Source organism: Dermacentor variabilis, chromosome 6 (genome assembly GCF_050947875.1).
Source record: "Dermacentor variabilis isolate Ectoservices chromosome 6, ASM5094787v1, whole genome shotgun sequence".
Lineage (NCBI taxonomy): Eukaryota > Metazoa > Arthropoda > Arachnida > Ixodida > Ixodidae > Dermacentor > Dermacentor variabilis.
Genome location: NC_134573.1, coordinates 51482253 through 51554341, shown reverse-complemented (window position 1 = coordinate 51554341; position 72089 = coordinate 51482253). Strand labels below are relative to the sequence as shown.

At 45.7% G+C, this 72089-nt stretch overlaps 1 protein-coding gene across 1 annotated transcript; it reads left to right on the top strand.

Moving 5' to 3' along the window:
- Positions 1-38655: 38655 nt before the first annotated feature.
- LOC142584163 (uncharacterized) lies at positions 38656-69328 on the top strand. Its single transcript, XM_075694332.1, has 6 exons — positions 38656-38862; positions 39175-39301; positions 54384-54523; positions 64374-64441; positions 68201-68281; positions 69175-69328. Exons 2-6 carry the CDS (start codon positions 39182-39184, stop codon positions 69312-69314), a joined length of 549 nt encoding a protein of 182 aa, XP_075550447.1. The 5' UTR covers positions 38656-38862; positions 39175-39181; the 3' UTR covers positions 69315-69328.
- The last annotated feature ends 2761 nt before the right edge of the window (positions 69329-72089 follow it).

Here is a 72089-nt window from a genome sequence, read left to right as displayed (position 1 = left end):
GAGGGGCTGGAGGCGAACGCAGCCGGATAGGCGGCCTCTTTCTCATGCCGGACAATCCTGGTAACATCGCCAGTGTTGTTGGGACGAGGAGCGTCCGCACAGGAAGATGTCGCTGGGGTGTTGGGCAGACACGCAAACTGTTTGTCGATACGTCGGCTTTTAGCGAGTTCCAGGCGACGGCACTCTTTTATAGCTGCATCCACTGTCGCCAAGTTGTTAAATACGAGTAAGTTGAAGGCGTCATCGGCAATACCTTTGAGGATGTGGGAGGCCTTGTCGGAGTCAGTCATGTGTGCGTCAACTTTGCGGCATAGAGCCAAGACGTCCTGAAGGTACGTGACGTAGGGTTCCGTTGACGTCTGCACACGACCCGAAACCGCCTTCTGCGCGGCATGTTGGTGACCGTAGGGGTTGCCGAACAAGTCTCGAAGCTTTTGCTTAAGCGAATCCCAACTGGTCAGCTCATCTTCGTGAGTCCTATACCAAACTCGAGGTGTGCCACCGAGGTAAAAGACTACGTTGGTGAGCATGATAGTAGGGTCCCATCGGTTATTGCGGCTGACGTGTTCGTACAGGCTGATCCAGTCCTCGACGTCTTCTCCTTCTTTTGCCGAAAATACGCCAGGATCACAGGGAGCGGAGAGGGTGATGTAGGTCGTCGAAGTGGCAGCAGGTGTCGGAGCCGGCGGAGTTGGGTTGTCGTCGCCGGGAGCCATGAAGGAAGTCTCGACGTACCGTCCACTGAGAAGCTCCGTGACGAGGTACAGGCAACGTCCACCTACACCAGATATGTTACGTAGGAAGGCACCAGCGAAAAGCTATTTACATGTATATTTACAACGCAATACGCCGCAGTTGGCCAAGAGGCAACAGCCCGCGCTAGCTTCCAATCGTCGTCGTCGTCTTCTCACTGCTCGGCTCTTCGTCGTTGGAAATACTATCCCGTAGCAATATATAAGTGAAATGGGCAGTATTACTAAACAAACAAATAAATGCTACGCGATTTCCATTCACCTGCTTGAAGGCATTCAATCCGCTCTGTTCTCGCTGGAGGAAAGGAAATATTTTTCCACCCTTGGCGCGCCTAACAACGGGGATTCAGCAGCCGAGCCATTCGCGCAATAAATGCGGAGAACACGACAAAGCTTTATAAACTACAGCAATGTTGCGCGCGGGTGTTTTGGAGGGCTGGAGAAGACCTGACCTAAAAACACTTGTGACTAGCAGCAGACAGCCAACACAAGGCGACAACAAAAAAAACACGAGGATACTCAGATATTCTGATGATATGGACTAGAATGACTTGCTTCGCGCAGGTTAAGAGTGTTCCCTCCATTGTTTCTCAAGTATTAAACATCATAAAATATGGTGAAAACACATGCGCAAACAGTAGAAGTTGCTTTTTAATGTCTGAGCTCGCATAACTCTATAGAAGCTGCTGCACGCCTCCCGAGCAAGCGACACAACATGGAGGGCGAGCGTCAAGTCCCAAGGGGAAGCGGGGCCACAAGGCCTGTGGGATGAGGAGATATGTCTCTATGCTTAGATTTTTCAGCCCTGAAGAAACTGGTTAATCGGTACATTTTTCATATTTTATTTCACTTTTCAACCAAAGCAGGTTTAGGCGGAAATACCGAAAACATGGTGAACAACCCAGAATACATGTAATCCAAGAATTTACCCCAGTAGGCACGTTAAACTGAGCCTGATAAAATCCGCTGCCTTTTGTGTTTGTGCTATCGTTTCAGACTATTCTTGTGGTTCTGCCCAGCGCCAATATATTTTAAAAGTAGCACTCCTAGGCTCGAGGAGTGGGGTTCGATCCCCGGGCAAGGCAGCCAAATGTCGATGGGGCCGAAATGCCAGAACCCTGAGTGTTCAACGTTAATGAGGAGTCCACCACTGCGACGTGCCTCTTAATCATATAGTAGAACCTGCAGGGGTGTCTGCAGTCAGCAGGCGTTTGGTCTGTTGCGACACTACGCACCCGAGCACACGAGGGTTGGAACCCCCCCTCCCGCGTGTAGCCATGCGCGGCTTAGCCGTGCCTCGGAAAGGGGAATCCGCGGGGTTGACCTGTTGGCTGGGTCCTTGGAACTTTAAGGCGCCCCGGCGTAGGCAACACACTCCTTTGGCCTCGGCTTCACATAGACGCCACCTCCAGACTCGCCCACCTGGAGGAAACCTGCAGTCGCCTTTTCCTGTCTCTGTCTTCTCAAAAAATCATCTTTCTCTCTCACTTTTTGACCTTTCCTGTCATCTACTCCCTTCCATTTATTTCCTTTCTCCTTGTCCGCAAGGGTTGACCTCGTGTGGCTATCCTACCTTAGGAACACGGTATTTGGTCGTAGTGAAGGCGTACGGCTGGCGTCGTGCAAGCTTGTGTACAAGCTCTGCCGCCTCCCATCCTTGGGCAGCCTGGTGGGTGGTTGGCGCTGTTGTCGAACGTACACATTCTCTTATGGCAGCGCAAACCTCTGTTTTCTATGATAGGCGTCTGAAAAGATGCCGCACCAAAGCACCATTCCAATTGTCCTTTCGGAGCAGAGTTCCATCTTTCCCCAAGTACCATGTAGTACAAAGCAAAAGCAACATACCGGTAAGAAAGCTGTCTCCCTTAATGGTAGCCAAACGCCTGAAATAGAAAATCGAGAGAGCCAGTTTAAGGGCTGAGAAGAAGGAAGGAAAGGAAAGTCTCTGAAGCAAAATTGCAGCGCTGTGGTTTTAAAGCGCACCCGGGGTAGAGAAACGGAAGATGATATAAGCGTGCGTGGCCATGATACGCACACGACAAACTGCCTTAAAATATTTAGACATGAGGAAAAGCTTCGTTAACAAACGATAGCACAGCAATCAGCGCTCGAATATAATGATAACCCTAATTATAACTGTAAATATTCATCTCATCTATGGGATCTAATGCGCACGCTGTTGCTTCGGCTCTGCGTGTAGTAGTTAAGAGTCACTTTAAAGGCGGAGAAGGAAGGAAAGGAAAGCAAAATTGCAGCGTCGTTGCTTTAAAGCGCACCCGTGGTAGGGAAACGGAAGGCGATATAAGCGTGCGTGGCCATGATACGCACACAACAAACTGCCTTAACATATTTAGACTTGAGGGAAAGCTTCGTTAACAACGATAGCACAGCAATCAGCACTCCAATATGATTATAACCCTAATAATAACTGTATATATTCATCTCATCTATGGGATCTAATGCGCGCGCTGTTGCTTTGTCTCTGCGTGTAGTAGTTAAGAGAGCCAGTTTAAGGGCTGAGAAGAAGGAAGGAAAGGAAAGTCTCTGAAGCAAAATTGCAGCGCCGTGGTTTTAAAGCGCAACCGTGGCAGAGAAACTGAAGGCGTTATAAGCGTGCGTGGCCATGATACGTACACGACAAACTGCCTTAAAATATTTAGAATTGAGAGAAAACTTCGTTATCAAACAATAACACGGCAATCACCACACGAATACGACGAGAGAAATTATTGAGACGTGGAAAACTCCCTTGAAATAAATATGGTTTGCGAGACAAATGCTTGTAAGTATTGAACCTCTTAAAAGATGAGGGAGAATAAGCGCTCACCGAGAGGGCATCGTCCGCGCGAGACCACCACCAGGCACCTATCTCCTATCTAAATACATGTATACATACCTAAATCCTATCTAAATACATGTAAACTCATAATTCGCATTTATCGGCAGCCACTGCGCTAAATTTGATGAGGTCTGTTGCATTTAAAGGAAAGGCTTAATATCAAGTAACTAGTGGTTTGAAATTTTTGGTTAAGTCACCTATTTTTACTAAAAATTGGCATAAATCGAAAATTTTCAGAAAACGAGGGTATCAATTTACAACTCCGCAACTCAGTAATGAAACATGATGTCACAATTCCGTGAATTACATGTAATAGCAGATCTAAAGCGGAGAAATTTGATATGTTACACATGAATCTAAAAAAATCACTAATATAGAAATACAGATCTTGCAGAACCCTCATACACAACGTAAAGAATTCGCGTAAGATATAAATTGACATAGAGAACATGTCCGCTTTGAATGATCTAATGGCTGCTGTTTTGAGAACCGTGATATCTGTTCTTGATGCAGAGCTATCATTTATAAACTTCGTGCGTCTATTTTCGAAATTTTAATTTTAAAAATATTTTTTCACAATAATGAGACCCTAAATCAAAATTCCGCTTCCAAGAATTGAACTTACTATTCAAATGCAACAAATTTCATTATAATTGGTCCAGGGGTAGTCTCAGAAAAACTTTTTTGCGTTTTACATGCATATGTATAGGCCACGTTGAAGTTGGGCCCGAGCTAATGCTTCCTCTTAAGCTCATGAAGTTGATTTGCGCTGAGATAACCTGTCCACACTTCTATACTTACTTTATAAGAAGCCTACCATACCACGAAAATGCCTGCTCTTCTAATTGCACCAAACAAAACTATTGAACCAATACAAAAAATTGTGACATTATTTTACCATGCGAGTGTTAAGATTTGCAACCTTTGCAGGCGGAGTAAGTTGAGAAATTGTTTGCATAACTAACAAAGCTACGTTAATTAACTTTTGGGTAATTGATCTTACATGGCTAAAGAAAATGAGCTGCTTGGAGCCCGTCCTCGAGATATGCAGCCAAGCGAAAAAATTTCGATTAGATATGCTTCTGTAAGAGGCATACAAACAAGAATGTTTTACAATTACAAATTACGTTTACAAATTAATAGATGCGCATCAAGAATAGATATAACGGTTCTGTAAACGGCATCCATTAGATCGTTGAAAGCGGACAAATTTGATATGTTGATTTATATCTTACGTGAGTTCGTTACGTTGTGTACAAGGGTTCCACAAAAGCTGTATTTGGTTATTACTAATTCTCTTTTGAGATTCATGAGTAATATATTAATGTTGTCGTGCTTTAGATGTGCTGTAACATGCAATGCCCAGAATTGTGATATCATTTTTCATTGCCGAAAGACAGCGTTGTTAACTTGGTTTCGTTTTCGTAAATTCTCGATTTTTGCCAACTTTCAATAAACAAATTCAGACCCTAAATCAAAATTCCGCTTCCAAGAATTGAACTTACTATTTAACTTGCCTAGAATCGAACTTACCTAAATTAAAAATTGAAACCAGCTGTCACTAGACTTCATGTTTTTCTTTTAACTGCAACAAGCCTTCTGAAATTTGGTGCAGTGGTTGCCGAGAAAAATGAATTTTCCTTTTACATATATTTAGATAAAGTCACCCGAGCTAAAGTTTCCTCTTAAATGCTATTTTCTTCACTATCATGTTCGCGTGTAGAACAAGATACCGAAGACAGTACAATGCCGGATTGACTCCCGGCGGCGGTGAAGCAGGCGTTAAACACTCCCCATACGTGGGCTGATCCCGAAGGTACTAAAATACCGACCAGACCTGCGGCGGTGGTGAAGCAGGCGTTAAGCACTCCCCATACGTGGGCCAATCCCGTAGGTAGTGCCATACCGACCCGACCGGTGGTGGCGGTGAACAAGGCGTTAAGCACTCCCCAAGCGTGGCCCGATCCCGAAGATAGCGCAATGGCGGGCCGACCCGCGGCGGAGGTGCAGTTCGCGATTAAGGGACCCACATACTCAGCACTTCTGATCATCCTTCTTCACAGAGTGGAAGTGCACTGCGATTTTTTTTCTTAACCGCGTTTGTCCTGTACGCGTCTGCCATGAAAACAAGAAGCAGGTATGCATGGAAAATCTAAGGTGGTAGCGGCAGGTGGTAGTACAGAAGTTAGCATTCGCAGCCCCTGCAAGTACTTATATCTGCATTGACACGGGTTCGTGGTAGTGATAGCGACCAAAGCTCTCCTTTTTCTACGCACTCTAGCGATTGTGAAACTAAGGATGTGGTTGGCATTCCCAGCCACTGAATGCAAACTGCAGCAGTTACGAGTGGTGGAATCCCGCTGGGGCTGCTTGTGAAGGAAGCTTCCTTTCTCTGTCCGCTCTCGCGATGGTGAAGGTAAAAATGAGGAGGATGCATGACGGACACAACGTTGATCGTCACCATAACATAATGGATAGACGACCTGCGGAGAGGGCAAAGCACACCAATTTTTTAGCACACTTGTCAAACAGTAAAGCGCTATAATGGCTAGTAATCCCTCATGGGTAAGGGCGACCGAACTGCTTCTCACTGCTAACACTGGACTGATACTAAGAAAATGCTCCGTTTGCAGACACCTCCCTACACTGAAATTAGCAAAACAATATCAGTTCATAGAAGTGCGTGTGCCTATTATTTGGTATCCTTGTGTGTGTGGACGGCATAGAGTTCCTGTCAATGAAAATGTAGCATCGACGTTTTTTTGCAGTTGCACACAAACAAATTTCGTTGAAGTTGACAGAAATCTACCAGCCGAGAAGACCAACCCGCAAATTAAACAAGAAATCTCTGGTTTCAGATCTTCCAATGTGTTTTGTGCTTAGCTACCAACTGTTATATTTTTGTTTCTGTGCTCTTATGAAGAGGAAAACTACACATTACTACGTTATCAACAACAGTACACAATATATACTGGCTTTGAAGCTGTCACCACGCACCGCTCTTTCGTACATTTAGGCCATGTAGTATTGGGGCAACACGTTTGAGCAAAATGATTACGTTTTCGGTCAAAGCACTGTGACAGGCGGGAATAAATCTATGTCATGCCCGGTCGAAACAACACCATCTGAAATCTTATTTACTTGTATATATATTTTTAAAAAATCACTATAACCGTTTATACATTTGCTTCGTATGAGATATATACTAGCTTGCCTCGTCAAACTCAAAAATGTATACTTTTGCGGGAGAAGGCCTTAGTGAAAAAGGACGCAACATAACAGTAAAACATCCAGCAAGGTTCCTATCCAGATGAGTGGAGAGAAGGTGCACTGAGAGCGTGTCGATTAGCCTGTGATTGAAAATTGAAGTATGATAATTTAGGATTGTGTTACATCTAGCACGAGCGAGTAGTGTTAGCGATGACGTTGGTGTGAAAATAGTCAGCTCGGTCTGCGATAAGTTCTTGTGGATCTCCAGAATCAACGTCGCAATCGTCACGATGAGAGCACTCCTGTGACATTATTAGCCCAGTGCTCTGGGAAGGCTCGAGTGGTGGCTCACCTTGAGGGGTATTGGCAAACAATTATTAATATACGTACTTTGCAATGATGAAAAGGATGCAGAAACACCCCTGGCGTTTAACAATTCGTAAACAGGCCGCCAAATTTCAATTAGCCCATCCCCAAACATTAATTAGGCCTACCCCCAAATTTCAAGTTGACACTCCCTCAAATTTAAATTAGCCCACCCCCAAATTTAAAGTCGAACGCACCCGCTTTTCATTTCGCCCCGCCTTAAACTCCAAGTTGGCCCCATCCCAAATTTCAATTGGGTCACCCCTAATTTTGAAGTTGGTCCAACCACGAATTTCAATAAATGGCTACCAAATTTCCTGCCGACGCACCCCGCAATATAGGTTGGCCCACCCCCATATCGCCCCCAAACTCAGATTGGCTGATTCCGAGATTGCCCCCACATTTAGGTAGGACAGACCTCATATCTCCCCCAAATACAGATTGGCCCGCCTCCACAAACCACCAAATTTAGCTTGACCCACTCCAATACCACCCGCAAATCTAAGTTGGCCCACCCCCATATCAGCCCCAAACTAAGGCTGGCCCACCCCTCAATCATCTCAAATTTAGGATGGCCCCACCGCAAACCACACCACCCCAATTAAGGTTAGTCGACCCATATATACCCCCCCCCAAATTTAGCTTCGCCCAGCTACACATAACCCCCCTTGGTTAGGTTCGCCCGTCCCCATGACACCCCCAAATAAAGGTTGCCCAACCCCCATATCATCCCCAAATCAGGGTTGGCCAAACCCCATATCAGCCCCAAACATAGCCTAACCCACCTCTCTATCACATCAAATTTAATATGGCCCACTTCAAATCACTCCCAAACTTACTTTAGCCCACCCCTATATCAGTCGAAACCTCAGCAGTCATGGGGGCCTTAGGAATGAGGGTGTAGACGAGCCGTATGTAAAAATACTGAGAGATATACATATAGCGGCTCCACAGCCATCGTAGCCCTTCACAAAGAAAGCAGCAAAATCCCAATAAAAGGAGTGAGGCAGGCAGATACGACCTCTCCAATGCCATTCACAGCCTGGAGGTATTCAGAGACCTGGATTGGGAAGAATTGGGGATAAGAGTTAATGGAGAATACCTTAGTAACTTGCGATTCGCTGATGATATTGCGTTGCTTATTAACTCAGGGGACCAATTGCAATGCATGCTCACTGATCTGGAGAGGCAAAGCAGAAGTGTGGGTCTCAAAATAAATCTGAAGGAAACTAAAGTAATGTTTAACAGTCTCGGTAGTAAACAGCAGTTTACAATGGGTAGCGAGGCACTTGAAGTGGTAAGGGAATACATCTACTTAGGGCAGGTAGTGACCGCGAATCCGTATTATGAGACGGAAATAATCAAAAGAATAAGAATGGGCTGGGGTGTGTTTGGCAGGCATTCTGAGATCATGAACAGCAAATTCTCATTATCTCTGAAGAGAAAAGTGTATAACTGCTGCGTATTACCAGTTATCACGTACAGGGCAGAAACCTGGAGGCTTACGAAAAGGGTTCTACTTAAGTTGAGGACGACGGAACGAGCTATGGAAAGAAGAATGATGAGTGCAACGTTAAAGGAAACCGAAAAGAGTCGATGGGGAGGGGTGAGGGAACACACGCGAGTTAATGACATCTTAGTTCAAATAAAAAAAAGAAATAGGCATGGGCAGGACATGTAATGAGGAGGGAAGATAACCGATGGTCATTAAGGGTTACCGACAGGATTCCAAGGGAAGGGAAGGGGCGGCAGAAAGTTATGTGGGCGGATGAGATAAAGAAGTTTGTAGGGACGACATGGCCACAATTAGTACATGACCAGTGTAGTTGCAGAGGTATGGGAGAGGCCTTTTCCCGGCAGTGGGCCTGACCAGGTTGATGATGATGATGATGACCCCCATATTACCCTCGATTGAGCTTGGCCCAGCCCCATATCATCCCCATGGTTAGGGTAGCCCACCTCCCCCTATCACCCCCAAATTTAGGTTCTCCCACCCCCATACATGCCCAATTCCAGGCTAGCCCACCCCTTACTCCCCCAAACTTAGGCTTACCCACCCCTAGATCACCCCAAATTTAGGTTGGGCCACTCACATATCACTGCCAAATTCAGCTTGGACCATCTCTGCATCATGCCCAAATTTACGCTGATGCCACTCTTATTTTCAAGTTCGCCACCCCATCCGTTTTTATGAAGACCTGTGTGTTTATATGGGAAATGCATCAAGTATTTTGGCGTTACAGACGCGATTTTGCGCGATTTTGCTACCAAATTGCTGGGGTACTCGCCAAAGAATGATGTACAATAAAAGCAAATGCACCGAACGAGGGATGCCATAAGTTGATCCTAAATGCTGAGGCTAGCCAAGCTAGCTTCTCTGTAGAGCGACCTGGCCAAACACAGCACGGGACATTTATTCAAATGGTTTTTTTTACGGCAACACCTACGGATTCATACCATTTGGCTGTAGGGAATACTAACAGTAGCTATTAAACCAGACGCTACACATCTTCTCCTTCATGGTGCATTTCTTTTTTGGATGAATCTTTAGAAATAATTAACGTTCGGGCAGGGACTCAGCCTAGCAGACCCTTTGTTCCACGCGAATGTTGCATAGGAATGGCACTGGCCACACGGTGGCATTGTGGCCCAGGTTTTCAAGTTTGAAAGTTTGAAAGTTTGAAAGTTTATTTAACATAATGAACGTATACAATTGCAAAGTACACACTTTTGGGACCCAACAAATTTGTTAAAGGGTCCCTACCGATTGTTATCAGGAAAAAAGCACTTCTATGGCAGCTGTTTTTTATACTGCAAAATCACATAAAAGCTAAATAGCTGAAAGGGTAAAAAAAGAAAATACAGTAGTAGGGAACATTTCTTGATTCGCTCGGAGTGTGTGCCATTAAGAACAGCTGAACGTCGAAGAAAACGGACCTTCCAGAATAACGTAGTAAGAATCGCCATTTTGTTATCCCAGGTCCCACACTACAAAGCCCGAATTTTTTTTGTATAACACAAAGTAATCCGAACAGCCTAGCACGGTGAAGATTAGCGCATATGCGGACGACATATGCATATAGACATCTGGAGCCACCCGTCCCCAAATGCGTGCTAGGCTTCAACGTGCAGTGACAATCACAGCTAAATATGTGCGGCGTCAAGGCCTCCAACTCTCAAAAGAAAAATGTTCCGTGATTACATTCACGCGAAAACAAATGACCAGGTATCCAATAATCGTTAACGGAGTAACGACACCTACAGTTACACACCACAGATTTCTTGGCATAGTCATAGACCAGGGATTATCTAGGTCAAGACACGTCACCGCACTGAAGTAAAAGCTGAAGAGTTTTGTTCACGTCCTCCGCGTCATTGCAGGAACGAGATGGGGCCCCTCGGAGTCGCCATTACTCCAATTTTACAAAGCACTATTCGTAGGATATATACGGTACAGCATTCCGGCGCTCTCAAGTATGGGACTTAGCTGTGTCCGCGCGCTGGAGAGCATTCAAGCTCAAGCATTGCGCACATGTTTATGCCTCCCATGATGCACCTCAACCAATGGAACAATTGCGGAAGCTCGTGCTTGTTCTATTGGGGTATACTTGCTCTGCGAGCCTCTTCGAATCTACCTTCGCGTGTTGACCCGACACAGGCACCATCCTCTGTCATCGCTCCCTGCCACCCAACCAGGTTCCAGCTTTTCAAGGACTATATCAAGCCATCAGAGTGTTTTGTCGTCAGGACTTTCTCCCGCCTATATTCCGAGAATATCTCCGTGGGTTCTGCATAAACCTGTCGTTACATTGCAGATCTGTGGAATTACTAAAAAGTCTTCTGTTGCATCGGTTGGCCTCAGGCAACTCACCCTGTTGCACATTTCTGCAAAGTGCCGAGATACTGTACACATGTATACCGATAGCTCTGTCACACCATATGCCTCCACTGCAGCCTTGGTCATTCCGCAAATGATCATCACTCGGCGGTCTATACTAGACCATAGCTCAACATCAACTGCCGAGCAACTTGTTGCTATCGGAGAGGCATTTCGATTTCTCTCCGAGGAGCCTCCTCGCGCATGGACAATATTCTGTGATTGCAACCCAGCTCTTCAAACGATTGACTCTGTCCTGAGGCGGGACCCGCATTATTCCATGGCTATAGAAATTGGAGCTTCTCGACCACGCAACAACAAATGGCCACAATGTAACCTTTCAGTGAATACCCTCACATTGTGGCCTGATCGGGAACGAACACGCAGACGCTGAAGCAAAAACTGCTTTAGGTAATGCATGTGAAGTACGCATTCCATTCTCACGAACAGACACAAACGCCCTACTTCGTAGCTTAAACCGCAACTCTACGTTGGAACACTGGAGCCAACCAGATCGACGACACAAGCAATTACACAAATGGGACCAAGAAATGAAATTTCATATGCTTCACAAGCTCAAAAGAAGCCACACAAGCATGCTGCACCGGATTCGGTGTCGCATTCACCAACTGTTATAGACATATGATAAGTGCCAGTGATACTAGACCAAACTGTGAATGCTGTGAGATGCGAGAAACACTTCAACCTATATTTTGTGTGTCCTGCGTACGCGCGAGAACGACAGTAACTTGTCTCTTCGATTGCAAAGATCCATGAGAGACAGCTATCAGAGGAGCTTCCCTTAGGTCCTTGGCCTAATGCAAACAATGCATCCCTGGTAACAAGAGCCGCTATAGCGTTTCTCCAAGCCACTGGGCTGGACGCACGGCTTTAGAGATACCACAAGTCTCTGAATGTGTATATGCGCATCTCTTCCTTATACCATCATCATTCATCAGCCCTTTCCCTCCCCGTCCCTTTTCCCCAGTGTAGAGTAGCAGGCCAGAGCAAGTTATAGCTCAGGCCAACCTCTCTGCCTTTCAGTAAATAAATTTCTCTCTCTCTTGTGGTGAACGTGCGTAAAGGAGATAAAAAGGACTGTAATCGGTCGTCTCATGCTATGAAGTATTATAAGCATAGGTGATGAAGGGGAGTACGTCATCCTAGTTCTTGTGATCGGAAGATACGTACATGACGAGTATGCTAGTTAGAGTTCCGTTCGTACGTTCTACAAGCCCATTTGTCTGAGGGTGATAAGGCGCTGAATGACGGAACTGCGAACTCCAGAGGCAAAGCAGTGCTTCTACGGCGTCCGTAACGACCTGACGACCGCTATCACTAATGATCACACGGGGGGGGGGGGCATGTCGAATAATAATGAATCGAAACTAAAATGTTGCGACGGACACGGCTGTTGAAGACGGTACGACCGACGTTTCCGCGTAACGGGTCATATAGTGGACACATATGATTACCCATCGGTTGTCGTTAGATGATCGTGGAAACGGGCCGAGAAGATCGATACCCACTTGTTCAAATGGCAGGCGAGGCGGCGGCAGTGGTTGGAGAAGACTTGGCGGAGCGCTCGCATGGCGCTTGTAGCGTTGATGTTGTTCGCAACTGACGGCGTAGCGCTTGACTGTGTCCAGCATTCTGGGCCAGTAAAAACACTCATGTGTCTGGTTCAAAGTTCTGATAAATCCTAGATGGCCAGAGGTCACATCGTCGAGCATGGCTCTCAGTATGTCCGCTCGCAGACTCTGCGGCACCACCAGAAAGATGCGTGAGCCTTTAGCCGAATAATTGGTCTTGGAAAGCAGGCCGTCACGGACAAAAAATCGACCGGTGGCTCCAGGACGCGATGTGGCTACAAATAGAGCTTCCAAAATAATATAATTTTTCTGCTCTGCTTTGAAAGTCATCAAGTCTGGGAATGCAGAAGAAATGGGAGCAAAAAAGTCATCAAAATTCTCTTCCTCAGACTCCGTCGTCAGAGGAAGGCGGGTAGACAGTCCGCATTTGCGTGGCGACGCCTAGACTAGTAGGAAACGACGAAGTGGTACTCCTGCATTCGAAGAGCCCAACGTGCCAGTCGTCCACTCCGGTCACGGAGATTCACCAACCAGCCTAACGCGTGGTGGTCAGTAACGACAGTGAACGGGCGTCCGCAGATATAGGGCCGAAATTTGTGGACAGCGAAAATAGCTGCCAAGCATCCTTACTTGGTCACAATGTAATTGTGTTCTGCCTTAGTCAAAGAGCGACTAGCATAAGCCACAACTTATTCAGCACCTTGATAACGTTGTACTAGTACGGCACCGATGTCGATGCTACTGGCATCAGCGCGCGCTTCCGTAGCTGCGGTGCATCGAAGTGACGCAATATGGGCCCAGACGTTAGTAGAAATTTTAACGGGCGGAACGCGTCGTCGCAAACCGATGTCCAGTTGAAAGGGACGGCATTTTGCAAAAGGCATGTTAGGCGGTACACCACGTAGGTGAAGCTTGGGATGAAGCGACGAAAATGGGAGCAGAGGCCCCAGAAACTCCTCAACTCCAGAGCTAACTGCGGTGCTTCGAAGGAACTGACTGCCTCAATCTTCCTTGGATCGTGCCTCACATCGTTTTTGCCGACTCAATTACTAACGTCTCGGTTTCCCCGAAACGACATTTCTTGGAATTTAGGATCAAGCCGGCTTGTTTGACACAATCCAGAGCAAGACTGAAACGGCTGTTATGCTTACTCAATGTGCGTATCATTGCGCCGAAAAGTTCTTCCTTCACACCACGCATGAGAAGGCGGACTTTCTTCTCCTCGGGCACATCCGGGTCGGCGTGGCGGAACAAACAGCTCATTTCTTCCGTGAATATGGCAACATTCTCGTTAGGTAGCTGCACTCGGGCGTCCAGCTTGGGCCCTTTCCTTGCGCACGACACTAGTAAAGGTTCGCAGGAAGCCGCTACGGAACAGGTCCCATGTTGTCATCCTCAACTCCCGGTTCTCAAACCACGTTCTGGCGGCGTCTTCTAAGGCGAAGTATACATGCCGCAGCTTGTCGTTGGAGTCCCAGTTGTTGAATGTCGCGATTCGTTGGTAAGTCTCCAGCCAGGATTCCGCGTCTTCAGTAGCTGCACCGTGGAAGGTCGGTGGGTCGCGAGGTTGTTGCAGGATAATGGCCGACGCTGGGGCCGCCATTGCGGTTGTCTTGGCCACGATCTTTGTCTTCTCAAGTAGAAATCCTTGCTCTGGTGGCAGTCCTTCCAGTCTGCGGCTAGCATGCCAGTCTTGGTCGATGTCGGTTTTGTCCTCTGGCTTCGGGCTTGGATCGTGGCTTTGCGGGGGCGTTCGGTACATGAACGCACAAGCAGCTCCACTAGATGTCACGTGTTAGTGACTTTGAAGAAAGCAGCCAAACTGAGAAAGACGAAACTAACAGTTTATTGGGCGAACTTGTGCCCTCAAAAACAGGCTACACTCAAAGAACGGCGACAGCAGCGTGCACAGTCGGCGATCGTCGAAAATCTGATCAACGGGTCAAGCGCGTCGGCATTGATACATCAATCGCCGAATGTTAGGGACTAATCGATGGGACCCGTGCGCCTACCACAAAGTTCTACTTTATTCGCGTCGCGCACAGATGAAATCAGATTACACAAGGTTCGGTCACAGACAGCGGATGAGACCATCAATAACATACCAGAAATTTCCCACACATGCTAGCGTGTCCTGCGCTGTGCGGTAACATTTGTTAGGCGGTGAAACGTGTCGCCCGATGAAGACAAGTACACGTGTCAATAAAAAAGAAAACATTAAGGAAGAAGGAATAACTGTACCTATGAATTCAGCTTCACTAAAATAGTGAAACCCCCAATACTCCACCTTGCGGCACTCCATTCTTCTGTATACAACAGTTGGAGAAAGTTGGTCGAAACATCAGTTGAAAAATTCAGTCCTCCAGATAGCTTTTAATTATACCAAGCATGTGACCTTTTATTCCGTATATGTGCATTTCCAATAAAATGCCATGTCTCCACGTTGTATCATACGCTTTTGATAAGTCAAAGGAAACGTAGACGTAATGTTGCCTTGACGAGATTCACGTATTTTTGTTTGTAACCGGAGTGATTGATCGATTGTACTGCGACTCACTAAAGCAACACTGGTACTGATCAAGTAACCCGCTACTTTCCAAAAGGTGCACAAGCCGTTTGGTAACCATTCTTTCGAATGTTTTATCCTAAACAACTGGTTAAGGCAATGGTACGATAACTGTTATGGTCAGAGCTTGCCTTTCCAGGTTTTGAAAGTGGTAGAACTATCGCCTTCTTCCATGCTTTTGGAAAATAGCCTTCCGCCCACAACCTGTTGAAGAGGTGAAGGATTGTGTCGTACGCGTTATTGTATAGGTATCGCCGCATTATGTAGTGTATGTGTCCTGGACCTGCTGAATGGCTCTTCCCTTAATATATCGTATCGAAGAGTTGAGTTTTTGTAAAAGGACCGCCATATGGCTCAGTACTATTCACTGATATCCGAAGACCTTTCTTTTCTGCAGTGGCCTTCATATTAAGAAACACGGGAGTGAAGTGAGCGTCACTCAAAATTCCAGCAAAGTGCTCGAGAAGTATATTTGCTTGTCCTTTAAGATCCGTTTCCTCGTCAAATATAGGGAGCGTGCATTCTGTATGAACACCGTAAATTTCTCACTTTCTCCCAGACTAATATTACTTTTCGTGTGACTGTTTATCGAACTCACTTATTTCACCCGTTATGTTCTTTTTACTATCCATCTTTTCCTTCTAATCCCCCTGTGCTTTTGTTTAAGAAACAATAAATTTCTGAAAGTTGGGTACCTTTTTAGTCGAGACTATGCACAGTTCCTACGAGCTTGAGCACATGGATAATTCCACCACGATTTTGGTCTACGTGGAAGCTTCCCTTGTGAAAGTGGTATGAAGTTTTCTGCTGAATCTAAAATTTGTTCCGTTATCGCATCACATAAGTCGTCAATATTGAGTGCGACGACATCATCAATCCTTATTTCAGAGCTTTCCAAAAAAACAGACCTGTCTGCTTTACCAAGCTTCCATATCTGTCTTCGTACTCGCATTGTTGGAGGCGCGTCGATTGGCTTCAGTATTATACGGTATTGGTCGCTGCCACGTGGGTTTTTCCTCACGTCCCAAGCAAAAAACTTCGCAAGCGACGGCGTGCCACAGAAGAGGTCAAAGCCTGAAGTAGATTGTGATTTCGCAATAAAATATGTTGGCTTTCCATCAGTAAAAAGTTACACATTGCAGTTGTCTAAAAATCCTACCATTTTCCCCCTCGCGTCAGTGTTGCCACTGCCCCAGATGGTATGAGCATTAAAATCACCCAATAAAAGGAAAGGTTCTGCAAGTTCTTTCACCTGATTTTCTTTTTTTTCTTGTGATATTCTTACCTGGTGGTAAGTACAGGGAGCATACAATCATTCTTTTTTCTATCTGAGCCTTTACTTCAACAGCTGCTAAGTTTGTGTTAAGCTTAACTTTACGTACTGGGATTCCTTGAGCAACCACTATAGCGACTCCTCCGGATGCGACTGAACACTGTTGCCTATCTTTGCGAAAGATGGTATATTGACGCGGATGTTGTTTATGCCAACCTTTCAAATTAGTTTCTTGCAAACACATAACAGAAGCCTCAGCATCCTCGAAAACATCGTAAATATCATCAATGTCAGTTCTTAAACGACAGCAGTTCCACTGCATAAAAGTAGCCATATTTGATGATGTGGATTATAGAGTACTTGACGAAGAAATTCTATGTAAAAGGTCACAACGATGACATATGTAAATGAGCAAGAAGCTTGCTAAAATGCTTTTTAGGTTACGTCTGCTTGGCAGGGGCAATGACCGGAAGTCTACCCCCTTTCGGTTTTCCAGGGGGAATACCCGACTCTTTTGTTTGCCTACTAGATGTAGGCTCTTTTGTTTGATTCGTGTCCGACGGACAAACTTCCATCATATCATCGCCCTTTGGGCGTTCATCGTCGATGGTGCTTGGCGAAGGTGCCGATTTCTTGGAAAGGAAGTGGTCCTTCGGCATCAATGTTGAGACCTTCGTAGCCTCTACCGCGTGCTGACTGATGTGAGCCCCAGCAGAAGCCTCTGGGCCATTTGAAAGACGGTTGCGGCGAGCGTCTGTTTTTTCACTGGTTGAGGAAGGCCGGAGCACTGACACTTTGTCCAGCAGCTCCACCTGTGTTCCAAATGACACCATCGGTGAAGCACGCCCTCTATGCACAGCCTGTGCCTAAGTACCTCTATCGGCAAACGCGACTCTCTTTTTGGCTTCAATGTATGATATGTTCTCCCGTACCTTCAATGCAATTCCTTCTTTTCCTCATTTCCGTTCAGGGCAAGATCTGGAGAACGCCGTGTGCTGACCCTCGCAGTTTGCACAGCACAGCTCATTTGTGCACGTTTCATCATCATGGCCTGGTAGACCGCGTTTATCACAGGTTGCTCTTCCACGACATGACTGGGATCCGTGCGCATATTTCTGACAACGAAAGCACCGTCGGGATTGGGAAAATATGGTCTTACTCTAAGGTACAGGTAAGCGGCCTTAACCGCACTTGGAAGCGTTATGGAGTTGAAGGTCAGCACAATGTGTTTCGTCGGAATTCCACTGTAATTTCCTTTCTAAATTTTATTCGTCTTCCAGGTAGAACACTCTGATCTCTGAAGGCTTCTTCCATTTCCTCGTCTGTGCACTTTAGGAATTTTATATCTGAAACCACACCCTTGGCGTAGTTCAGTGTATGATGTGGCGAGACAGACACACTGTTCTCACCAATCTACTCAAGTTTTTAATCTGCCTGCTATGCTCAGCCGTCATAACTTCGAGCAACGGGTCTCCAGAATTCATTTTCTTTGCTTTGTAGGTCTTGCCAATACATACACTCATCAAGTGCTCTGGCGATGAGAAAAGGGACATGTCGAATTTTTCGTTCAGTTTCAGACGTGATGACTAAACATTTTGTGACGTTATCGCTTGGTTTACTGAAGTTCATTACGTCGGTCCGGTGCGTTTTCGGCCTCCGATCCGGTTTTCCTGAAGAGGGGCTTCTATCCATGAAATTACACACGTTTGGCAGCTAAGCTGGCCGCCCACCATGGAGCCCAACACGGGAGCGTTTTAAGAACCACTAGCCATACATTACTGCTATAACCATATATCTATGACCGAGGAAGGCCACGCCCACATAGTTAACCCTAGCCACCCAGAAACTTGAAAATGAAGTGAAGTAAATACGAGGCAGGAAAGATAAAATAGTCAAAAGAAAAGATAAAGAGAGAAGAGGGAGACAAAAAACGGAGACTGCCGATTTTCCCCGGGTCGGTCAGTCCGGGGGTGTCGTCTATGTGAAGCAGAGGTCAAAGAGGTGTGTTGCCTCCGCCAGGAGGTTTTAAAGATCCAGACACCCAGCATCGGCACAACCTCCAGAATCCCCCTTTCCCCAGATACCACTAAGCGGCGCACGGCTATACGCTGGACGGTGTAACCCTCCTGTGCTCGGAGTCGCAAAGCACCAAACGCCTGCTGACGCAGACGCCCCTCCGGGGAGACGGAAAGAAGAGCAAGGACAAAAGGAAAGGCTTGAAAAAAAACGAAAAGAAAAAGAGGGCGGCATAAAATTAATATAGTCTTTCTAGTAGACCACTGCCACGTAAAAAGATAAACAAAGCCTTGACTGACTTTCGGTGCGACCACCATTCACATGGGCATCCCAAGACCGTCTGTTCTGAGTGGCCTGTCGTCAAGGCATGTCAACATGACCCCTAGTTACAGCCGGTGCGCATTGTATCGAAGACAGCGGCAAAGGACGCGTTCTATAGTCTCCTCGCCGCCGCAGCGACGGCAAGCCGCGTTGTCATCCCTGCGCGTGCAAACAGTCTGGATAACATTTGCTCTGCCATTAGCGTTCCACTGGAAAGTGTAATAAATGGCTTTGTGGTTTGATTTGGCACTTCTTGGCGAATATGATTTACTAGCACCCCTTTTGAAACAGAGTGGCCTGCCTGAATAAATCAGTTATGCTATACGTTTTTTTTATTTTAACATTTTTGTACAAATCTACTTAATCATTCTTTCCCGGCCCACTTTATATCTATCTTGTATCGCTACATAGGTCTCTAACGAATCTGGTGGTATCAATGTTCACACGTGTAATTTATCTTTTTCGGGTGACTGCTTTTCCCCGCCTAACAAATGTTATCGCCAAACACAAGAGGCGCGTGCATGTATCGGAAATTTCTCGAATGTTATCCATGGTTCTATTCGCCCTCTGGGATCATCGAAGCTTGCGTAATCTGATTTCATGTATGCGCGACGCGAGTGGCATAGAACTTTCTGGAAGACAAGCGTGCACCAGCGATTACTCTGGAACCTTCGACGACTGATGTATAAAAGCCGACGCGCTAGACCACCGCTGAGCAGATTTTTGACGATCGCCGACTCTGTTCGCCGCTATCGTTGTTCCTGTGGTTTCTCTTTGAGTGTAGCCGATTTTTAAAGGTGCAGGCTCACCAAAGAGGAAGCTAGTCTTGTCACTATTAGTTTCGCTGCCTCCTTCACTGTCACTACTGTGTAAAGATATATTTCCTGCTTTTTTTCAACAATACTCAAACGTGTCTTGCTTATCTCGATGACTGACCGATTGATGCTTCCATCCACTTTAAATGCAAGCGCTTCTGGAAAGTGTACGTTACCTGTGAGTTTCACTGGGTGAATCCCTTAGCATTCTATAAGTATGTGCTGAGCGGTAACGGGATTTTGGCTACAGCATACACGCGGCTCATCTTGTCGCGAATAACTTCTCCGGTATGATTTTGTCCTTAGGCAATCAGCTCGAGACTCAAATAGCAAAGCACTACCATTTGTGTTATCATACAGATTTTCTCGTGTAATTTCTTTCTTCCCATTCTTGTAAGTCTCCATACTGTTTTTTGTGTGCATTCTGCCCATCCAGTTCACTGCCTTTGTTTCTCTCATGTTGTTTCTGGTGACTTCTGGTTAGGCATTTACACATTCAGTTAAGCTGTATTTGGTTGCGAAATTTTTTGACGTCTTCCTCCATTTTGTATCCATGTTTTTCAGGTACAGGTACTTGTGCACTTTAGCCGCCCATTTACGTATTTACGTGTTTTCAGCCACGTTCCTGTGTTTTTCTTGAAAAATAAATTTGTTCTGCTCTTCTTTTACTTCAAAAGAGCTTAACCCATGTCACTCTGCACGGCCCCAATTGTCGTTTCACCGTGAGCCCCCAACATCAACCCGCCTACCGATCTTTGATTAATTTCAAACCCCGACATTATATCTGGTTTTAATAAGAGACTGGCACTTGCGAACATTAGCGCTGGTACTATCACTTCCCCCCAGATTCTGTGCGCCACCTCATACTTGATAGGGCCCTAAGAGAATCTATGATAATTGTTGCATTTCCCTTCACCTTTATTTTCAGGTTATTTTGGTGGGTGCTGGAGTATCTTCTGCGTTTATATATAAGCACAGGTATTTGCATCGGTTGGCTATGGTTATGACTTGCTGTTAAATTAGCACCACGTATTTAGTTGTCTTTTCATTAAAGATCCTAATTCCCGATTTCTCTGTGGTAAATTTAAGGCCTATAGAATAATTGCAAGTGTCTCGTGAATGAAACTAACCCTTGGCTTGCCTAACCTAGAGTTACGTCGTAATTACTTTCGCTTATGCCTTTTTCATAAGATTTATTACACTAACGAAACACTTAAAAATGAACTAATCTCCCCGCCATCATACATATCGTGAGGCACGGATCATCGTTTTAAGGTTCAAGTTCGAACTTGTCGCACCGACGTTTATTTTGATTCCTTTTTATAAAGAACGACGAATGACTGGAACCACCTCCCTGCTTCCATCACTGCCATTTCTGACGCCACAAACTTCAAGAATATTGTCAACGAACTTATTTCTAATAATTAGCACTCCTCTCTGTAATGCCCACGGGCCTTGACAGTACCGCAATATATAAACAATAAATAAATAGATTTGTCGCTGCATTGCCACAAATATCGGCAAGTGTCTGTGAACATCTTGCAGCGTCCGCTAGTAGAATAATATCGTCCGCATACGCCAGCCCGGTAACCTTGCGTTGCGCAATTTGTCTGCTACGCACATAGGCTAATTGAAACCCTAATTCACTGTTTTCCAGTCGCCCAGCTCCCCCGACGACCGTGCCGCTGCGAGCGCATTGTTCATACCGACAAATTTGCTCATTGCTCATCCCGAAAAACATTGGAAATCCCGACAAAAGCGGGACACATTCAATACATTTATGGCGCAGCTTTCTCATGTCTCGCGTTGCGACGTAGGCTTCATTTTGCTCAGCATCGGATATATTTAAGACATCTTGTTCATCGTTGTACAGCGGCGAATTCCCAGTGGCACATACCTAATTACCGAAGACGCCGTCAAAGATTTTCATTGCAGAACGGCAGGAGCCTACTGGCGCATACACAGGGCCCACTGTTGGCAAGAAAAGGGTTCACTGGAAGCCAGATCGAACGGAATGGCACACGCCCAAAGCTCTAGCTGGGTGTCAAAGAGTTTTTTTTTTTCGAACAGCGATACCTAGTAAATCCGGCATTCACCATAACGCATGCCGGCGTGAAAAGGGTTGGTTGGAGAGTGGCACGTATATAAATATTGCTTGCTTAGTTACATAAGTAGGTGCGTTGGTTTGTTGAGAACCCTGTTCATCCAGCCCAGCAGAACAATGCGCTACCTATTCGACAACGAACGACCCAGTGAGTCAGGTTGATGAGAAAACGGTTACATACATACATACATACGTACGTACGTACGTACATACATACATACATACATACATACATACATACGTAGGTACATACATACATACATACATACATACATACATACATACATACATACATACATACATACATACATACATACATACATACATACATACATACATACATACATACGCACAGATACATATTTTCACGTTGTAGTGACGAACAGTGCCAAAACTGAAAATGACGAAACTAAGCTTCTATGGGACGAAAATATGTTAACAAAGCAAGTTAAATCAACGCGCAACGATAGCTGCCAACACCAGTCGGCGATCACTGAAACCTGTTCTGTCGGCCAACTGCGTCATTTTTTTATACATGAGTCATCGAAGGTTCCAGGGCAATCTCTGGTGCCCACGTGTCTTCTAGAAAGTATTAAACACGTGGAGTTCCGCATATATGGAGTAGAATCACACAAGGCGCGGTGACTACCGACAGTGGATAGAACCTTGGGTACATTCGAGAAATTCCCAATACGTTCAGGCGCGTCCTGCGCTGAGCGATAACATCTGTTAGACTGAGAAACGCGGTCACTCGATAAATATAAACAAGTACGCGTGTCAACACTTCCCTCTGTAGAAGCGTCGTCCCGATTCCGCAAACATAACAGGAGAGGAAGAAGGAACCAAAGCAAAGGCAGCAAAAATTAACATAGCAACCAAGTCCTAAAGTTCGTTAGCGCTCGTATGACACCTTGAGGCGCAAAACATGGGTAATTTGAGGATGGCGAGCGACGCCACTGTGATTGTGAAATGCCGTCTGACACGACATAGTAGTCCTGTTCGTCAATGCGTTGTATGGTCTTGTAGGTTCCGAAATAGCGTGGCAGTAGTTTCTGACTAGGTCTTCGACCGCGTATCGGGGTGTAAACAAAAACATGGCCGTGGGGCTGCTATTCCATGAGCATCATCGAAGGTTCTGGTGCCAGGTCTCCGTCCTCTGCTTGTTCTTGATGCTCAGCTGTCGGACTTCTATGGCGAAACATAGACACGCGGTGACGTCGACATCTTCTTCGTCGGTGGCTTGCGGCCCCATGGCGCCGAGAGTCGTCGTCTGTTTCCTTCCGTAAACCAGCTTGAACTACGTGGTCTGTGTTGTTCCTTGCACTGCCGCGTTGTATGCAAAAGTTACGTATGTTAGGACAGCACCCTAATTTTGTCTTCGACATCGACGTAAATTGCAAGCTTGTCGGCGAGTGTCTCCTTCATCCGCTCTGTAAGACCATTCTTCTGAGGGTGGTAGGCTGTTTTTCTCCTGCGGCTTGTCTGATTGCATTGCAAAAGGGTTTGTGCGAGTTCTGCATTGAAAACCATTCTTCTGTCCGTGATAGGAACTTCTTTGGCACCATGTCGCAGCAAGATGGTATCGATCAAGAATTTCGCGCCTTCAGGTACTTTGCCTATAGGCAGAGCTCTCGTTGCGGCGTAGTGGGTAGCGTACTCGGTTGCGACGATGATACACTTGTTTCCAGATGTTGACTTCGGAAAGGGCCCCAACAAATCCGCCCAGACCTGCTCAAACGATCGGGAAACGGGTTCGATGGGCTGTAACATTCCCGATGGCCTTGTCGGTGGTGTCGTGCATTGCTGGCAATTTCGAGATGTCGTGAAGTAACGTGCGACGTCGGCGGACAGGCATGAACAATAGTACTTCTCTTGTATTGTTGCGAGCGTGCGAGAAAATCAGAGGTACCCGGCTGTGTTATCATCGTGCACAGCGTGCCAGACTTTGACCAAAGTGCTGCGAGCAACACCAGGATGTCGTTTTGTTAGAAAAAAAAAAGACAAGCCGCGCCTAAATGCTGTCATTACAAAGTGCGTTTTCTCTGGAAGAACTCAGCAAGGCCTCAGAACTCAGGGTCATATCGTTGCGGCTCGGCAAAGTCGTCTGAACTTACTGTACCTACAAAAGCGTCTTCGTCTTCGTCATCTTGCGGCGGCGGGTCCATGGGGCGCGAGACAGATAGTCGGCAACGGAATGTTTCCGTCCGGAATTGTAGATTACATTGATGTCATATTGTTGCGGTCTGAGGCTCCTCCCCGCCAGGCATCCTGAACGGTCCTTTCAAGTCGTTAGCCAACACGACGCGCGATCGTCGCTGTTGGGTTTGACAGGCCTACCGTATACCTAAGGGCGGCATTTGCTGCAGCCCAAATGATGGAATGGCATTCCTTTTCGGTCGTAGAACAATTGCCTTCCAATTTTGACAGCGACCGGCTATGGTAGGCTGTAACCCATTCAAGTCCGTCTTTTCTCTGCATTAGGAGAGCACCGAGACCTAGGCTACTGGCGTCAATGTGGATTTCGGTATCGACGTCCTCATGGAAGTGCACAGGTACCGGTGGTTACTGCATGCGTCGTTTGAGTTCTTCAAGTGCGTCGGCCTGCGCTGTTTCCCACTTGAAATCGACATGATTTAGTTATAGGCGTCAGCTGCTTAGCGTTGCGTGAAATGTCCTTGAAGAGCGCCGGCAGTAGGCACATGTGCCCAGGTTGCTACCGAATGCCTTGTTGTCAACGGGTTGCGGAAAGTTTGCAATGATATCTGTTCTCTGCGTGTCGGGGCAGACTCCATATTTCCTGATGACGTGTCCCAAGAATAGAAACTCATGGAAAGCGAAGCGGCACTTTTCCAATGGCGGCGTCATGAATGGCGGCGTCATGAAAGTAAAAAAGACAGGTATTTTACATCAATCCTGGTAGCACAATGTCAATCACGCGCTGGAACGTTGCAAGCGCAGAGCACAGTTCAAATGTCGTGACCTTGACATCATAGAGGCCGTCTGGCGTGATGAAGACGGTGTTTTCGGGATCCCTCTCATCGGCTTCTCTCTGTCAGCAGCCAGTTTTGAGATTTATAGACGCGAATGATTTAACGTTGCAGAATGGATCTAATGCGTCTTCTATTCGTGGGAGGAGGTGTACCTCTTTCTTCATGATCTTGTTCAGTCGTCAATGATCGACGAAAAAACGCAGAACCTTCCGAAGCAGTCCTTGTATCGTCGGCGGAGAATTATGAGCAGTTGTTGCTTGCTCATGGGGAGACTTGGATTCATGTCGAAGTCTCGTTCGGGTCATATTATAGTGATGATGAAGGAAACAGTCACAAAACTGCGAATGGCGAAGCTTTTTATTGAGGGAACCTTTGCCTACAAAAGCAGGTTACAGTGAACGTACAAGGATAGCGGCGAACACAGTCGGTGATCTTCGAAATCTGATCAGCGCGTAAGGCGCGTCGGCTTTAATACACGAATCATCGGAAGCTCCAGAGCAATCGCTAGGTACCGAGTGTCTTCCAGAAAGTACAATACAATTCGTATCGCGCACACATGCATTCAGATTTTAGCTAATCCTAGCTAAAAGCTACGATTAGCCCAACGTTTCCTTTATGCGATGTAGCGCATGAGCAACAAACTCAAACTTCATGCTGAGTAATGGTTTGATTTCGAGGCTGCCAGTTAAAAAGGTAAGTTTTACCATGTTTCCACGACAGCAGTTACAAGAGATGTTTAAAAACTTTGTTGGTCATCTAGAACATCAAAAACGTTCGATACTAAACCTCGTTGATTTGCTCCTCAGCTGCTGCAATAACAACTCCTATTTCAATAATTATATTGCCATCACCATACAGCAAAAGACTATCGGCTCTACTTACCAGCGTTTACCGCTCAACGTAGAATTGCTCGCCTTTGTTATTTCTACATGTTGTGTCGTTCGCTGCAACCAAATAACACGGAAATCTTTCCCTCTCTCTACAACAAAATTACCAGCCACACAACTTCCGTTTACCTATACGCACAGTTACATTTCAAGATAATTTTAGAGCATGTGTTTGAAATCAACTTCCCACTACTATCGCCACAGCAACTGAAGTCAAGTTGTTTATACGACTTTTTACAACCTACTTATTCAAGAAATAAGCAATAATTTCAAACGTTTATAGATCCAGCAATTATGTAATGTGGTATAATGCGTTATGCAAGTATAACAAAAATATTTGACAGAAACCCTTTCATGATTACTCTCAGCTGTAATGCGTTTAGCATTGAATTAATATAGCGAAATTACGTATTGTCACCGTCGAAATTAGTTTAAACGAGGCTTGTACTCTGACGGGGCGCCACTTTCACTCTTCCCTCAGAACATTTGGCGAAATCTAGCACCACAACCGCGAAACTTGGACGTGGCATCCGAAATTCACTTGTGCCGTTACCGCAAGGTAAAACATTGTGTTGGCTAGCATGACCGCATGGTCCCATTTGTTGAGTCCGCTTATCCGGTGGGCCATTCGCAGCCAGTCTTATACATCAGTGTTGTTGTCGCCGGAAAATATACTCAGTAGATGCAGTTGTATGAGCACGAGATGAGGGTTGGTGGTGGTCGGTTCGGGCACAGTCGATGAAGTACCTGACATACTGTCATCGTCGTTTTGAGTAGGCATGGTGAATGGATCCAAGGAGCGCTCGCTGATTAGATCTGTCTTGAGTGTGGAAGAACGCACCTTACAGGCAAAGATGTTACGGAAAGGAAAAATATGTGTATTTACAGGTTTATACAGAAGGACGCTTTGGATGTCATTCCAGATGGCGCCCGAAGCACACGAGCATTACCGAGCGTTGTCGTCTTCTCTCTCTTCATCTTCATGGCTGACAGCGCCTCGTGACAATGCGTTTCAGGCACTTCACAAAGAAGATGATAGCGTAAAGTTTCGGAAGTTTTGTCCCACGAGGGGGGCGCTAACGGTAGTTTTCTCATGTCGATTGTTCAGAACTATAGCCACGTGATCTCGTTTCTTTATGGCTTTGCGTCAGAAGACCGCAACGACCCCGGATCTAAAGCCATTGGATTACCGAAAGTGCTGTCAAACTTCGAGTAATACTTCATCATGCTTTCGCGATTGACACTCTTATTTTCGCGATTACAAACCGGAAAGATTGAGTTGCCTAAAGGAGCACTGAGAGTTTATAAAGCAGAAAAAAGTCAAGGCCATCAGGGAGAGCATTAGCAGACTCAGGAAGAAAGGATTTTGTCGATCTTGGAAGGAGACACACACAGAGGCGCATGAATTTGAAGTGAATGTTAACGAAAAAAACAACAGCGCCAGGACAAAGTTAGGCTCGTCGGTGGTGTGACAACGGATCTGTACCTCACGTGTTTCCTTCGGCCGAGGACATGTACCGCCAGCGGTTTCATGAGTTATTGGACACAGTGCATATTGGACATATGCACCAGAAATGTTACGGCACATGACACAGAATTAGCAGTTTTCACCGAGAGAGGTGATAGCACGAACCTGTTGAAGTTCCAAGGGCAACATCTTGGTCCTGAGCGGCTCAAGTTTCTCTGCAGCATGCTCATTGATATAGCAAGGCAGCGCAACATACCCTTCAAAACATTTCAGGATGTGGCGAAGACGTCTTCAGGTAGTAAATGGGAGCATGTATGATATATTTTACTCGAGGTGGCTGAGCTTGTCAAAATTGTTTCACTATCTAGTCACATGAGGCATACCTGAGAGACAGTTTCAGGCCTTGGTCGCGTAGAAGCGTAAATGAGGTCAATAATGGGACAAGCGGGGTTAAATCACATGGCAATGCATAAAGAGCTCGCCCGCAAAATAAATATCAATGACATGGCGGTCGAGTTTATTCAAAGAGAAACTGTGCGTAGAAACCCATTCTCGATTGTGCAGTAGCCTCTGTATAAGAGAACAGGGAACTTTACCACAATATATAGTGTCAGTTTTATTCATTCGGTTACAGCCGCTGACGCCATCACTTACCATAAAATGTGCATTCTGTCGCTTCGTTATTACAACCTCTGCCCTTAGAGTATTGCTCTTGGTTTTTTGTTTTGTATTGACCATGGTACATATTTTACGTTATTGAAAGGTGCAGCAACTATATTGAGCCTCAAGTTCTTACATTGTTAGCTTACTATGGAAATGTTTGTACGGCCCAGTGTTTGTTAGACAAGCAGAACTTCAAATAGCTTTTTAATTGTTAAATTGCTAGCCCATTATGTATATGTCTGTATTGGCTAATGGTTCTTAAAAACGAGTTTGTAATATTTGAATTGTTAGCTTGATGAAGAAATGTTCGTGCTGCCCAGTTTTTTCTCGCACTTTAACTAGGGCGTCAATAATGTCTACCAAGAGCGTACATCTTTTTGAGTTTCTTTTTTCATTTATTTATTCAGTTCTGAAGAACCATGCGGTCAATTTTTTTTTAGCACATCCGCTTGACTTTAGGAACAAATAAAAGTGGTGTTTACATATAGTGCCTACCCACCGCTGTATATCACTTGCTAAGGAGCACGCGCGGGGGGAGGGTTACGAGGGAAATAAAAAGGAGGGGGTGCATTGTGCCCCCCCCTCCCGCCGTTTGAAAAACTCAGCTCCTGTGGTTTCTAACCAGCTGCATGAGACAGTTTGTACGGGCGAGCCACTATATCGCGAAATGAAAACACGCTTACAGTCGCGCTTAAATTTCGTACCAGGGGGTATTTTAATCATCGTTGATATTTTATGTACTATATTTATACTTGTGCTTCCGGTGCTGATGCACTTAATACTGAGGCGTCATTGCTGCTTGTTCTTCAATAAGAGTCTGGATAAAAACATTCGTTGTGCACTGTCTCCTATAGAAACACTGGTTCGTGTAAGAATCTACTCACCCATGTCACTGTGAAGCTAGCCTAAAGTCGCTATTAAGGGAATTCCTTGTCGGCAACATTAATCTAGTGGTTCCTCAATTCTGGCCTCTGGCACTAAATTCAAATTATCGATAACTAAACGTGACGTGGTCATAAGATACGCCTTCAGAATCAATGGTATTATCTTCTTTTTTACGGCGAATAGCTTTCGCTGGTTGTTTGGTCGTTTTTCATGGTGGGGGGTCCAACTTCCACCACCTTTACAAAGGCGCTGAGGCAAAGGCACGTGGTCTCGCGTAATACCGTCGCAATGTGCATATATTAATCAGGTTTACCACGAGAGACTAGGAGCAAGGCCAATTTGAAGAATTGGGAAGAGATTTGACACGAACGAAAAATCGCTATCCTATGTCCTTTTTAGGTAAAATGTTTTCCGTGTTCCGGCGCACTTCAATATCTGTTCAACATCAACAAAATCGACGTTTGTCATTGCTACCGCTAACAGTAGGCACTTTTTAAGAAATTACAAGGGTTTGAAAACGAGTAAACGGTAATTATGAACTAGCGTTGGAGTAAACCAAGAGCAAGGATAAAAAAAAAGTTTAATCTTTCTGTTGCTCCGTCGTAAGCTCGTTACATCTTGCCTAAAACACTGCAGTGTGAAGTTCTCTTGCCTTTTATATCCCAAATGGCTGCTATGAGCATGTATTTAAGTGTTACCTTCATGAGCACCTTCATTTCCTTAGATATAGCTCCGCAATCGTGACTGAACAATTCATATGCTACGGAAAGAAAAACCTCTCTTCCGGCACCGACCATGCTCTCCTGGCGGTGAAAAATAGCATTAGAACAGCAACTTTATCATCATCATCATTACTATACCACAATATATGCGCACTGAAGAACAAAGGTCTCTTGCTGTGATCTCCAGTTACTCCTGTATTGCGCCAGCTTTACCTTTTCTCATGCAAGCAGATCTGATAATTTTCTGATTTCATCCGATGAGTGATCTAGAATAGTATAAACTCCACGCAGTTCTGCGCTGCTCACCAATAGGCTACAAAAACGCGATAGCTATGAATTACAGCATATTTTGCATGGTCGTGGCTGTTCTTTTAATAGTTTCCAAAAGGAATTAGTGTAAAACTACTATCTGCAATGTTCCATGTAGAGCACGTGGCAAGTAGTCGTAAACCTATAAAGGTTGGATAGGTGGGCTAGTTGGTAACGCATATTAATGAAAACTTAGAGCGCTAAAACACGAAAGACGTAGAGAAAGAAAGCGTTTAGTGTGCGATGTTTCTCTACGTTTCTCGTGTTTTAGCGCTTTAACTTTTTAATATGAAATAGATACCATGCCAACTGTATCAGCATTGGCGCTGGCGCAATACCTATTTCTCTAAAAAAATTACAATATATTACGCGTATATAAGCACTAGTTGCACAGTACTTTTTCCAAAATATTTTGAGCGGGAAAGATTGTTTGCGTTCGTGAGGGCCCCTTGAATTAGACGAGAAGGTGGCAAACCAGGTGCGAATCAAAAATTTGGCAGAATTTGGCGGTTTCACTCATTCAGATGCTTTTTTCCTCGCCTGAAAATTATTTGCCTTATAAAACAGTTTTACAGTTTTTTTTTTGTTTTCAATCCTTAGCAATGAGACAAATATGCGCAAATTATAGCTTTTTTGTAATCTTTTCGCACTAACGGTCACGGAAAGAAACCAGGAATTTCTATACATGTCCTTAAAACGTACGAACTCCTTGAATTTTACTTCCACTGATGTACTACACTCAGGCTGTATAGTAAACGCCTGAATTTGAAAAAAAAAATGATATTTTAGCCTACGTTGAGAGGTTCATGAACAATTAATGTATTCCACAGAGAAATACGTAGAAAATCGGATAAATCTGAGAAACATAGCTATTTTTTCACGGAAATTTTCAGAGAAAAATATTCCGCTTTGACAGGGAAAGAATTCTTAATTGGAGTCTCACAACTGCAGTATTTTTGTTCAGGCTTCGACTTCTAACTCTAGCATGTTCCCGGGAAATCGGAAGCAGCGTGGCGGCGGATGTGAGTGTGCGCGGACCGGAATAAAAGGCGCGATCACCAGAAGTTCGTAAAGACGTTAATACTGACGCTATCCGTACTTAAGGTGGATCGACATTGCGCACATCGGTGCAACCGCAAGCATCCATATGCGGCCGCGTACGCGTGAAGTGGTAGAGTGTGCCACTTCATGAACTGCGAGCACTACTTCTACGACAGACGTTCAGTCATTGTAAAACCAGCGAATAAAGACGAATGCATTTGGTGATCATGTTTGCAGGCCGCTTAATTGAACATATTCCGCTAGTTCCGTGATATTTATCTTCAGTTTCTTCAGCAAGATGGAGCAAGGTAGAAAGCAATCGAGATTGTGTTTGTTGGGACGCGCAGCACGGGTCCTTTGGGAGGTCAAACCCGAATGAACCAATCATCAAAGCTATTCATTATTGGGGCATTGTGTTACGATAGTAAATAATATCGTTATAGTTCTCACTTTGTAATCTTGTGATCGCGGTGAATATTTGTAAGTTTTACGGCATCTTGAAAAGTAGGCTGCTGCAGATAACGTTATTGTACCCCTTGAGTGGGATTGAGGCTGACGTTGCTTACACGAGAAATCAGAATGCGTATTCAACTAACTACGAAACTTCACGAAGTAGTTTGTTTATCAGTTACTCTAGATCAGACATATCGCGATTTACGAATGGTAGCCATTGAGTTTACACGGCTTATGCACATGGAATGAATGTTGAGAATGAGGCGAGCTTCGAGACATGAACCACCAAACACGCTACATTAATACCCTGTTGTTCCACGTATCTTTAAGAAAACGCTTTTCTGCGCATTGAAGAACTGAAGTATTCGCACGGCCCGTGTATTCTGTCCGAAATTTTCGGTTATAATTTTTCTAAGCTGGTGTCCTCCTAGAAATTCATTTCAGGAGGATTTGTCTTGCAGGCTAACCGGCTACAATAAGTAAAAGCAGTATGTACTGTTAATAACTATATATGAAGCTAATCAGCGTTCTTTATTAAAGAGTTGAATATGTGTTTCGATTTCTTGTGCTAGCAGTCTCCGCCTCTTCAAATATTCGAGCTCGAGAACAAGAACAATGCTATCTGCCACAGAAAAAAATAATTATGGGATTTTGCGTGCTAGAACAACGGTGTCATTATGAGGCACGACGTAGTGGGGGACTTCGAATATTTGGACCACCTGGAGTTCGTTAACGTGTACCTAAATCTAAGTGCACGCGTGTTTCCGTATTCTTCCCCCACCGAAAAGCGGCCGTGGTGGCGGGATTTGATCCCGCGACTTCGGTCCCAGGAGCCCAACACCATAGCCACTAAGTAACCACGACGGGTTCTAGCTGCTAAAGGCGATTCCTAAAAAACATAGGAATGATCACCCCTCGCAAAATACAAATGTTATAGCAAGAAATATAGTACCAAAAACGAGATTCTGCAGACACACCTCCAATTTTTTTTTACGCAGCAAATTCACTTGGTTCGTTTGTACCGCCAACATGCTATGAGCTCAAGCCTTTCTAGGCTCATGGGGAAGTTTGTGTCGGCAGAACTGACCACCGTAACGTCCTCCGATGCGTCATCACGCCATATGAAGACAGATTTAAGACATAATAAAGAATGAAACATGATTTATCGTAAAAATTAGTGAATCATAATGTTATAATAGAGATTGGTAGAGGTTAATAATGATTAGTAATGGCTATTATTGACTACTGATGACTTCACATGAAGAGTAATGACACCGAAATGACCAATGTGTCTAACGACAGCTTGTATGGACCACAATTGATTAGAAATCACTAGAGATCCCCAGTAATGAGTAGTAATCACTAAAATGACTATTAAAGACTTGTAATGACTACTAATGAATATGAAATGAGCAATCTGTCCAATGACGCCGTGTAATGAACACAATTGATTAAAGACGACTAGAATTCCTACTAGTAAGCAGTAATGAATAATATTGAGAGAAATTACTTGTAATGGCTACTAATTACTACGTAATGACCAACATGTAATGACTAACGACGGATTGTAATGACAATTGATAACAAATTACGAGATATGCCTACTAGTAAGCAGTACTCGCCTACGGGGCAGAAACCTGGAGGCTTACGAAAAGGGTTCTACTTAAATTGAGGACGACACAACGAGCTATGCAAAGAAGAATGGTGGGTGTAACGTTAAAGGATAAGAAAAGAGCAGATTGGGTGAGGCAAGAAACGCGAGTTAATAAAATATTAGTTGAAATCAAGAAAAAGAAATGGGGGGTGGGGCCATGGGCAGGACATGTATTGAGGAGGGAAGATTACCGATGATCATTAAGGCTTATGGACTGGATTCCAGAGGAGGGGAAGCGTAGCAGGGGGCGGCAGAAAATTCGGAGGGCTAATGAGATTAGGAAGTTTGCAGGGACAACGTGGCCGCAATTAGCACATGACCGGGGTAGTTGGAGAAGTATGGGAGGGGCCTTTACCCGGCAGTGAGCGTAACCAGGCTGCTGCTGCTGCTGCTGATGATGATGATGAAGCAGTAATGAATAATAATGACAGAAAATTACTTGTAAGTACTAGTTCGAGCAAGCGAAGCAACTCTATTAGGAATGCCTGCAGAACGAGTAGCCTTCCCTGTAAGGGAGGCGTCACCATGGCGTGGAAATGACGTCGTCCTGGCGCGTGGCGCCTTCACTCCGGTTGTGGCCGCACTGCTCTCTTTGGTCGATCGCGCCTCCCCCTCTTTTGGAGTTGCAGCCATCCTCCAGTTTCGCTCAGTCGTTGCCGCTCGAGGGCCGCCGAGATCTGCTGGACGGCCTGGGCTTGAACCCCTTGATCTTAGCACGTCGTTGCAGCCTCGCGCCGCGGTGGGATCGCTGTCGTTGTTGTGGCTTCGCGTGAATTCTTGGCACAGTCCCAAATGATGTGCGCGGCAGTGGCTCTTTCCTTTCGGCACGCACAACACCGGTACCTCACATAAACACTCGGACAAACGTGCCTCGTCAGCACCGAGGTGAGTAACGACCCCGTCAGAAGTTGTCGATATAACACAACTTCCTTACGGGTCAAGCCCGGATGAGGTGACGGCATCCTCCTTCTCTCTAGTCTGTACCAGCTCACGATTTCTTTGTAGGAGGTCATTCTGTCTTTGGTTTCCCACCACCATGACGCGTCGACTGCAGTAGCAGCGGCTTGGTTGGTTAGTACTCGCGCCGCCGCATTTGCCGTGTCGTTGTGGTTTGCGTTGCTGCGGTCGGACACATCACTGCCCGTGTGCGCCGGAAACAACATGATCACGACACACCGAATTTTACTCATGAGATCGATCTCACGCAACACATGTGCGGCTTCATCACACAGCCTAGCTCTGGCGTAATTTCTTACTGCCCTCCTAGAATCAGAGAGCAAAGTCGTACACTAGGGGTCGGGGATGGCCAGGGCAATAGCCACCCCCTCGGCTCGATGCGCGCCTCGAGTACGCACACTCGCCGCTGTTCTCGTTGCACCGGCCGATGCCTCGACAACTACTGCGGTGAATACCTTTCTGTCATCTGGGTACTCTGCCGCGTCCACAAACACGGCACCTCTGTCTTTAGCATGGAGATCGACAAGAGCCTTGGCCCTCGCCGCCCACTGCTCTTTGGAACTCAGGGCTCATATTGGCACCGGACATAGCCGTAACCGTCTAATGCGTCCGCTAATAGCAGCTCTGTATTTTCGGTTCCGCTTTCCTTTGGACCCAAGCCTAAGTCCTGCAGCAGTCGTCTGCCCGTTCTTGTTTCGTATAGCCGCGCGAGCTGGGTGGTACTCAGCGCCTCGGCTTTTTCTTCCACTGTGTTATGCACTCCCAGAGTGTTATAACTGCAGTGTTCTTATCATTTCTCAGTTGAAGCCGACAGCTACACTTACCAATCTGGTTGCCTATCTTATGTTTTCTTATTTTGTTTCCCTTTCCCTCCTTCCTTAACCTGCCATATATTCCGACGTGCACTGCAAATAAACGCTTCCAGCTTCTTCCAGCTTGTCAGCTTGTGTCTGCCTCGCCTGCGTCAAGCGCAGTGTCCGACCTACAATGTAACAGTTGCAATGAGAAACGGAAAGCAAAACCCGTGGAGAAACCTTGAAGCACAGGACGGCAGCTGCGCTACGGGTTGACGACTAGACGATTGCACACCAGCAACTGCCAGACTTCCATGTTGTCATTCCAGTTACCGCGCAACATGGAATGTTGTACATGTTGCACGAGACACATAAAGGATTATCGGCGATGAAATCAATCGCTCGGTCAGCTTTTTGGTGGCCAGGAATGGACCACGACATAGAACAAATGTCAGCGGAGTGCATAAGCTGCATCCGAAATCGACCAATGCCGGCATCTGCTCCGCCAGTTAACTGGCCGACCTGCCAGGAAAGCTGGTCGAGAGTGCATCTAGATTTCGCGGAGCCAATCAAAAGAAACATGATTCTTGTTCTCTTAGATTATCGGCGATGAAATCAATTGCTCGGTCAGCTTTTTGGTGGCCAGGAATGGACCACGACATAGAACAAATGTCAGCGGAGTGCATAAGCTGCATCCGAAATCGACCAATGCCGGCATCTGCTCCGCCAGTTAACTGGCCGACCTGCCAGGAAAGCTGGTCGAGAGTGCATCTAGATTTCGCGGAGCCAATCAAAAGAAACATGATTCTTGTTCTCTTAGATTCTCACAGCAAATAGATTGAGGCCGTGCCAATGAAACAGGTGACCACATCTTCGACTATTACGTGCCTGCGCAGTTTTTTTAGCAGGTTCGGCATTCCTCGCACCATTGTTTCAAATAATGGGACGCAGTTCACTAGCCAAGAATTTACTCATTTTGGGAACACTAATAACATAACCCACCGGCGCAGAGCTGCGTTTCACCGACAATTGAATGGCCTAGCAGAGGGTGCTGTTCGGACTGTTAAAGATGGGCTGAAGAAGATGAACCAGGGCAGATCTGAAGATTGCCTTTGCAGACTACTTTTCAACTACCGGAGAACAACCCTTGCATCAAGCAAATCTCCTTTGGCTCTTATTCTTGGCTACCAAATCCGGTCCCGCTTCGACACATGTTTTCCCCCTTTAGTTGCAGGAAGATCGGGAACATTGGATGACTGGGCATTGCCCAGGACACAAATGTTTACGTCCGTCACTTTGGTAATGGTGATAAGTGGAAGACGGTCATGGTTATGTCAGCAGACGAAGCTAGGATGGTGGATGGTGATGGTGCCGAACGAGGCCTGAGGGCCTCGTTCGGCGACACGTCATTCAAGTTCACACAAGGAAAGACCCAACGGCTACCCAACGCCACAGGGAAAGTGAAAGCTGGTCCATCTCGAGAACTCCGGAACAAACTCCCGGAGCAGCGCCCGAGTCAATAGCGGAAACTCGTGAAACGTCACCACCACAGCGTCAGTCATCACCCAAACCCCTGGACGCCCAAGAGAGAAACGCTGAACCTACGCTCAACACGAGAGCGCAGACCTGTGCAGCGTCTTCGTTATTATTGATAGAGAAATGTTAAAACTGCCGTATTCTTCTTATCATTTCCCAGTTGAAGTCGACAGCTACACGTGGCAATCTGGTTGCCTATCTTGTTTTTTCTTACTTTGTTTCCCTTCCCCTCCTTCCTTAACCTGTCTTTATATTCCGACGTGCACTGCAAATAAAAGCCCATTCTTCCAGCTTGTCAGCTTGTGCCTGCCTCACCTGCGTCAAGCGCAGTGTCCGACCTATGATGTAACACCGAGCCAGGAGCTTTTAGGTGCTTGTGCATTGGAGAAGATCGAGTGCTGCTTTGTGCGCATTGTGTATGAGCGCATTGATCTTATTTCGCTCGCGCTGCCTCCAGTTGTGTCAAGAGGGTGTCACACAGAACAACAGGCACGACAGAAGAAAGCCTCACCCGGCTAGTGGAATCCTTCGCTATAAGCCACATTGCATACGTTCCTGCTTTCCACAACTGCAGTTACCAGTAATGACAGTGAGATTATCGCTATCTCTAAGGACAACTTACAACCACTAGAAGTGATTAGAAATGACTTAAAATGCTTAGCAGCGACCAGTAATGACTAATTAAGACTGAAACGACTTGTAATGTCTACAAATGGCTACGAAATGACCAATATATGTAACGACGAATCCTAACGACTACAATTGATTAGATATACCTTAGTATGCTTAGTAATGACCAGTAATGACTAGTAATGACGGAAATGACTTGTAATAGCTAATGATGACTATGTTAAGGCCGACATGTCTATCGACGGCTTGTAATGACCACAATAGATTGGAAATGACTAAAAAAGCTTAGTAATGAGCAGTAATGACTAATAATGATTGAAATGAGTTTTAATAATTAGTAATAACTCCGAAATGACTGAAACGCTTAGTAATGACCAGTATTTAGTAATAATTACTGAAATGACATCTAATGACTATGTTATGACCAACATGTCTAAAGATGGCTCGTAATGACCACAATTGATTACAAATGATTAAACATGTACCGTAGTGAGCAGTAATGACTAAAACAAAAAAGGGAAAGCGAAGACGCCCAGAGAAAGAGGCGAATGATAAGAACAGAAAGAGTAGGGTTTCGTCTTTCACCTCTTAAGAGAGATCGTAAGAGACACTATAATTTTTCTGTGATAACGCAAATAACTGCAAATAATAATTCTTCGGCGAAAGTTGTTACGCTTTTAAATTATATCCTCATTACGGTGTATCTTTTCTGGGCCCCCTAAGTGCGTTACAAACGTCTAAACACGGACTAAAATTGCATTTTTGGCAAAGTTAGGCTTTTATTTGAGATCGTGAGAGCAGCAAATTAAACAAACTGCAAAATGAGAAGATAGTATGCTTTAAGGACAGCTCTATAAAGGGAATTCCAGGCTTTCTCCTGTGAGCGTCTTTGTGAGTGAGTGAGTGAGTGAGTGAAACCACTTTATGTGGTCCACTATAGACTTAAGCAAACTCCACGTCACTTGGCTAGGCCCACTCGGGGACCATCACGTAGAACTTGGCGGCCCTCTCGCGAGCCCTCTGGACTGCCAGGATTTGAGAGGTCTGATCCTGGGCCCTAATTAGCTTCATCATTTCCTCTTGAGTGAAAGGGGGACCGCCAGAGGCGCAGCCCCACAGGACATGTTCGAAGTCCGCATAATCACCACACAGAGGGCAGTCCGGGCTTGGGAACCGTTCGGGGTACAGTATGTGCAGCGCCGCGGGGCTCTGGTAAGTGCTTGTTTGCAGAAGTCTGAGAGTGACTGCCTCGGCCCTGCACAGCGAGGAGTGCGGCGAAGGTGAACAATTTCCCGAGAGCGCTATAATTAGCGCATATTTACCTCGGTGAAATGGATGGAAGAACAGAAAATAATTTTGTGAAACTATTCTATAATGAAAGCAACATCCTCAGACACTGCAAAACGCAATGTTTGAAAGAATGTTCGAAACGCTCGATTTTCTTGAATTTTTTCGCTCTTGGTTTTCCACCGTATTGTGAAATTGAAATGGTCTTAACGGGGGGCCATAAAACAATTTTTCCGCTCAATATACTTTGAAAAAATATTCTGAAAGTTTTGCTGGAATACTTGTAAATCTTCTTGTAATTTTTTGAGAGAAATGGTAGTTGCTCAAGCTCCGCGGTTGTAACCGTTGGCATTGAATGACTCTTAATTCTTTTATTGTGCTTTTTATGTACATCCTCTCGCAATTATTCTTTCCTGACATCTCAATTAACCATGGTTGGCTTCTATGACATACATTTTGGATGGGCGTATAGAAAAAAAGCCTGCGCAGCAGATCAGTTTTCATGTCTAGCTTTCATATCAACACATAAATCTGCCTTGCCGTGAAATTGACAGCGTGTGCTAAAGGGAAGTAATCTAGAACAGCAGACATAGAAGAATGCGCCAGCGTAAGGCGCAATGCTTTACTCGACCGAGCCATCGCCTCATCTATGCGTTTAAAGTGTCAGATGCAAGAGCACATGTGCCTCAAGTAATTGGTTCGGAGTAGCCGAGTAATTGAAAGTGAGCGAGCCACGGTCGGCGATGAACACATTCCGGGGCGCCGTCAATCAGGTGCAAAAGTGCAAGCGTCCTTTGCACCGGCACCTTTGTACCGGCGGTAAGTCTGACCACCGACAGCCAGCCACGAAAACAGGTGAAAGGAGAAAAGAAATCTATTCTTTTAAAATATCATAGTAACTGCTTCTTAGTATGGAACAGTAATTGAATTTGCAATGGCAGTAAAAGAAGTGTCCTTTGGGAAATATGACCGCAGTTCCAGCCCACAGAGTAACTCTGTTAAGAAGTGTACCTTCATTGAAGACTTACGGTAGAACTGTAATTTTAGTTAGCGCTGCCCAACAAGTGGAGAATACTGTGTTTCCGCACGTGGTAGTTATTGTATTTTGTACATCACTTTACACATGAGCTCAATATCCAGTCAAGCACGCTCTACTTGTGTTTTCAGTTATAATATGGTAATCTTCACAACACTCACTTTCGGAGTCCTTTTGGCTACGTACAATGTACACGGAAAACTTGGAGCTCCTGGAGGACCTCAGCAACTACCATACGTGGTGCCCGACAGCTTCAAGGTATGGCAAGAAATACGCGCACTTTCCTTTTCAGCCAGCTCCTTGCTTTATCGTGAGTTGTGAAAACTTTGTTGTCCTATAGAATCAAACTACCAGATGGCGCCGTACTAGAATATCCTTGGCGAAAATGAACTAGTACGACGAAGAAACTTATTTCAATAATGGTTCCGAGCGCTGTTGGAGCTTGTACTACAAGTTTGATAGCTCTACTTATCTTCAAGGTTAGAAGACCCCCCACGGGCACCGTGAGCAGAATTGTCCACGCTAAGATTCTACTCTAAAGAAAGAAGACTAATAAAAATAACGATATTGAAACATATCACATGCATGTTGAAACATCTTTATGTGCTGCACATTTGAAGGACAGTACTAAAGTGTGTTAGTCAAACAATACGAGGGAAATGGGAACGTGATGATGATGATGATGGTGATTGTAATTTTTTGGCGCAATGGCAAGAAGGGGCAAGAAGCAGCAAGGCTATGAAAATAAACTGCCGTTCGTAAAGGAATAATGCTCATCGATGAAACAGGGCTATCTGGAGGCCTATAACATTTTCGTTGGAAGTGCGCAACTTTATCCGTAAGATAGCTGGAAAATCATAAATGACATATTATAAGGAGAAACGATGTAACACCAAGAGGTGATATATAAAACATGTAGCTACTGGTGGCCCTTGATGGATGAAATGAAATCGGGAAAAAGATTCTTTTTGGCGAACCAAGAACTGCAAGTTTCATCGGTACGCCCGTTTTTATGGAGTGATCAGGTAGTGGGGCGAAGGAACTCGCCATAATTGAGTCCATTTTTTTGGCACTAACCCCAGCCACCCTCCATCAATCTCCATAAAGGGACGCTGCAGCACATGTAAAGCTGGCCCTGCAAACGCCAGCTGCAGGGCACCAGTATTACCTGATGTGGCATAACCTAGGTTGGCTACTCACACAGGCTTAACTCTCGCTGCCTAGAAGATAGGAAGTAATGCTGAAGAGAGGAAAAGACAGGATGAAAAGAACGTGAGAGGGAAAGACGAAAATTGCAGGGCAGGATACGAAAAGGCAACTATCCATTTCTGCCGGGTGGGTCAGGCCGTAGATGCCGCCTACGGGAAGTTGAGGTCAAAGGGGCGTGTTGCCTGCGCCGAGGGGCCGTAAAGGCCCAAACTGCCGGTGCCAGCTGAACCCCAAAAATGTCCTTTTTCCCGGACACGGCTGAGCCACGCAATGTTAAGTGCATGAGGATAAGGCTCCAATGTGCTCGGCTACGTGGTGGTGCAACTCACCAAACGCCCGCCTCCGCAGATGCCCCTGCGGGGAAATATTGCGTTTTTATTGTTTTCTACAATGTGTTACATCGTATTTTTTGTGGCTGAAGAGGCGCTGTCCGAGCACGCCAAGTCTCAGAGAGTTCCGACATTACTGTAGAGAATATTCGCATCCAGTCCAGATGCTGTGAAATTAACAATCGTAACTGAACGACTGCAAACTATCTTTTATTCTCACGCCGTAACATTTTCATGATTCTGCAGGAACAAGAAATGTAGTGCTAGAAGATTTTCAGTGGACTGAACATGTGCCTGAATTGGCTATCGAGTTACCTGTCAGTGTGCAATAGCCATTGCGCCGCATATGCAACTGCGTTGCAAACGCTGGAAATCAGCTATGATTTGCATTGTAATGTCTGTTTAATGCCGAGTAAGTGCACATTTAGGTATAAGAGATGTGTTAGTCCTTGCCTTTCTTGACCAAATTGATTTTTTGAAACCAATATAAAATATTTTATTTTTTGCATTTCGCCGGCGTCGATATGCGGCCACTGTGGTCGGTGAAGGGGTAAGCGACATTGTTTTTAGAAGCACATCACTGCCTCTGTGATACGTTATTTCGCAGCATTATATATGCAGTTATTTGCTCAATAAAGCAATTCAGATCGACTTTCAGCGGATGAATGTACAGGAACTTACTTTCAATTGGACTCTTTTGAATGTTCCAACATGGTGAACGAAAAGAAATTGAGCGCCGGACTGAAGGATACCCTGGGCTAACTAGAAGCAGTGTTCTAAATCTGAGCTATATGTATATTACCCCAAAATCCACAATCAGTTTTTGGTAATAGATTCACTGGTCTGACGTGACTTGTCTTCTGCGGTACCGTTCCACATTTTTCTGCAATATTTATGAAGCGTTTCCAAGAACAAATATATCCATATAAAGCCTTCATGATATAAACGCTTCTTGACAAAGGCTTCATGACTTTTGCAGCAAGGGCTCTTTGTAACACTGGCACGAAAGATTTCTAGCAGATTTTCTGCAGGAACATGGAATCTAATCTTTGCCTCCCATCACTGGCATCTCGCAGAAAAGCATCTCGTATTGCCATCTTCCAAAAGTTGTACCATCATCATACTGTACGAGATCACCTCAGCCCCCGTCCAATTGGTGTATCCCATCATCACCATTGTACTGATCATTGTACAATGTCTGCATTTGGTCATGCAGCACTAAAATTTTCTCACAATAATTCCTGCCGCGAACCTCACCTGACTTCAAGTATCTTCCCGCAGAAGTAGTAGGCCTTACTAATTTTGAACAGTTCCGTGAAGCCTGAGCTAATATTATATATACAGCTGCCATTTAAAAATTCATGTAACCCACTGTATTTGTTTTCTTCATTATTTTGTATTTACCACTCCCCCTATGCAGTGCCCTCGGCCCTGAATGGTTTAATAAAGGAAATGCAATAAACATTCATTCATCATTCTTTACGCGAGTTGATACCGTATCAATTTTCCAACAATGGTCGTTTGAAGAACTTGAGAAATCTCCATAAGCATAGAAAACATCACTATTTTCAACAATCGGAACACTGTGGATAAGCGTTGCGGCTTTCTCGTGTTTATTGCACCATTTTAGGAGTTTGCTCGGGGACCGTGATTCCAACATATCAGCGCGGCAGATATTGCGCAATGGTTCTTTAACACTTTCTCGAGCGCTGCGCGATGAAAATGCGTTAAACTTATTTTAAACGCGCTTGATCGTGTAGTAAATACAAACTTCACAATCTCCATAGATGAGACCTGCTATTAACATCTGCTTCTTAACTGTGCCATGTCAAAAGAAAAAGAAAATTGATTTTTTGATGCGGCTCTTGCAGCAAGTGCTTTTGTAACACTGGCACAAAAATTTTCTAGTACATATTGTGTAGGAAGGCACCATGACCGAAGTGACGCTTTACAACCGCCAAAGCATCATAACGACCGAATGCTTATGCCAGGCAGTGAAGTCCAATTACTAGCGCATGCAAGACAACGACAGCCATTCTGTAGAAAGAGCTGCAAAAACGTTTCATTCTTGAAAGACTCAGCTGCTAACATCGTGCAGAGATTAAGGAGTTACTATTAGCTCGCAAACTGCTTTCAGTGCTCGAAGTACGACACTCTGTCTGTGTAATCGTGGCTACAGCCTACACTGGGGCGAGCCTAACCCCCCATTACATACAAACACAAGTTTAGTACTTCACAAACCCCATCCGCTTTTCCTCGATTCTTATGAAGCAAACCATGGGAGTCACCGGTGAGCACACCAGCAAATGGTATGAAGTACAAAGATTCACGATAGAGCTTCTCGCCCACACAAAGACGCACGATAAGTGACATCTACCTAGCTACAATACGAGGAAGATATCAGTCGCGTTTCTAATGGCCATCAACAGGCCACAACCTCTCACCGAAGGGCAGAATGTACGAGTTGGATCCCTGATCGGTCTGTAAGTCTTTAGCAGAAAACCTGAAAGCAGCGAACTGTGGAAGTGCGGCTGGGGTTCGTCGAACTGATTGGGATTCTCCGCAGCTTACGACGGCACTGCAAATAATATTACTCCGACATAAGGCTGACACGCCATTGTTTACAGGGAACCTCACACCTAAAAAAGTGCAGCTCAATAAAGACCAGCTTATGCAACCTCACAGCATAGGGGAAATTCGACGCAGCCATGTTCTGCTGGATCACTGTATAGTCAATGAAGGATTAGGAACTGCTAACCTCAATGTACTTATCGATGGCCAGAATGTGGCTGCTTTAGTTGAAAGAAGAAAGGACTACTACGTCATCAGTGGGCTCTTCACTACCGCGCTAAAGAAAATATATACCGCATGTGACGACCCTTCAATTCATAACATCTAGCACCGACATAGTAGCGCCGACTGAAATTTCCATGGATAAATTATTGTTTTATAAATAGACGCCCAGGCACTACTAACATTTTCCTGGAGTGCTTGTGCGTTTCCATTCTAAGCGGAAGTTCACTGTGTAATCATGGCGCAACTACTGACGTCCAATTCTGGTATACGGCGCAGTTCGTTCAGCAAACCAACATCGCCCAACTGTAAGCTAACATACATCCGAACATTCTAGAAGAGAAAACAGTACGCAGCTTCGCCAAACGTCATAATTCCTGTTGGCATAAAAGGAGCCGCCGGCACAAAAGACACGGGCTAATAGACACCGCCACCTGCTGCTCTACTTGAAACATACTAAACATGAGTGTCACTGAATTGAAGCCAGAAAAACAACAGGTGGCCACGACAACCTTAAGTCAGGAATTCAAATACATCAACCATGGCACGACACTTCAATGCATGGAATTATTTGTTGTAGTCAGCATTGCGCTGGCGTTCCCTTTCGCATATTCGCCTGACGTGCCCAGGTAATTCATGTCCACGAAAGTCTTTTTGACATTAGCATTTTCAGCTTTTACGTATCTTTATGCGTGGCTTTATTCTTTTAAAATATGTGATTTAGCTTCGCTTATTCGAATGGAAATAAATGCATTTGAAAAAAAAATAGGCATTTGTTTAGCAAAGCTTTCCCAAATCAGGACCTCACGTCCCGTTTGGAATGGCTACATATAATATTTTCAAATTTGTACACCAACTGGAGCGGCATTGTGAAAAGGCATATTGATAAGATTTCCAACATGTGCGTTTATAAAAGTAAGTATATTGCCTTCTCAATTTGTAACGGACAAATTAGTTTTGTAGCACATCTTTGGTTTGGAGCTGTATCTAAAACACCATAAAAAGAGAATCAGTGTAGGTGTTTTGCAGAACGTAGAATTATTTTTGTTAACATATTTGCACCGATAAGCTTAAAAAGCGCCACATTGTTGGGCGCCTACGGTTGGATGCAGTTATTAAGATAGTGTGGCCTATAATTTTTTTTCTCCTTTTTTTTCTAAGGGCCTCTTAGTTTTTAAGAGCCTATGGGAGCTTCTTGTTCAAGTCCTAGAAAAACAGCGACGTCTCTTTATGTAAAAACAAGCAAATGCTTTCCCGCCATATACTTTGCCAGGCGTACTTCGGGATTCTCCAGGATCTTGCAGGCTGAAATTATATCCGCTTGCAGTCTCTCTTTTTACAAAGTGCATAGTTCACCATAAAACCATACTCTGCTTTCTTAGCATGCCGTAACACCGAAGAGTTTTATCCTGTTGTTCAAGGTGTCCATTGCTATAATTTTCACAGCTGTAAACACGTCTTGGGTTAAACGGAATCCCTAATACGACATTACCGAGCTGAGTCCACAGATGCTGGCTGCCCAAAATCAGTGTCGCTCTTGCGTCATGCATGTATTTTTCCAAACGGCTCTTTCAACATAACACTTTTGTCTGATAGACCCCGATGAGATTTCATAAATGTGGACTGCAAGGGGTACTTGCCCGTATCATCAGTTATCTAAATAACGTGCTAAATGCCATAAAGCCCTTTTTGAGAAGCACCTTGCACAATTTTTTTTTCAGAAGGAGGCTTAACTAATTCATCAGGAAGGACCACTTATGAAATCCGAAAAATATAGGCATTTCTTCGACCAAGTTTCTCAAAGAGGCTGCCGAACTTTTATGTTGCAAAAAAAGACAGAAGTCGAATCAACAGCGGTTGCCATCGAACAAGTACAATGCCCTCCGGGAAGTATTTCTTCATGTGGCTTGTTATTCCATGTTTGTTATTCGGGAGGAAAGAGAGACTGCCTTAAAAGGCCGTGTCTTTCTTTCTTCATTTTCATCCACAGTTCAATCACCGTAAGCCTACCTACCCTAGCTTACCCTGCTTTAGTATCACCTTGCTCTTATAGAGAACTCTATACTTAACCCTCACTTTTCTTTACCGTCTTTTTTGAGACTGAGCTACCTGTAGGATCAGCCTACATTTTTTAGACTGCACCTTGTCCACGATAGAGCCACATTTCATGCAAAGTCAACCGCTCTTCCTACAGCGACTTTACACAATCGCATCTGCATTTCATTTCACAGTGTGGACGGAACCGCTTTGAAGCTCATGACTGGTATTTAAGGTCGAGGACCCAATATGCTTACTTAGGTCAATTCAAGTCTGAATTTCAAAGCATTAAAACAGGTGTCACTAAAGGAAATGTTCTAGAACCGCATGTCTTTTGTGTTGATAACAATAATCCCTACAATCTATTTTTTTTCAATATCTGAAGGGTCCATCTTTTATTATGCTGATCACACAACACTGTTGATGTGAAAAAAGAAAGAGGGTATAAATTGAGGAGTTTTATGAACGGGTTGTGCCTGAGTGTCTTTAACTCTATACTGACAAAAGGAAAAAGTAGTCCATTTTCGCTTCAAAGAAAACTGTTTCCTTGCCTCACATTAAAAAAAATAAAATTATAGGTTTTTACGTGCCAAAACCACTTTCCGATTATGAGGCACGCCGTAGTGGAGGGCTCCGGAAACTTCGACCACCTGGGGTTCTTTAACGTGCACCTAAATTTAAGTACGAAATGCCGCCGCCATGGCCGGGATTCGATCCCGCGACCTCGTGCTCAGCAGGCCAAAACCATAGCCTCTGAGCAACCACGGCGGGTGTGCCTCACGTTCAACTTGGATCATATGCTATCGAAGTTATATGGTGTGTAAAAATTATAGCGTCCTTTTATAGTGCTCTAACTAGAGATGAATACATTCTTGCATTAGGGACATCTCTGTGCAAAATAATTGGTTTAATAGTCTGAATGCCAAAAAACACTCCCGTGTGAATATTGAATGAGTAACTAAATTTTGCGTATTTCTTTTAAATAAAACAATCCTAGTGAAATTTGGTGCTATGGTTGCCATGAACAGCGAATTCTCGTTTTACACATACATAGGAGCACCCGATCTAAAGCTTCCCCCTAAGTTTCATAGGCGAGTAAATGAGTGACACCACGAAGTCGTGTCTCACCATTGGTGTCACTCTTCAAGACGGTAGCGTCCGTCAAGCTTGCCTGTTCCCGCGTGGCAGCGTGCATGTTAGCCTAAGCAATAAACGCGTTTTTAACGGAGTTCACACGGCAAATAAATCTAGGACGCTTATTTCGTGCAGTGGTATAATACTTTGCTATCTTTATGACTGCTCACTTTTATGCCAGAACTCTGGCTTTTCGTCCCACTTTCACTTCAGTCGTCGTGAGGAGTCGCTTGCTAAAACCGCACTTACCGTTAGAGAGAATTATACCCTTATTTCAAGCAGTGACTCGTTAGTCAAGGTGGGAGGATCCCTTACTTTAGGAGCCTTCTGGCTTGAATCGCCCTCCGGGCCCGGGCGACGAGTTCGCGCTGGTCGACCAGGCCCCGCTTAGAGATCGCAGCCTCTCACGTTTCAGCGAGGAGGTTTGGGTCTGCGTCTGCTGCTACTAGTTGTGCCGCTGTGATGGTTTCTCGGGTTGTCTTGCATTGGAGTAGGAGGTGTGCCAGGCAGGCTGCCTGGCACGTTGCAGTGTGGATAGGTGTAGCTGTATAACGTCGGGTAGAAATGATGAGAGTAAGCTTACATGGGGAAAGGTATTGCGCTGGAGTCGCCTGTAGTAGGTGCCTTCGTTTCTCTTTAGTTTTCGATGTGGTGGAGGGTATACTCTGCGTCCAAGCCCATAGTGCTGCAGTAGTGCTTGATAAGTTAGCGGTATTGTTTTCGTTTCCTCCGCTGATTTCGGTGGGTGGGACATGCTTAGAATCTCGTGCGAGGAGCTCCGGTTTACGCTTGCACGGGCCGCGGTGTGCGGCTTCATTCCCCTCAAGTCCTTCGTGTCCTGAAACGCACATGATGCAGGTGTAGGGGGAGGAGTGTCGCCAGGTTTCAGCATGTTGATCGCTTTTATGGAGATCCTGCCCTTGTAGTTATGTGCCGCTGTTTGAAAGTCGGCTAAGACCACTACGGCATCCTCGCTTGTATGGGTGGCGAGTGCTATAGCGGCCTCCTCAGCTGCGTCGGCACGTTTGGCGAGAATTGTCGCCAACGCCAGTGTCGTACCCTTGTAGTCTGTGACGCTGATGGTGAAGGCATTTCGGCCCGGATACTTGGCTGGGTCAACGTAGTGCGCCTGCGGGTCGTTACAGTGCTTGCGTCTGATGGTTTTTACCATGGCGAGCCGTCTGCCTCGATTGTGTTCTGGATGCATGTTTCGAGGTATCCGAAGAACTTGTAGACATTCTCGGAGCTTCCACGTGATCTTTTCCTTGCGTTCGCCATCGTGTTCTAGGTTGGTTACGTATCCTGTGTGTCAGAGGGCTGCTCGGCCTGTGGTTGTGAGCTTGAGTCCCAATCTGGATGATAAGATGCGCTTCCGCGAGTTCTCCCTAGGTGTTGCCAACTCCCAAGCGAAGCAATCACTCAGTGGAGGTGGTTGTGGGCAGTCCTAGGGCGAGCTTCGTGGCCTTTCGTATTAGGAGGTTTAGCTTTTGTTTTTCGGCTGTCTTCAGGTTGAGCTAAGGAGTTCCCTATGTAATGCGACTGTAAACGAGGGCTTGTGCCATTTGCAAGGTGTCGTGCTCTTTGAGGCCATTACGGCGATTGCCCACCCGTCGTATCAGATGAGTAAGCTGGGCCACGGTGTTGTGTAGTCTGGGGATTGCGGCGGAGCCGGACCCGTCCTTGTGTATAAGAACTCCGAGAATTCGAAGTAAGCCGACCTTCGGTATCGGGACTCCCTGAAGAAGGACTTGTGGGTACGGTTCGTCGTGTCCTGGGGCCAGCCCTGGGTGCGTGCCCCGAGTACTAACAGCTGGGATTTATCCGGGGTACAGTGGAGGCCGCAGATGCTGAGGTACCGTTCGATGATGTTGGCCGCCTCCGGAAGAAGGGGCTCCTGGTCGCCCGTGCTCGCCCCTCTCGTCCACAGTGTGATATCATCTGCATACAGCGCATGGAATATCCCTGGAACGGTCTCTAGGAGGCGGGGAACTGTGAGGAGGGCCATGTTGAAGAGGAGTGGCGGGACTACCGAACCTTGTGGCGCACCCCTGTTAGGTAGGTGAAATGTCTTGCGCCGGAGGTTGGCAATCCCCACCGTGGCCGTACGGGTGGTGAGGAAAGCGCTCATGTAGGCGTAAGTTTTGGCGCCGCAGCCGATATCTTCTATGTTATGAAGAATGGCTTCATGGCTCACGTTATCAAAGGTGCCCTTGACGTCTAGAGCTAGAATGGAAGACTCGCTGTGCTTGCTCAAATGGTCAAGAATATCTTCCTTAAGCTGGAAGAGGACGTCCTGCGTGGAGAGCATCTGGCAGGAGCTGAACATGGTGTGCGGATAGCGATTGTTTTCCTGTGACCATGTGTTCAAGCAGTTTCCCGTCGCAGGATGTAAGGGAGATGTGGCGGAAATTAGCGATGGAGATGGGTTTGTTTCGCTTGGGTACCATGGTCACCTCCGACTGTTTTCAGGCTTTTGGTAGCTCGCCCTTAATCCAGCAGTCGTTGTGGTACCGAAGGAGAGCCGTCAGCGCCCGAGTGTGTAGCTGTCAAAGGTGCTTGTTGGTGACTCTGTCTTTGCCCGGGCTCGTATTGCGTGTTAGCCTAGAGAGAGGGCTGCCTGTAACTCTGCCTGTGTGAAAGGCCGATCGAGCTCTTCCTTCCGCGCTCCTTTGTACTCCATGGGGGCGGAAAGGTTGGTGGCAGTGGTTTGTGGGTTAGCTGAGCCGTGTAGCGTCCTATGAAGTTCTTGGAGTAGCTTGTCCTCTCTGCCGCCATAGTTTTGGATTAGTCAGTGAATTAGATGTCTTTGTTGGGTTTTGGTGTGAGTGTCGTCCACCAGAGCTCGAACTATATGGCAATTCTTTTTTGTGATGAGGATCCCTTGAAGTTGGCCGCAGAAGGATCGCCAGTTCTGACTCGCTAGCTGTTCAGCGTAGTCCTGTGCCTGCATGCTTAATAGGGGAATTCGGCGCTGGAGCTTGCGGTTGAACTTCTTGCGTCGCCATCGTGTGAGGAGCGATCACCGAGCCTCCCATCAGTGCATTAGATGATTAACGACCGCCGGATGGTCCTCGCCTTGTTGTATCGTCCTGATGTGGCCGTCAGCCGCCTTTACGATGCAGTTCAGCCAAGCTTGAATGTCTTTGATGTCCGAATCGTTGTCAAGCACATTCCTATAAGCATTCCAGTCAGTGAGTCATGCCTTTGCTGTCTTGAGCGCGCGGTGAGATTGTTCAACCTCGATTTGAATTATGTGGTAATCGCTCCCTAGCATGTCCGGGAGTCGGGTTCATGTGGCCTCTCGCACGTCTCGAGTGAGCGTGAGATCAGGATTGGTGTCCCTCGACACGCTGTTCTCCACTCGGGTGAGCTGGAGCAGGTCATTCCATGACGTGGGACATTGCTGCTTTGCGGCGTCGTGAACCCATGCCCCTTTTTGGTGGTATTGGGGTAGCCCCAGGCTGCGTGTGAGGTGTTAAAGTCCCCTACTACAACAAGCCGGCTGCCGTTAACGTGCTTGCGATGGTACAGGATGAAGTGGTCGTAGTGGAGTAGCTGCTCCCGCAGCGGGCTGTAAAGATTGGCCAGGTATAGGCTCTGTTGATTCTTGTGAGTTGGCAACACCTCCACTATGGTGTGTTCGATTTCAGTGTCTTCAATTTCGTGAGGCTGTGCGGTTGCTGCCTTCTTTGCATCAATTGCGGTGCGCGCAGTGTGTGCCATAGTGTCGTAGCCGGGGAGCTTTATTTTCTGGGTGTTGATTTCCTGTTGCGCGATTATGTCAGGATTGTTTGCTTTCAGATATTCTTGAGATTGGCCGCGCGGGGTCTATAGGATCTGCAATTCCAGTGCCAAATGCGGAGGGTGGAAAGCGGCTCGGTATGTCTACGTTTGGGAGCCGCCATATTGATGGTTGTCCCCCACCTGGAGTAGGTGGCTTGGTGTTGTGGAGCAAGAATCCTCCGTGGATTCCACTCGTGGTGTCTTTCGTCCTTTGCGTTTGGTTCCTAACTGCTCCGCCAGATGTTCATGAGTCACGAAATCCTTGTAAGCATATGGCATGAAGTTGTGTTGCTGTGCCATGAAGCCATGCAGTTTGGCGTCACGCGTGGTGCCCATACGCGTTAGCAGCTCTACCTTTTCTATGATTTTAGTTACCATTGTCTCTATGGTTCTGTCTGCTGATAGGAGAGGTTTTATAGTGAGGGATTCCTCGAAGACTTGAAGGCGTCGTTCTACAAGGTTGAGAATCTTCGCTGTATGTGCTTGCGGCCGTTCGTCTACCCGCTTCATTATTCTGGCTTCTACCTGTTTTAGTATGCTTTCTTCTACTGTCTTAGCTACTTTTCCCTGGAGTTCTGGGGTGTTGCACTCGGCTACCGGTTGTTGTTGTATCGTCCTCGGTAGACACTGTAATTTATGTTCGAGAGTCCGTGTCGTCGCTGTCCCACCCAAACTTCTCGGGTCGCGAGAAGAATTCGAGGCGCTGCTTCCGTTCGTAGAGCCCGATCTTAATATAGAGCGAGAGCGTCTCCGGCCAGGTCTTTGTCGAGGCGAGGGCCCACATGGGAGCTGTCCGAAGTTGTAACCAGCACGGGGAAGTCTTCGGTGCTCGAGCTCCAGTGATTCTCTGGGGCGCGAGCGTTGTCAAGCTGCTGTCTTCTTACTTGGTAGGGGGGCTGCTTGTTACGGAGTTTCTTCTTGCATTCCTTGTCTGTCGTTTCGTGGTGTCTGCCGCAAATCTTGCACTTCGGGTGACAATCGTGTTCTTCCGCGACTCCCTCTCGCCCACATGTGTAGCAGAAGTTGGCTCTCGGCTGAGGACAGATATCCTGTCGGTGTCTGATGGCGCCGCAGGTTCTGCAGTATTGGACGGATTTTCGGTAGGGCTTGCATTTGTAATCACCACTCTGGTACGTAAGGTAATAAGGGACGTGCTGTCCGTCGAAGCTGATAACCGCGGATGTTGAAGATCCTAGCATTCGTGGGCCGAGAACCATGTACCTTGAGTCCACTCGAAGTACGGCATCATCTCCGCGGGACTTTTACCCGGTTCGAGGCCGTATATCACTCCGCGGTACACATCATCTGGGTGTCGATTGTGGGGATTTACTGTATAGACGGTTCCGCCGAGATGTATGGTGTTGATATGTTGCCATTTGGAAGCTTCCGTACTTGCTGTGCTCGCGAGGATCACATTCTCTAGTTTCTGCACTTGTACACGGACGTGATCGTGAAAGTCTTGTTGGATGAAACCACTGGATCTTTCGATGACATGTGTCACTGCGATGAGTGTGTGCTTTGAGAGGTCAAGTCCTGCTTGAGGGCGGAACACAATTTTGAAGTCGTCAGTAGGGCACGGTCGCATCCTCAGAATGCGTTGACGCTGGGGAGTGCTTGTGCTTCAGTTTTGGGGTTTGGTTTCAGGACTTCTATGGCTCTTTCCTTGGGAGATTTATTGTCTTCTTTTGCTTAATTGTCTTTACGACCAACTTGTAGCCACTCGATGTGGGCTTTACCTGTCGTATTGCCGCTGTTCACGTCGCATGCCCACTGTGGTATAGTATCGGAGTTAGCCCCGGTCACCTCCATTCGCGCCGTTGTCGGCTATTCTTGTAAAGCGTTCGCCATCTGTGTTTCCTGAAAAGCGTGCGCGCTTCGCCTCAGATGCTGGTTCTGCGTGATTCACTCCTACTGCGAGAGAGCAATGCGAGTGTACCGCGGGCCTGCAGGCGCGAGCCGCTGGTCTCCCGCTTGTGCCACGGGTGCCACGGCGTTAGGGTTATCTTGGATCGCATGGTCACAGAATGTTCAGGGCTTGATCATTCGATTGTAGTCCTATTCACTACGTCTTGGCTGGTGTCAAACGACGCCTTGCAACTTCAGGAATCCGAGGTTACCAAATTCGCGGAGTTTCCAAACAATGTTCCACACAAAATAGCGAGAAAAGCAGGCGTCCATGTGAGGTACGACTGTGCTCCTTTGCCCCTTGGCGGTCTTTTTTCTACCGTTAGATCTACAAACCATATTGAACGAGGACATGTAATAATAATATAACTTATAATGTTGCAGTACTATTGCTCATGTGCCTTGCTCTGTTATCGTTCCGTAGAGAAAAAAGCTCATTACAGGGTCATCTATAGTTTAATTACACAGATGGCACTGTTGTCGCACCACACATGACGCAGTCGAAGATAGTCATCGCCCGCTCTATGTTGAGCGAGGCGTAGCTTGGTAGAGCACCTGTCGATGCCAGCGGTAGTGTTGGCACATGAAAAAGCTCACTCTTCAACAGTGGGCATAAATACTCATACTCAAACCTCTGACCATTTGGTTGTGTAAGGCGTAGAATTAGGAAATTTGTAGCAGAACATTGAGGAGTCCTATGGCAACGCTGCGTTGCACTTGTAGGGTCCAGAAATTGCGTGAGGAGACTCGGGCAGCAAGACGGACGCCAGCCAATCCACAACCCCCACCTTTGAACACGCAGGCCCTGTGGGAATTCGGAGTGAGCACGATCTCAAATTTATACATTATGATTACCACTGGGTGCACCGCAAGTTACGCACGAAAGCTTTGCAATCTATGAATAAGTAAAACATGTCTGGTTTTGAGGTCATTTCTTCCGACAGCGCTCATACACCCTCATAGGATCTCGCAAGACATATTGCGTAACCTACTGCGGCTTCGTTCCTGATACAGCTTAACCAGTTTTTTCTCACATTCACTGTTTCGAAGACATTTTAAATGACTTTCAGGTCGAGTGTGCCCTATGAGACCGAGTGTACTCGGCTAAAGGCAGATAAACAATTAGTACCTAGTACAACAATTCGAGAAACAATCACTTTTCCTGGCCGTTCTACCATTACACAGAGCTAAAAGTTCGTTAATAATCTATCTCTTCCAGGAAACTGCATAAATACTTGCAGCAGTGTAGCATGCATCCGAAGGCTGTTTAGTGTCGGTCGTCTCCCCTAACATTTCTTTGCATATTTATTTCATGTTTCGTACGAAAATTTTCCATGGTAATGTATATCATTACAATTACCATTTTTTGTAAACTTCACCCTGTTTCCGGTACGTTTCTACAGTAATCCGCGTCTAACCCCTTTCCCGCCAACCTGGGCATTCGGAAGCCAATGGTATAATGCGAACATTTGGCTGCTCTGTTGATGGAACTACGTTTCAAACAAACGCTCGGAGCAGGTTTATTAACTTCTTGTGTGTCACTATATTAAGAATCTCTTTCAAGCCTACTTGCGACGCTGCGTTCGGGCTCGTTCCGTTTTTTTACAGATTATATTTGACGCCAACCTGTGCCACTTGTACGTGTCAACAGGTATGTTCGCTCTTGAAAGAATGCTTTGACGCCAACTTGAGCAATTGAGGAAGTGCCACTGAATGCGTCCCATCGAATTTGTGTCACGCATGAACGGTAAAAAATTAAGAGCTTTTTGGTGCCGCGTTTAGTCATACCGATGTCCTCTACATTCAGAAAATTTTGTCTTAGTACATATTCACAAACGCGCCTGTTGGGCACCTCTCAACGGCGCCATCAGATGACGGAGCGTGCCTAGTGGGAGGCTCGAGAGAGCAGCCCGGATGCATACACGTCTCATACATGACGCGTTCAGGATGTCGATGTAAGGTGTGTGGCTGCATTGCCTCAAGGTTAATAGCATTAACGTCGATTATCTTTGTGAGGTAGAAACTGCCGAGAATTCGAGAGTTAGTTTTTCACGGAATTTTATCTCCTTTCCCATAAAAGTAGACTGAAATCCTTGTGGCGCCCTGATTCAGCAGACATGCATGTGGGCTCATTGTGTTTTCTACTGCAGGTATTTCAGAGCTTCGCTTTTGCGGTGGCTATCTCGGACTCTGACAACGACTCTATTCTCGAATGCATGTCAGCCAACCGAACTGCTATCAACCCAGAAGAAATGACAGCTACTTATAACTTCAATTTTCCAAATACCAAGTAAGTTACTCTCGTCGGATGTATAAATTCCATAAAATACGTAGGCTTAAAACACTTCATGCTTGACACAATTTAAACATATCGTAGTATCAGGTAGAAACATTAATTATTTCAAGCGCTCCGGAAACAGTTGAGAAAGTCACTGTCCGTAACTCCTTATTTAGGCACCGTATACGTTCTATACTGATTGTCAAAATAACATTTCTTTTAATTCGAAAGCTTGCCCTCAGGCATAATACAAAGGATGTTAAATGTACACGAACAGATTCAACTCGTGCGAAAAGTCTAGAACTGAACGATGCTGTCGTCCATGAATCCAGCATTCAAGGTCGGGTGGGCGGCCAGGCCAAAAGCCTGTTGCCAGGAGGTGGCGGAGTTGGCTTAGATGAAGTCTTGGGCATGTCCATAGTAGGTATGTCAATGTCACATTTTCAATTTTTGTGCTACAAGATGGGCACGATGCTCCATCAGGAGGATGGTACTGTTGTGGCGAGAGAGCGGTCACAGACCGGGTGAGCTCGAACTCGCCAAGTAGCCTCCTTAACGGAACCTCCTCTCGGCGGGTTAACTCACCATGGAGGTCTGATCCCCAAGGAGGTACAAGAGCTCGTGTGGTACGTCGGAGGTTTTTCTTTTCCTGGATCAGTCGCGTGCAGGCGTCTTCAGGTAAAAGCGGATGTAGCTACGTTGTAATCTGCGAGTGAATTGCCATGCCTGCTTCGGGGAGACCCGGAACAACTGCACGAGCCACCCAGTGGCCGCTTATCAGGATATTCGTAGTGGCAGTAAGACGGTGAATGCTACCTGAAAGTAAAGTGGACCGTGATGTCCTACGCATGTCGTGGATGGCTTCAGTAGAGTCCGCGCGAATGATGAGTTGAGAGTATCGAGCAGCTATAAAAGTAGGTAGCAACGTGGCCAAGCCGTCTTGTATGGCCGCACGCTCGGCAAGATAGGTCGGTGGTGCAGAATCTGCAACATAGGAGTACGTCTAGCCTGCCTTTCATATCAATGAACACAAGAGAACTGTGTGAATTCCGGTTCCATTAACACTGGCGTCAGTGTATGCTACAGGAGCCGCATCGTCTTGATCATAAGGCGGAAAATTTGAGCATTCGCCTGGCGAGGAACCAGGCTATACAGACGACCAAGAGGCTTATTGTCGCCTAATTGTGACCTATTCCACGGAGCTACATCGGGTCTCGTAGAACCTGGATTGTCTATTTCGTATCCCATGTACCAGGTCAGTGAAACAGCCGAGCAGAAATCTGATAGATTTAGGGCGCGCATGCATCGACGTTCGTGCACGTGTTCGTCAATTGTGCTGAGTTGGGACTGGGCCTGTAAGGTTGGCAACGTAATAAGACGTGGTAGACCGGTTATGGGCCGCATGGGTTCCGTTTTAATGACCTAAAGCCGAGCCCATTCTGTCTTCGTGAGAGGATGCAACTGAGTTCTGTGGACGAGTCGTAGTTGCAATACAGAACTGACAAGAAGGCGAGCCATGTTGGTGCTCGCTCCGCCAGATTTTTTCGCAATACGACGCGTCAACTGTATCGTTTCTGCAGCCTGCTGCTTTGCATTCTTGACCTATGGTACCCCAGATCCGGAGGAATCAATTTCAAGGCCGAGTACGTGGAGGGTTGAAGCATCATGTAGTGGCTGCTGATTGAGAATTTACTGAAGAAGCCGGAGTGCCAGTAGACGGTGCCCATACTTGCTCGCCACTGAGATGTACGTCGTCATGTCCTTGGAAGTTTCAAGCCCTATATGAGCACACCAGTCGTGCGTCACCTTTAGAGCCCCTTGGAGCGCTTGTTCTTTGTGGCAGATTTCAGGATGAACTGACCGAATAGTGATGTCATTTGCATACATTATGTGCTGTGCGTTATGTAACGTCGCCTGATTCCAAGCAAGTGGAAGGAAGGCGATGTGTGAAATGGACTGGTGCTAGCACAAATCATTATGGGACACCCCAATGTACGACGAACTGACCTGCTGCTTGGCCAGCTAGGCGAATGAAGAAGGCACGAGCGCACAGAAGGCTTCGACGAATGTCCAGACATGGCTAGGGGACTGAAGCCAATGTAGAATTCCAACTATTGCTTCGTGACTTACATGGTTATACGAATACCTTTTGCCAAAAGTGTGCGAATTGCTCGGGAGTGGCCTCCCATGAGAACCATAGAAGAAAGGTGCGGAAGACCATCCTCGGCACCTAGATAAACATGGAATCCGATTTGGTTCCGGATCACACCATGAGTTTGACTCTAGCCACCATAAACGAGAAGAAAGGCTGTTAAACGAGGGGCCCCATTTTTATTAGTCATATCATAAGAATCCAACAAACAGTGATACCATGAACAACGTAGAGGTAATTCATCATCATCATCAGCCTATTTTATGCCCACTGTAGGACGAAGGCCTTTCCCTGCGGTCTCCAATAACCCCTGCCCTGCGCCAACCGGTTCCAATTGACACCCGCAAATTTCCTAATTTCATCGTACCACCTAGTCTTCTGCCATCCTCTACTGCTCTTCCTTTCTCTTGGTACACATTTTGCCAAACTAACGGTCGAACGGTCATCTAATCTGCGCATTACATGACCTGCCCAGCGCTAGTTTTTTTTTCTCTCAATGTCTATTACAATATCATCTATGCCCGTTTGCTCTATGATCAAAGCCGCTCTCTTACTGTCTCTTAACGTTATGCCTAGCATTCTCCGTTCCCTCGATCTTTGCGCTGTCCTTAACTTGTTCTTAAGCTTTTTCGTCAGTCTTCAAGTCCGTGCCCCATATGTCAGCACCGGTAAAATGCACTGATTGTATATTTTCCTGTTCAATGAAAACGGTAAGCTCCCAGTCAGGAGCTCACGATGTCTGCCGTATGCGATACAACCTATTTTTATTTTTCGGCGAATCTCCTTCCCATGGTGAGGGTTCCCTGGGATTAATTGACCTAGTAAACGTACCCCTTCATAGACTCTAGAGGCCGACTTGCGAAATGAAACTCATGTTCCCTTGTCCGCTTATTTATCATTATCTTTGTCTTCTGCATAATAATTTTCAGCCCCACTCTTACACTCTGCCTGTTAAGGTACTCAATCATTTGTTATAATTCCCCTGCGTCGTTGCTGAATAGAACAATGTCATCGGCAAACCCGAGGTTGCTGATATATTTGCCGTCGAACCTTACTCTTAAGCCTTCCCAGTTTATTATTTTGAATACTTCTTGCAAGCATGCAGTGAATAGCATTGGAGAGATTGTCTCCCTGTCTGACCCCTTTCTTTATAGGTATCTTCCCGCGTTTCTTGTGTAGAATCAAAGTAGCTGTAGAACCTCCGTAGGTATTTTCGAAGGTATTTAAGTAAGCGTTCTCTACTCCTCGATTACGTAATGCCACTATCACTGGGGGTATCTCTATTGAATCAAATTCCTTTTCGTAATCTATGAAAGCCACATAGAGAGGCTTATGGTACCCAGCGGATTTCTTGATAACCTGAATAATGACATGGATGTGATTCATGCTAGAGAATCCCTTGCTGAAGCCAGCCTGTTCCCTTGGTTGACTAAAGTCCAGTATTGCCCTTAGTCGATTAGAGAGTATTTTGGTAAATATTTTATATAATACTTGGAGTAAGCTAATGACGCTATTATTTTGCAGTTCTTTACAGTCTCCCTTTTTGTGGATTAGTATAATGTTTACATTCTTCTGGTTTTCTGGGAACCTTGCAGTCGATAGACACTTCGTATAGGGAGCCGCCAGTTTTCCTTGCATTATGTCTCCTCCAGCTTTGAATAAATGGACTGTAATTCCATCCTCTCCTGCCGCTTTTCCCCGCTTCATGCTTTGCAAGGACCTTCTGGCCTCATATCTAGGTAAAGAACAAGTTTCTGTATGGTGTTCAATAGTGTTTCGAATAGAATACTCCTGATTCCTCTCGGTACTGTAGAGATCAGTGTAGAACTCTTCCGCTGCTTTTATTAAACCTTCGGAGATTGCTGATATTATTACCCTGCTTATCTTGACGTGCAAACACCTAGCTTTGTCTTATACCACGTTTCCTTCTCACTGATTTCAGGCTGCATCCATTTTTTACGGGTTCTTCAGGATATCTCATGTTATAATTTCTAATATAGCTTATTTTCCCTTTGTTGAGCAGTTTTGACAGTTCTGCGGATTCTAACTTATCTCTTGAGTTGGACACTTTCATTCTTTGTCGTTTCTTTATTAGGTTCTTTGTTACTTGCGAGAGCTTGCCTACTGGTTGCCTTGGTGTCTTGCCTCCCCCTTCAATTGCTGCCTTTGAAGGCAGCCTAGTTATGGTTTTATTCATTACCTCTACGTCATGATCTCTCTGTTCTAAAGCTGCATACTTGTTTACAAGTACCAGCCTGAATTTGTCTGCTTTTATCCTTACTGCCTCTAAGTTGACCTGTTTATCTTTGACCATTTTTACTCTTTCTCTGTTCAAGCTGAGGTGAATCCTAGCCCTCACTAACCTATGATCACTGCGCTTTTCCCTACCTATCACTTGTACATGCTGCACTATGCTGGCACCGGCAGAATGCATGAAATCATTTTAATTTCTTGTTTCACCATTAGTGTATTTCTAGGTCAACTCTCGGTTCCTACGTTCCCTGAAAAGGTGTTCATTGTTCTCAGCTTATTCCTTGATGAAAATTCTACAAGCATCTCTCCTCTAGCGTTTCTAGAATCGACACCGCAGTTGCCAATTGTCTGTTCACCCGTCTGCCTTTTCCCCACTTTTGCATTAAAGTCACCCATTATTACTATATGCCGAGTTTGTACATAGGGGAAAATATTTTTGCTAATTAAAGAAACGATAAATAAATGGAAATTAAAGTGCATAAAAAAAACAATTTGCCGCAGGTGGGGAGAGAGAGAGTAAAACTTTATTCAATGGAAATAAAATAAGGCACGATGGTTGGAGCCCCTATTCCAGGGCCCCACTGGCACGAGGTGGGGAACGATGAGGAACCTTCGCCATTCGCGTGCGATGCTCTACCAATTGAGCTACCGCGGCGCCGTTTCCCCGTCCACTTTCTTAATCAACTTTCCTCATCCCCTTTCTGGAAGTTTTAGCCAGCGTCACCACTCACAGACCTTGGTGGCGGATGTCGAACATCCGTTTGAGCCACCAGGTAATACATGTCGCTTGCATAAGCTCCATCAGTTTGCCTAAAGTTGAGGTTGGCGGTAATGGACACTTATGAGCAATATTGTTTTGGGGCTTTACGGGTTTGGGAACAGCGACTATTTCTGCATGCCGCGAGAATCAGGAATGACTCCTGAAAACCAAGCTTTGTTTATGGGCCCCAGCAGCTCATTGAGAACATTGCCTTCCTCTGTTTTTATAAAATTCATACGGTATGCCATCTGGCCTTGGAACCTTGCATTGTATCGACCGTTCTATTGCCGCTAAAAATTTAGGCATAGTGAAGGCAGCTTGCATACCCTCCAGGTGAGAGAGCGTAGGCGGCGTACCTGCATCCGTGGGAAGGCAGTGTTGAAGAATGAAAGGAGGCGGTACTGTGCCCAAAGCAGGAAAAAGATGTGGGTAACAGCTCATGTGAATACTGCTGGTGTCTGGCCAAATGCTAACAAGGCGCAGGCTGCAGGCTCTGCAGGGCGCCGACCACGTTCCATCACTTGAAAGGTGCGCCAGATAGAGGCATCGGACGAAGAAGCTCGGAGAAAAGAGCACCGGTCCATCCAGTGGCCACTTTCTAAGCGGTGTCCATGGCGCTCAGATACTGCAGTAATGCGTTAGGCCTTTAACCGAAGGGCATTTTATGAAGGGTCACGTTCTGATGCAAGTTGGCAGCGCAACGCCCATAGACGCAGAAGTTGCAAATCTGGAGCGGTTCACGATTCATCAACTCACGATGTGCGTGTTGCCTCAACTAATGCCGCAATAAAATAATGGGACAGGTCCCGCATGGAGTTGGATGCAGCGCATTCTGATACCGTCCTCTACCGATCCCAGTCTACCACTCAACATAGTCGGCGGAGGCGGCCTGTTTCGCTCGATGATAAGCCAAGATAATTCGGATGATGGTCACGACTCCAGCAGTCGGGTTCACATGACGACGAGACGGTTGTCCTTCCTCAACACCAAGATAAGTCCGGGGAGTGTGGCGGCACGTGAAGGTAGTCACACCGACGAGTAGGCACGGAGACATTATTAAGCAGGGTGATCCGGCGTCCACAAATGTGTCCAGCACACACGTACCACAAATACTGGTTATAGCGTATCCACATGTGATGTGGGGTGCGTTCAAATCTCATGGTACCATAATGGGGCAACCTGGATGTTTCTGTCGTAGAGGCGCCAACCAGCCGAGACGCAACCAAGCCGCACGACCGCTGTAGGGGCGGGCACAGGACGAAACGATGATAGCGTCCGCGCGTTGGAGACGAACCAATATGGCTATGACTTCTTACCATAAAGTACACCCCGCTGAAAGATCAACACGCGTCTGATAAATAGTGCATCTTACATAAGCTGCAGTCTTCCATAGACGGACATCGGGCATAGCACTCCTACGGTCCCAAATTGAAGGCGATGAGTATGCCACAAATCCTGAAGTAGGAGGCAGGCCATCGTTTTCTTGAAGCAGTAGAGCCCAAACAAGCACATTCTCATATCTGAGACGGTGACGTAGCTCTCCGACCTTCCCAGCGATGCCACGGCACTTGGACTGTAAGATGTGTTCTGGCACTCTTCAAGACGTAGCAGCCATCAGAGGTTAAGATTGGCCAGTACAACTGACGTGAGATGCTGCAGTTGTCGCGCAATGAAACGCAAGAGTTCTTAGGGTGAAAGAGGTTTCGACATAGATGACAGGTTAGATATATGAGCAGGAATTTGCGTCGACGACGAATGCGACGTTCGCGCTCTGTCATGACGACGCCGGAGCATTGTATGGCGTTCCTTGAGACGTTGGATTTCCTTTTCAAGGGTGATCAGACAAGTGTCAATCTCGAACTATTACTTCGCCAAAGGAACCGCTGTTTCCTCTATTGATTCTGATGCCCATTGTGGTCGTCCAGTAGACGACCTATCAGCTGCGCTAAATGCCGAAGTGGCAGCATCACTTGTCGCTGTATTTGCTGTAGTCTCCTGGTTAGCGTCCTCTTCCAGCGAGGCCAGAACGGCGTGACGGAGGTACACAGAGACTTGTTTCGTTGATAGATCTCGAGGGGTCCTTGTTGGCTGTCGAGAATTGGTTTCTCGAGATTTCTTAGTGGCTTTCATCTTCGTAGGGCACGTCGTGGAAGACATGTCATGTTCTTTTCTTTGGCATAGGCCGTATCTAAACGATGCTGGTGGTTCAGGCTCCACGGTGTCGTCCTTGGGTGGGTAGAGGCAGGATGACTTCGTGTGTCCCTGTCTAAATAAAGAGTAGCAGTACACAATGGAAGGCTTGCACGGACGCGGGCGCAGTACGCAGCCGTAATACAGGATACGTTCAAGTGGGGGAATAGGACCTTGAAGCGTGCTTAGGCATGTATGACCACTGCCTAGGTAGCGACGAGCCACGATCTTGGGTGTGGGACGCAATAGTTCCTGCAGGAGCCTTTCGGGCTATTCATCGTGGTGAACGCCATTAACCACGTAGCGTCTTAAATCGGTACCCATGGCGAGGTACGCCTGGACTGGAAAACACATTCTTGGGAGACTTGTATGTGTTGCATTTCTCCGAGCTAATAAACTAGTGCCAGAGCAAACACTCATAATGAGACCCTATTGGTAGGTTTACGTAGAGCGAAACCTTGAAATCGGGAAGTCTTGAGGCAGGCATCCAGGCCTGCTTGAATGATACAGTTGGGCAGAGTCGACATGTCATATCTAGCACGAGGCTTGATAACCACTTTGTACCACAATGTCGTTGGCGAGACCGGAAACGTACGGGTCGGACGTGCGGACAGACGTTGCGATGAGCGAGGTCTTTTTGGCGCTGCTGGAATTACATTTTCATCTGATGGAAGACCAGTAGCTTCCGTCGTTCCTTTTGCCGAGGTGTGCACCTTGATAGCAGGGCTGTTGTGCTCCATGCGGGTGGCATCCATTCTCAGGGTACCAGCTACGCATGTTGCACTCGTCCCCGCGAAGGAGACCTCCTTGCTTGGATGGAAGTTGCATCGGCAATGTTCCGCTCCCTCGACGCAGCCGACAGCAGCTTGGATGCTCCGTGCCGACGCGGCGAGTGCCGTGGGGGCACTCGCACTCGCGAAGCCGCTTAAGAACTCGGGCTGGCCGACACAGCAGGAGGATGTAGATGCGCACGGACCTTGTAAATGGGTGACAGTAGTGATTATGAACCGCCAAAGCGGTCCATAAACAAGAGAGTTCAAGTAGCGGGGGAACACCAGCAAACGGTGAGAAAATCCGGAGCTACGGAAAAAAACGTCCGGGCCTAACTAGCGCTGGGAACGCACCCCCCTTCAAATAATAATTCCCTATCAATTAAAATATATTCGCAGAGTGCATATATATTGATGGCTAAGGTAGCCTCATTTTCTGACAAATGCTTTAAGTCTAACTCACATGCGAAGCAGCGAAATGAAACTTAGCTATATTTCTTGCAAAGGAGAGCTTTCTGCACTCATGGTTTTCTTAGCAGAGAACAAAGAATAGAAGGTTATCTTAATGTGTCACACAACTTACTTTTATAAAGCTGGTTGTCGTTGATTGAGCACCCGCTATTAGAACTGTTTGCATAACAAATCATTATATCAGTACTATTACACAGCAACTGAATGAGCTGATATATACTATGAACATTGAATTCGCTGAAAAGCAAGGAAATCAAACCAACGTTCTGAGCTAGCATGAAAAAAGCACGTCGTTATTAAGTGTCGTTCCATTGTTCAATGAAGGAATGATAATTTACCTGCAGGAGTTTAAAAATAAATGTGAACGTGAGATTTACCATCGCGCCTAATCATGCGATGCATAGCCGGTGCATCATGTGAAAATAATAACATAAGTGTACAAAAAATGGTCTGCAATTAATGCGCTAATGCTTGTTGGAAAGCTAGTCTGTAAACAGCAAATCGAATGAGCACTAATTGCAGCATAGGTAGACATTATTCGCGTGGTGACATCCACATGCATTTCATGTTTTTATTAACCTACGAGGTTTTGGGGGCCTGCGACCTGGCTTGCCCTCCTACTTCCTGCTGCTACAAAGAATGAACTAGATAGGAGAGAAATCCGCCGCGCCCCCTATGAACGCTCCTCTTCAGGTGTCCTCACAACACGGAGCTGTCCCATACCACTGTCGCAACACAAATCAGTTGCTAGGAGGATTTTTCTTCTACGTGCGAAGGTGTAGTTCCGCCAGACCTTGCTTCTTATGCAGGGACATGCTGCCGTCGCCGCAGCAGCTTAACAACACTATTCTCAACGTATGCGGGGAGTGCAACCTACTTCATGTTGCATGTAGGCGTAGGAGCACCTTATTACCAATTATGTGGTTTGGATATTCGTTTTAAGCTTGGTGTTTATTGAAACTTCTGCTGTTCTGTATGGTGTATGCGTAATTCTAAAGACTCTATGCGCTAGTCGCTTCACTGCTAAGTTCTTGTGGCCTCTGCCTTACGGTGCTATAAGCCGTTGGATTTGCGGATTTGAGCCATAAATGATGGTACTTGTGTGGACGTTACGCAACGAATAAATTTCATGATTCTAGCTATATACAGCTTCGTTGTAAAAGGGTATAAATTCCTAAATAAGAGAAACCTGCAGCGAGCAGCTGAATCAATATGCAATAGAATAGATTTAAAAATGCATTGTTTCGTTATTCAATATTTTCTTAGGAAGGAGATTCCGTTCCACGTGAAGGCCGGGGAAACACCCGGAACCGTCACCTTTACCGTAGGTGAACGTAAGCCTTGTTAATTGCTCGTGGCGCCATTATCATGGGATGTGTTATACACACAAATGTTAATGATGATTTACGTTCCGAATATATTTTTGATGTGTGTGCCGGATAATGTGTCACGTGATATTTATTCGAAATGATCAAAATAATGTAAGAAAGCGCTCAACATCTTCAAAAGTGAGAATTTCATTGTCTTACAAAAAATTACAGGCAGCAAATGTCCAAGCTTACTATTACAAAAGTTCGCAGTCATCTTGGTATAATTTGAAAAGTTTTGACACTTTGCTATTTAGCGTGCGCAATAAATATGTACGTTACGAAATGCAGGATGCTTCCACGTGCTGCAGACTCCGTGTTCTCAAGACACAAATTACTAAATCTTACCCGACAGCGTGACGCTGTCAAAGCTATTCGGCGCAAGAATTTATCGTTTATTATTTTATTTCGTGCACTTAGGCAAATAAGTATCATGAGTGAAGGATTTCCAGAAATTCGTGGTTGAATGAAATACAGGAAAATACGAGAGGCATGAAAGTTTAAAGCCATGCGTTCTGCACTGCTCTCTAAAATTGTAGCAATAGGGAAAAGAAGGAGGTTTACTTCCGCTTTTTTTCTTGTAATAAAGAAGCCCGGGTAGAAATAGTTGCGACAGGTTGGTCCAATAAGTGTGATCAAAAGAGCTGCAATCAAAACGGGATGACGTTCACAATCAACGTGTAACAGGCGGCTCAGATAAGTGCGGTTAAAATGACACTTTTCATGAAACGGACGCGCTCGTGAGACTGAGGACTGATGAGTGTTTGTGTAGATTATGAGCTTGTTTTATAGACGTAACACTGACGCAACGAAGATAATTAAAACTTACGAAACCAGACGCAGAATTTCGAATGCTTACAGTGAGTTATAAAGAAAGCGTAAATAGTGCGAGGTAGAGATGGCATGCTCAAGTATAGATTTTGCAATGGTATCGTAATGTGTCAGTTTTAAACCATTCGTGGAAGTATAAAGTCATAGCGCAGAATTTTTAGTTATCGAATCGATGTGGTTGCCTTATTGAAGGTTATAGCGTGCATGAAATTTTTGTACCTGTAGGAGTCGACAGAGCGTACTGTGCTACCATTGACGAAATAAGAAAGCACAATAATGTTGGCGTTTACATACATGGATAAATGTGGGTGCTTACATTATCGTTATTGAGATTCATGTGGCAGTTATAGCACCAAGAATAGATTCTGTCAAGTTAATTTTATAGATTGCACGAGCTGTCAAGAGCCGTAATCTTGTGGTAGTTTAGACAGTATTCTGAAAGAAATAATGGGCCCGCCATCCCGGCCCTGTGAAATTATACGTCCAGCGAAGCGTTTTCAAACCACCACTACCACTTTTGAGGGGGGTATGCAATGCTTTATTATGTTACAGTGATGGTAGTCGGCATAATTTTTACAGCACGCCGCTTCCCACAGCCGTGCTGCAACAACATTTAAATCAGTTTCTAGGTTGGTGTTTTCATAGGCGAAATACTAGGGGCGTCACTCTACACGTAATGAGGTGCCGTGGACGTGGAAATTTTGCGCAAAAGTAATCTTTACCAGAAATAGTGTTCAGGGAACGCTACCAGCTTCGCAATGTTATGAGGGGTGCGCTATCATCGCTTATGCGGTTCGGATACTCGTTTTGTTCTAGTTCTTTAGTGAAGCGTATGCTCTTCCATGTGCTGTATGCGTAATTACAAAGAATGTGCGGAATGTTTGCTACAGTTTGCTTGAAGTTACGGGGGTGCAACCTATAAGCCTGCATGGCCGCCGGCATCGGCCCAAGAGTTTGCTAACAGACGCGGACCCCACAAGTGCCGACCAACCAGAAGCCAGTAGCTTCGATGTAATAATTGAATAGCAAAAACTTGGGCAGAGCTCCTTAGGTCGCTAATAAAACCAAGAGCAGTGACCCCATGAGAGGCCTTTCTTGGCAAGTTACATGTGAATATGAGGATCAACTGTTGGCGACGATCTACTGGTGAATGACGTATTTAAGGCATTAGTTTTTGGATCGAGGCGAGAAATTGTGGTTAAAGTCAAGCTTATTAGGCTACACGGAACACGACTTCTGAGAAACAGTGGCTGAAGCTTTAGCAAATGAGAAAAATGCAGTCGGCGTCAAAACCGGACTGCGGATTTACAAATAAGCCGATAGTAGGCTTTCATAACTAATATTTGAAGTGACTGTCGCAAGATTTTAACCAATTTAGAAACAATAACGAAAAGTGGGACTTTGGTTCTGTAACTTCTTGATTGAGTTGCTTTAATTCACGCATACGTCTTGTGCATTATGCGTGGTTCAGAGAGAGTGTGCGTGTGTGATTGTTAAGAGGAAGAAGCGCTATCTTCGGAAGCCTTTACTGAAAAATATCCATGGCTTCAGGCATCGTTCTACACTTAAATAAAAGTACGAGGGAAGTAAGTAGGGCCTAATGGCAAGGGTCCTTTTACTCTTGTATTTTGACCAGTTTAAGCAGAGCGTGGTTGCCATCTGGTTACTGTGTTTTTGGGGGCGCTTTCGGTAACCTCAAGTACGTGAACATTTTTGCATATTACATGGCGAAAAGATGTGTTTAATCACTTTACACATGTGAAGCAGAACTGTGCCGAACGCTCTCGAATCGGCATGAGCAGCAACGGTCGCGCTGTTTCGCACGTTTATATGTCCCTGCCAATTTGATCCTCAAGATTTAATTCAGAACTCTCAATTTTTCCCCCATTATTCTTGTACTGTTAATTATTGTTTTTTTTTTAAATTCAGGGCAGACGTTCGCCCTATGACAGTTTCATTTTCATTCGTTGCTTTCTGCAGTGTTCTTGCTTACTGTGCTTACCTTGCGTACCTTGCGAGAATACTGTGACCCTCAGTAAAGTCTCAACCCAACAGGCACACGCGACAACTGAAAAAAAATCTAATTCCGCTGTTATAACAGTCATTATTATATTGAATCATAATATCAGGTTCTTTGTGAAGCTGCGTGAGTTAAAGCGCCAAAATATGAAACAATATAAGTTGCATGGAAAGAAATTCAAACGAACTTTCTAAGGCTTGGTTACATCTGTTTCTAAAGCTTACTAATCCCGCCTATTATAGTAAGCATATTCATTTTCTTGACGCATGAATTTCCTACCTTATCACACATGTCATCAATCAGTCGCATGTAACACATACAGTCGTATGCACTGTGGAGCTAACCAAGCGACGCTTTAGCCCTGTAACATAATTCCATTAACCAACGAGCCTCACTCTGAGCATTAGCCGAAGTATGCTTTTGCTCCGTTCCTGCGCTCAGCAACACTGTCGTAATTAAGGACACGAAACTCCAGGAAAACATGGCTAAAAAACCAAACTCGCGTATGCGTTGTTCTGGTGGCTACTCAGCAAACGTCGAATCGCTAGGTAATGTGCTCAAATTTTATTGTTCCGTTGAAACATAGCAACATGTTTTCCCAAGGGAAGAGAACGTTGCTTGGCCTGCAGAGGATTGCCATGAGGGAATAAATTAGGTATTCTTCGAATATTGTATTGTATGTACTGAAGGAAAAGAGCGGGTAATGGGCCTTGATTAGGGTAGGTTTTTCTCTCACAGTAGATGCCGAATAATGCGAATCACGCGGGTTCTTGTACGTGGCACGAATTCTAGTGCTTGTTCCGTCTATTGCTCAAAGTTGAATACCTGCTGTACGTTTGTACCAGCATGTAACTGAAAGTAGTTATCTCTTTCAGATTCCACTGAGAGGGAAGGCATAATTTACTACACTGACTATGTCAACTGTGACGTAGTGGACTTGGACTTCCATGGCCATCGTAAGAAACTGTTTCATAAAGCGTATATCAAATAGCAATAAGGTTTGTTTAGACAATCTGAAAGGAGAATGCCCAACATAAGTGTTCCCGCGTCGCGAAATTCCACCGCTGCAGGACCGCCGCATTAAATTAAATTTACAAAGTTCCTCATAACTGATCAGTCCATATTACGTGGTGATAAAAAAGTAATATTTTCAACAATAAAGCTATTTCACATTGTTCACTCTACGCAAACTTTGCACCCTTTGGGGTGTATATCTGCCACACAACAATAATCGTCATCTGCTTTGCTTGCGTTCCTTTTCTTGAAAACGCCGCGCCCGCTACTTTCCTTTCGGCAGTGCTAGGTCGTGCTGATAACGCGCATGCCGTTCGTTTCTGGGAAGTTCCGGGCTCGCCGCGGTAAATAAAAGAAATGTGGGCAAGGCAGATCACGTTTATTGTTGTGTGGCAAGATACGAATCAAAGGGTGCGAACTTTTCCTAGAGTGTTACTGAAAATTGAGCATTTAGATCGTTCTGCTAAATTACAAAAAATAACATCTCAAATTAATTATACTTTTAGTAACTGCTGGGGTCAATTCTTCAGACTTCGGATGCTGTTTGCTTAGATACTGTTACATGATCACTAGATACTTAAATGAGGACACACGTTCAAATCTTTACTAAAATATAGCCGCTTTCAGAACAACCTAATCAAGTTTTCTTGCCCATATTAAACGTTGTTAATCGCCAATACTTCCTTATTCACTGTTCCTTTATTGAGCGACGATGTTTTTTCTTGAAGCTCATGACCGCTTTCAATACACGACGTAATAAGAGCTACGCGCTGAAACATTTTCATCGGCAAAAACTAAAACTTCATCCATTCGTTTCATCTGTTTTCTCTTCTAGAGTGCACATTATGGGCAAAAAAAGAAGTGAAAGACAATGTGCCACAAAACTGCATTGACTACTTCGTCGACACCTGTGGCGTCGTCGTCCCTCAACATAGCAGAGACCTCTGCTTTGACGGAGAAGGAGACTACAAATAAATTCTACAAATGAAGGCACCATACTGTCCTTTCTTAAAACAAAGTGTTGCTGTCTGTCACCAAAGGAATAAGATAACGAGGCCAATTTTCGAAGCAGCTGAAACAGCTAGAGCAGGTGACGATTGTGTTAGCAAGCCGTCTATTCTTTTATCTAAGAAAGAGCTTGAATTTTTTGGCATAGTAGTCATATGACTGCTTTTCATTTTTTTTCTTTCTCTTCAGTGTGTCTGTTGCAGTGGCTTTCCAGTGAGTATATATATGCTTACCTGCTGCAATAAACCAATTGTTGAAAGTTAGCGCTCATCCCGTGTTCCTGCTTCGTCCCTGTGTCGTTCTTCCGCTATGTATTCCAGTTCACATCAAGCCGCTGCACGAGGTAAGGGAGGCCAACCATTTCGCGCGCCAGAGCAGATCGGTCCAGATCGTCACTGTTCTGAATGCTGCAACAGGCAAGACATTCACAGCACGCAACCTGCGCGAACGTACACAATTGATGCTTTGCCTCTACTCATAGAACGACAGTAAAAAGCTCCGCAAGTGAGTTGATTTGTTCACTTGGTGAAACATACTAATAAGAATCGTAAACTGCAAGCGTAAACATGTTATTCATCACCTTACTGATCCGGCACAGATGAAGAGTGTAGCGAAAAGCAGTACCTACATCAGGACATCATAGAAAAAATATATACAATGAAGGTGAAAAGATTAGGGCACCACGTCGTGCAAACAACGGTTGCAGTATCACAGCCGCCTCGTGAGCGGTCCAAGTGGGCACAAGAAGCGGCATGACGATATGCTGCGAAAGTGAGACGCTGCCACCTACGCCTATATGTTGAAACACGATTGGGATAGCACGGATACCTAGTAAATACTGGATGTTGCCACGGGGATCCGGATGGCTTTTTCTGCTACAGTGTAAGTAATTTTGCACTGAACATGCCATTCATTGCTTTTCAGTTGTCAATCTTACATATTTCACTTACAAAAATGGCTTGCAGCTGTGACTGAGTCGACGTCCGAGTTGTTCAAGAACATGACAAACGGTGTAGACGCAGCCTCAGCTCAACAGCACCATTGCTCGCAATTACTGAGCACAAACGACCGTCCGACCGTACAGCGCCTCCTGCATCGGCGCAGTCACTATGTGATGATCAGGCGCCATCAGTTGTAGCAGCTGGGATCGTTTTTCATTTTGATTCAACCAGGCCGACAGCACACGGGAAGCTACAGGAGGGCAAGTGTTATACCATCATCTCACAATTTTCAGTGACAGAAATCATGCAGATCCCATGCACTGTGGAAATCGATGTAAACGAAGCTTTGTGTGCTGGTTGCTTTGTTTCACGATAATTATCGGTAATATTGACCGCCAAGCTTGTTTTCTTCAAAGTTTAGTCTAACACGAGAGTGCCCAGTCAATGTTAAACGTTACCTAGCGTGCACCACTGCTGTTTGCGTAGAGCACCGAACACACAGCGAGACGTGTTTTTAGGCGTTGTTGTGCGCCACATTTCATAACCTCTCAGAGGGCTGAGCATTATCATTGCCTAAAATGGCAGATCGTATCGTGGCAGAAGTATTAAAATTGCATTGTATTATGGTGCTACGTTTCAGAACAATAATCGGATTGTGAGGAACGCCGTAGTGGTGGACTCGAGATTAATTTTGACACTGTGATGCTCTTTACTGAGTGCCAAAATCTAAGTAAACGTGCGTTTTCCATTTCGCCCCTATCGAAGTGCGGCTGTCGCGGTCGGGATCAAATCCACGACCTCGAGCAATGGCACTGCCATAGCCGCAAAGCTACCGCGGCGGGCACAGACATGTTGGCTTGACAGCTTCCGCTGTGTCGTACAGACCCTGCTGTGCGCTTTAACTAATGCGGCTCTGCTTCTGGACGCCCTGCGTAAATTTTCTGCCTCACATATTTGCATGATATTTATTCTTCAGAAATAGCAGGACCGTACTCTACTGCACCGCGAACATAAGCTTATCCTGTTTCCCCGCAACTGCTGTTCTATAGCAATAGGGTTTCCATGGCTTCTCACGTAACCTCTTCCACCCCTTGTATGGAAGCTGCCTCTCCTCCTCATTCATCTGTACAGTTCTACCTATGTCCCCTCTGGATTCGCAGGTTAGCGCACACGGAAGCAGGTAGTTTCTACAATGCTTTTGAGGAGGATCGCGGATATATATAGCTGACAAGATGGTAATGTGGCGACGCCCAGGGAGCTGCAGAGGACATTGTGCATATTCAACGTGGTGGGGTCCAAACGAGTTGAACCGCCCCCGACGCATTGTGCCTCATAGCAGCAGCCACAGCAGTAGCAGCAGCAGCAATGGGAAAGTCGTAGGAAGAGGCAACGAAAATTTTGCTTTAAAGTAAGTGTATATCATTTCAGAGTTCCACTTCTGCACCGCTTTTATAGTTGTTTTCAAAGCAACAATAATATTGCAGAGTAAGTTCAGCGTTATTATTGTGCATGATATATGCCACTCACCTTGAGGTAGTAGTTACTGCTAAACACATTCCAGTGTCAGTTCCCTCATGTTTGTACATAATGCCACCGTGAAAATACAGCAATTATTGTTAACTGGAACCTCAAGGGGCAAGCGAAGAATGTTCCGACTAAGAGGAGCTTCATTACATGAGAGAGGGGTGCAAAAGTGGGGCACTCTGCGATTGATAAACACTCTTTCCAGCTGTACACATTATAATAAAGAAATGATTGTGGCAGCCAGTTCGTCAAATGGTTCAATTGCTGTTGGAGACTT

What these genes read in the sequence shown, in the direction of transcription:
- LOC142584163 (XM_075694332.1), top strand. Translation starts at nt 39,182, where the DNA reads ATGGTAATCTTCACAACACTCACTTTCGGAGTCCTTTTGGCTACGTAC. An exon ending in TGGTGCCCGACAGCTTCAAG is followed by an intron (nt 39,302 to 54,383) that starts GTATGGCAAGAA and finishes TTTCTACTGCAG; the next exon opens with GTATTTCAGAGCTTCGCTTT. An exon ending in CTTGGACTTCCATGGCCATC is followed by an intron (nt 68,282 to 69,174) that starts GTAAGAAACTGT and finishes TTTCTCTTCTAG; the next exon opens with AGTGCACATTATGGGCAAAA.